The sequence below is a fragment of the Heterodontus francisci genome, chromosome 47 (assembly GCF_036365525.1).
Source record: "Heterodontus francisci isolate sHetFra1 chromosome 47, sHetFra1.hap1, whole genome shotgun sequence".
NCBI lineage: Eukaryota > Metazoa > Chordata > Chondrichthyes > Heterodontiformes > Heterodontidae > Heterodontus > Heterodontus francisci.
In genome coordinates, this window is record NC_090417.1 from 18,053,708 (window position 1) to 18,104,553 (window position 50,846).

Below are 50,846 nucleotides of genomic sequence, written 5' to 3' on the forward strand. Positions count from 1 at the left end.
TCATCTCTTCTTTGGCCTCCTTATCTCGAGAGACAATGGGTAAGCGCCTGGAGGTGGTCAGTGGTGTGTGGAGCAGCACCTGGAGTGGCTATAAAGGCCAATTCTGGAGTGACAGGCTCTTCCACAAGCGCTGCAGAAAAATTTGTTTGTCCGGGCTGTTACACAGTTGGCTCTCCCCTTGCGCTTCTGTCTTTTTTCCTGCCAACTGCTAAGTCTCTTTGACTTGCCACACTTTAGCCCTGCCTTTATGGCTGCCCGCCAGCTCTGGCGAACGCTGGCAACTGACTCCCACGACTTGTGATCAATGTCACAGGACTTCATGTCGCGTTTGCAGACGTCTTTAAAGCGGAGACATGGATGGCCGGTGGGTCTGATACCAGTGGCGAGCTCGCTGTACAATGTGTCTTTGGGGATCCTGCCATCTTCCATGCGGCTCACATGGCCAAGCCATCTCGAGCTCCGTTGACTCAGTAGTGTGTCTTAGCTGGGGGGGGTTGGCTGCCTCGAGGACTTCTGTGTTGGAGATACGGTCCTGCCACCTGATGCCAAGTATTCTCCGGAGGCAGCGAAGATGGAATGAATTGAGACGTCGCTCTTGGCTGACATACGTTGACCAAGCCGTGGAGTGTTAATAAAGCCCATTGTGCATTTGCAGGAGACTATCCGAGTCCTGTGTGAGTGCGGCACCGATATGTAAAATTTCTTTGTTTAAGCAGAGAATGTACAGTATAGAAATAGGCCATTCAACCCAACTGGTTGATGCTGGCTCTCCCTCATGTGTTTATCGAGTTTCCCCTTATGTGGAATTAATGATAACTGGGAGAGTAATTGCAGTGTAATTTACTGCAACAAGCTTCTTAAATTACAAAGAAACAGCGTCAAAGCTCTCGTCTTTTATCGATAGCAACCAAATGTCAATTTTAAATCATAAACGAATACTAATGCTCTAATTTTATACTTCATCCCCAATCCTTTTAACCCATGTTAATGTGACTGAAAAATATTAAAACTACATTCATTAAATAGTACAAGTTAAAAACTATGCAGCAGCAATGGGTAATCTATGTGCTGCTGACTGCAGGCAGACACCAAATGAAGTCTGTTTCATTATTTCACATTCCCAAGTCCTCTGCTGTCAGTCAGAGAATGCAAAGTTAAAATTACCCTCCAGCACCAACTGAGCTGACAATACATTATAGTTACTCATCTAACTGCTGGAGTATGGGGAGTACTGATCCTCTCTCACGTGGAGCAGGCACAATGGTGGCCAGCAGCTGAACTTTTTATTGCTCCACCAGTGACTCTCAAAAAGACTGTAATACAATAAACATCAACAGTTCATTTATTCAATTTGCATTTAAAAAGTGCCTTCAACATAGTACAATGTCCCAAGGTGCTTCAGAGGTACGTAACCAGCCAAAATTTAACACCAAGCCGTATAAGGTGACCAAAAGCTCGGTCAAAGACATGGGTTTTGGGGAGGGTGTTAAAAAGTGGAAACAGGGAAAGAGGTGGAGAGGTTTAAGGAGGGAATATGAGAACTGAAGGCCGGGCAGCTGAAGAAACAGCTGCCAATAATGGGGCAAAGGGAGCAGGGGGATGCACAACAGGCCAGAACTGGAGGAAAGCAGAGTTCTTGGAAGGGTTTGGAGCTGGGGGAGGTGAGAGAGATAGGAAGGGTGAGGGAATGAAAGGATCTGAAAACAAGGATGAGAATTTTCAAACTGAAACCTTGCTAGAGTCAACGTTGGTTGGCAAGTACAGAGCTGATGCCTGAACGGGACGTCGTGCAAACTTAGCCACGTGCAGCGAGGTTACACACATTCAATGGTTTCTACTTTCTACATTCGCCTCCTTTTAACAAACATGGACAACTCACAGGCCAGGAAGTATTGGTTTGTTATTTATCAACACCCGTTTACAATTAGCCACTGAAGTGCAAGACTGTGTACTCCACTCTCCCCTCAACCTCTGCCTCCAGCTAGGGGAGGATGCAGAGGGCACCCACTTGAATTCTGCATAATCATGAGGGTTGCCAACTTCGGTTGGACATATTCCTGAAGGTTTTATCACATGGCCTCCCTCCCATAGCCCCACGGAGACAAACCAGTGTTTCAAAGAAAATCTGACCAAAACTTTTTTTTAATAAATATCCTAGCAATTTTCTCCATGTATTTTGTTTCCAGCAGTGTGCAGCTGATCAATCTTTAATTCCTAGAGGGTTGGCAGCCCAAATAGTGCAGAGAGTCAATTAACATGCGGACAAAAAGGTGTTGTTGGGGGCGGGGGGGGAGGAGGAATCAATCGAGCACAGTAATAAGTATCCTCCCGCTGTCAGATGCGCATAGTGCGAATGGGCTCCTTTTCTTATTTAAAAAAAAAAGGAAAGCAAGCAGAATTCAAGGGAATTGGAGTGCGATTGAGTGATGCTGGAGTATTTGATCTGTCAGGGCACGAGGCAACAATGGACTGCTGCCTATCATTGCAACAAAAGATGCTTCAAACATGTGCAAGCCCTGGCAGAATGGAATATTTAAGATATTGTTCTCAGGAGGTGGATGTCACTCGCAAGCCCAGCATTTATTGCCATCGGTTGCCCCTCGAGTAGGTGGTGGAGAGACGTCTTCTTGAACCACTGCAGTCCGTGCAGTGGAGGTGCTCCCATCGCCTGTTAAGGAGGGAGCTCCAGGGTTTTGATCCAAAGACAGTGAAGGAATGGTTATATATTTCCAAGTCAGGTTAGCATGGGACTTGGACAGGAATGCACAGGCGGTGGTGTTCGCATGCACCTGCTACCCCTGTCCTTCCAGGTGCTGATGGTCAGCATTTTCTTCAAGTCACACTCTGGCCATTTGATTGCTACGATAGTGTTGTCGGTTCCATAATCAAAGGGAATAAGATTTCTTGTTTTACAGTCACCTGTACGATGGGGCTGCTGCTGCTAATGTCTGCATTTATTGCTTATGCCTAGCTCCCACTTCCTAAGGTGGCAGCGAGACAACAGAGTGGCTTGCTTGGCTATTTCAGAGGGCGTCTGAAGTGTGTTTTGCAGCCACATACAGGCCCAGACTGGGTAATGATGGCAGGTCTCCTTATCTAAAAGACATTAGGCAATCACCCAAGGTCAAAGGACAGAGACCACCTTTTCATTTCCTCATTTATTTCATTGTAGTGGTAGCGTATTTTAAAAATAAACTGAATGCAAATTCACGAGCTTCCATGAGTTAAGTAAATAAATGTAGAAAGGGAAGGAACCAGAAGGCGTAGATTTAAGATGATTGGCACAATAAGCAGAAGGAAGGTGAAGTTGCTTTGATATTTTTTGTAACACAGCAAGTTCTGATCTTCCATGCACTGCCTCACAGAGAAGTGGAAGCTGACTCAATCGGAACATGAAGAAAACAATTGGATGAATAGGTGAAAAATAAAAATTTGCAAGAATCTGAGAAAGAGGAGGGTAGTGAGATGAATTGGATATTTCTTTCAGAGCTGGCAGAGACACAATGGGCTGAAAGATCTCCTTTTGTGCTGAATCAGTGATTTGTCATTATTGGTTCAAGCCTCTGATTACTTTTCTATTAATATAATCACTCCACAACTGCACCTAAGGGTGCAAGTCTGAGGATTGTATTAGACAATTACAGTTGACATCCAATGGAAAAAAAATCAAAACAAATGATTTTAAAAATTAGATGGGTTGCTGTGTGAGGCTCAATTAAAGGAACAAATGCTGAGAGTGACTTCCACAAACGTTGGAACGGGACCCAAGTTCTCTCCCTTCCTTTTGGTCTTTGAATCAAGGTGCCTGTGCAGTCAGTCCTTCCATTATTCCTGCCGGCTTGCCTGCCTCTTTTGCGTTCTCGTCCAAAACTGGCTTTCCGGCGTATGTCCGTTCACCAAATATGTCGCTGCCGACCCTCACGGTGGTCGCCCCCAATTCGATCTGCCAGTAAAAGAAACATTGTACAACGTCCTGCACTCGACAGGCTGAGGATCGGCTGGTCGGAAACTTGGCCCAATCACCACCCACTTCCCCTTCTCCCCAAATACCTTGACGCCCAGCCATCCTTTTAAATTTGCTCAACCTTGCCCACTTCACAAAGTACCCGGCCCCAAACTGTGGTCAAAAGGGCCAGAGTGGAGGTGGTTTCACCATAGACAGTTACAAGCAACAAATAGAAGAGCTGCATTGCTTGCTCCACCCCAGTTTGCTCCTTTTTAAATAGAGGGAGTAACAGAGAAACCTTCACCGACTGCGGAGAAATAAATCTTTAAAAGGAAAAGCCGACTCAACAGCTCATTTGGAATCAGAGAAATGATACAGCACAGGAGAAGACCGTTCAACCCACTGTGTCAGAAACAGCTATTCAATTAGTCCCACACTCTCTCCTGACCTTTCCCCACACACTGCAATTTCTTCCTTTTCAAGTATTAATCAAATTCCATTTTGAAAGTTATTTTTGAATCTGTTTCCACCGACCTTTCAGGCAGCACATTCCAGATCACAACAACTCCCTGCAGAAAACAAAAATCATCTCCCGCTTTGGGAAGTTGTTTGCAATTATAAAATGGAAACTGCACAATGTTAAGTGGGAGGAAACTGGGAACAGCAACTGGGAAAAATCAAGATTGGAAAAGCTCAATGCGAGGCAGACTGGTATTATGAAGCTCAAGTTCAAACAAGCATCAAGGCTTGCCTGACAATGTGAAGACTGTTGAAGTGGGCATGGAGGCAGGACCAGCAGAGTTTTAAAATCCTGCCCTAGTATTTCAGGACGTATTCTCAGCCTTCAATTAGGTCAAGTGACAGAATGAACGTTCCCAGCTCGTCCTTATTTAGGTTAGAGTAAAGACACAGCAAATATTTTTACATTGATGTTTGTGGGATCTTGCTGTGTACAAATTGGCTGCTGTTAGATTCCAACAAAGACTACACCTCAGATGTATTTAATTGGCTATAAAGCACTTTGGGACACCAAAGGAAGTATAAAAAATGCAAGCTGGCTTTTCTTTTAATATAAATGTCAGGGGCAAGGGGAGTTGAGGAGGAAGGAAACCCAATGAAGTGTATGGGTGCTGTGAGGGGACAGAAAACCAGGCCACTCACACACGCAGCACAGCTACCACTGTTAGAAGGAGACACTTCCCCCAATCAGCAGGGAATACACAACAGCATGTGCAGTGGGTGCAAGGTAAGATAACAAAACTATAGCCTTAAAAATCGACCCCTCTACCACATCCTGAACGTTCTGACAAACCGGCCTGTGTCGCTTTGGGACACTGGATGAATTAAGGCAAATGGAGTGCCTGCCATCCAGAGACGAGTTGTCCCGACACTCAAGAGTCTGGAACACATTAAAATCAAAACCAAAAATATTTATTTGTGCGAGGAAATGGGAGATTAGAAACCCACTGGAGAGGAAATCCAGAACAATTAGAGACTTACAGCGTGTTCATAGTCTGTAGACATCCCCATGCTTAGTTCCACAGTTTCCAAAGGCAGCTTTAATTTATCACACAGTTCCTTACGATGTGCTGCGAGCACCTTAATTGGCAAACAAACAAATGCAGATCAAGAGGTGGGTCCAACTCAATGTTTATCAGTGAGCTTTTCCCCAAGGCACATCAATTCAGGGAACACTTAGAAAGCAACATCCCAATCATGCAGAGTTGTAAAGGGGAGCAGGATACACCTGGCTACTGTGGCTGAACATGGAGGAAGCCAGACTGTTTAGATCAAGGGAATCCATGAAAGGATAGGAAGAAATTTAACAAAAGATCGGAGACGTGTAAAAATGGAAGGTACACAAATAGGAATAGGAGTAGGAGTAAGCCACTTAGCCACTCGAGCTTGCTCCGCCATTCAATGAGATTATAGCCGATCTTCTACCTCAACCCCAATTTCCTGCACTATCCCCATGTCCCTTAGTATCTTGAATATCTAGTAATCTGTCTTAACATACTTCATCACTGAACCTCCACAACCCTCGGGGGGTACATAATTCCAAAGATTCACCACCCTCAGTGAAGAAATAGGAACACAGGAACAGGTCATTCAGCCCCTTAAACCTATTACAGAGGAACAGTTATCTTAATTTGCACCAAGTCCCGATCACCCATCACCCTTGTGCTCGTTGACCTCCGCTGGCTAGGTCTGTGCATTCCTCCAAATCTGGCATCTTGAACATTCCTCAATTTTAGGTGTCTGACCACTGACAATCGTGCCTTCAGCGGTCTTGGCCCCGAGCTGTCTGCCTCTCTCCTCCTTTAAGATGCTCCTTAAAAACTACCTTTGATCCAGCATTTGGACACCTAAGCTGATATCTCAGGAGACTTGTCCTCAGAATTTTTATTGACAGCACTCGTTACATTTACTACATAAAAGGCATGATATAAATGTAAGTGGTTGTTAAACAGGAAGAGGCCATTTAGCCCCTCAAACCTGTTTCATCAATCAATAAGATCATGGCTGATCTGTATCTCAACTCCATTCACCTGTCTTGAATCCATATCCCCTAATATCCCTGAAAACATGAATGGGTAGATTGGTAGCCTGGAGATAAAAAGCAATAATTAGATCAGTGTTGCCAATAGAAATTACTCACTATCCACAAGTATTGCTATGACAACAGTTTTAGTTGCATACACTCAATTTAAAAAGCAAGCAATTTACTCTCAACAATCCAGATAAATGTACTTCATGCATATTTTTCCTTAACCAAGATCTAGCACTATTTGGTAACCAAGACAGTAAAGGATAAAACACACACTCTACGTTTCACCTTAGCAACAAACACACAGTTAAAATTCACAATTGCAAACAGGAGTTTTGCGATCACACCTAAGGACTGACTACTCATTTTGCACTTACTAACCAGAAATGGAAATAGCCACATGACTATTGGCTAATAAATGAAACACTGCATTCAGCAGTTAATAGCTGTTTCTGGGCTGGTCGGTTATGGGTCATGTCTACTTTTCCAAAGACCAGCAGCCACGAAGGCACTTAGCCTCATCCTGACACCACCACAAGCTCCCACCACTCCATCACATAGCACTGAAATCTAAGCAGCATTGTCGAAATAAGGGTTAATACTGGGAGTTTACACTGCCATTCCAGAAGAACTGAATTTGGGAGCGGCAAGAGGATCAGCATCGGATTACGTCATCCTGCATATCTGCTTGATCATCCTTAGCTTCCAGCATTTGGGAACTAGAGAATCTGACATCTGGAGGGCTCCAGGGAGCAACACAGTAACAAGAGTCTGACGTTTCGCCTCTCAAGCCTGTTCTGCCATTGAATGAGACCACTGCTGACGGACCAGACTCTGCCCTCATCTAAGGTGATCAACCTCAAAGTTTCACTGTCTTTCTCCACAGGTGATGCCGGACCTGCTGACTAATTCCCCAGCACTTATTGTTTTTTTGAGAGGAAGCAGCAATTTCAACAGAACCTAGTCAGTTAGTTCAATCCCTGCTTGTGGCAAACTATTCAGGGGAACGATGGTGTGGTGGTTATGTTACTGGACCAGCCATCCAGAGATTGAGTTCAAATTCCCACCGTTGCAGCTGGAGCATCTGAAATCAGTTGAAAAAAAAAAACAGGCAATAGAATCTTGTCGTCAGTAATTTTGAGCAGGACTGAGGGAGTGCTGCACTGTCAGAGGTGCCAACTTTCAGAAGAGTTGTTGGAACAGAGGCCCCATCTGTTCTCTTGGGCGGATATTAAAAAAATCCCCTCACACTATTTCAAGAGGAACAGGGAAATTCTCCCCGATATCCTGGTCAATAATTTCTAGACCACTGAAAACAGATTACCTGGTCTCCTCACACTGGGATTTTGCCATGTGTAAATGGGCTGCCACATTTCCTACATTACAACAGTAACAACACTTGTTTTTCTTTACCTGGAAATCAGGGTTGGGGCCCTGACTCGGGTCATAGCCATATCTTCCTATTGTCATCAGACCTACAAACTCCAGGCTGGGGCAGTTTGTGAGGATGTGCCTGACCATATCCACCGTCTCCTCCATAGAGAGCCCATGCTTGCCTTCGAAAGCAAAAGGAAAAATCACAATCAGACGGGAGAAATCAAGAGCAGGGCAGTTCCTGCATTTACTCGATGGAAGCTCCAAGTTACATGCGTGCAAGAACGAAACTGTGCTGCTGCCCATATTGCAATCATTCCCCATCACCCCTGTGCTCACTGACATACACTGGCTCCCGCTACACCAACACGTCAATTTTAAAATGCTCACCAAATCCCTCCATGGCCTCACCCCTCTCCAATTCTGTAACCTCCTCCAGTCCCACAACCCTCTATGGTCTCTGCGCTCATTCAATTCTGGCCTCTTACACACCCCCCATTTTAATCATTCCACCACTGGTGACGATGCCTTCAGTTGCCCAGGCCCTAAGCTCTGGAATTCCCACTCTACCTCTTACTGTCTCTGTAACTCTCTTGAGAACACTCCCTAAAACCTAACTGAGTAAAGTTTTGGTCAACTGCCCTGGTATCTCTTGTGCATTGGTATGAAATTTAGTTTGATATTGCTCCTGTGAAGTCTCTTGGTACGTTTCATTTGTGCAGTAACATTTTGTGACTAACAAATTGCAACGTTTACAGCCCACCTAACCCTAATTCTGCTCCCAATATATGTGCACTCGTCAAGCAGAACACAGCCTCATGCACAGGAAGAAGAGAGGACAGGAGTTTGCACCCTAGCCTCAAAAAAGTTGATTCCACAGGCAAAAAAAAATGAAGATTTATTCAAGTAACTGCTGTTTCTAATTGTTGGGGTCTAATCAACTGCGAACAAAGCCATCAGAAGCTAGCACCGTCCACCAGAAATATGTTTCATATTGCTGATTTCCCTCGAAACCCAGCATCCTGGAATTAACTGGAAAACCCATGAATCAAATCAATCAAATATCGTCCCTGTGTTTCCCATTTACTCATTACTATTTTGAACCTATAACTGCGTATGGAGCATAAACACCAGCATGGACTGGATGGTCCAAAAGGCCTGCTTCTCTGCTGTAAATTCTATGTGAAACTATTCAGAAAGCAAAGTACTGTGACAACACCTTGGGCCCATAAACAAGAAGTGACTGCACCGTGGCACTATAACCCACTCATTCAATTGGTCCTTTAAGAAATTACAGCATTACTGTTTGGGACTGAACTACAAAGAAGCATGTTGTTCTTCATCTGGTATCCAGCCCTGCTATCAGAGATAACGCTGTGGGTTCACTCTCTCGCCCCCGTCAGATGGTTATGGGTTCAAGGTCCACTCGAGACTGGAGAACAAAATCTAGTGTGACACTCCCAGTGCAGTACTGAGACAGTGCAGCACTGTCAGAGGTGCCATATTTCAGATGAGATGTTAAACTGAGGCCCTCTCTGCCCACCCATGGCACTATTGGAAGAGCAGAGCAGTTCTCCCAGTGTCCTGCTCAATATTTATCCCTCAAGCAAGATCACTCAAACAAATTATCTAATTATTACCATTTCTTGCTGTGCACAAAACCTTGTTTCCAACATTTCAACACTATCTACACTTCAAAAAGGATGTAATTGACTGTAAAGTGATGTCCTGAGGACATGTGAGGCACTATAGAAATGCAATTTCATTCTTTTCTCCAGTATAGATGCATCACTGGAATTGTAGTTTCCACACCACTTCTCGCAACCTTGAACATCCAAAATTCTACAAAAATGCAACGTCACTTGACAAGCAAACAGAAATTTTAGAAAATGCAGCCAGTGGTAAAGCTAGAAGAACAAACATGGAGAAAAACACACCCCTCTTCACGAGGAGAATGTTAAAAGACAGAAAAGAACCCCAGGGAATAGTCACTTGCTGTGAATCTGTACTTACTGTCCTCCGCACTGGTGTTCACTTGTACCATGACCTTCATTCTCTGGGGAGCTTGCTTCTTCTGCCAGGATAGGTTGACCTTGTCAGCCAGTTTGATAGAATCGATGGTCTCGATCATGAACAGGTTGGGGGCACCTGTTGAGACAGATGTTTTAAAGAAAGTCAGAGATCAATAAATCAAATTCTGGAGAGTTTATTCTGTGACAGTGTAAGTTTTGCAAGTGACGGAAACTGCACAGTCCACAAGTCTCTCAGTTACTAACAAATCGCTTTCAGAAACAGAATATAAATTGCACTCGAATCTCATCATGAGGCCCATCTCTGTTTGAGGTCTGAATTACATTACATACTCAAAACTAAGTTATGTTTTGGTTTGGTGTTAGGCATGGCTCAGCGGGTAGCACTCTCGCCTCAGAGTCACAAGGTTGTGGGTTTGAACCCCAATCCAAAGACTCGAGCAGGTAATCCAGGCTAACGCTCCCAATGCAGTACTGAGGTAGTGCTGCACTGTTAGAGATGTTATTCCAAAGATACATTATACCGAGGCCCCATGTGTCCTTTCAGGTGGACGTAAATGAAGCCACAGCCATTATTTCGAATAAAAACAGATTTTTCCAGGCTCCTAGTCATTATTTATCCCTCAATTAGCTGGCCATCAGAGTGAAGACTGTGAGAGGGTTGCCCTAGTGAGCCAGACAGTGCAAGAAATCATTTTCCAATGCTCTCTCGCGACAGAGGACTAGAGGACAACTAACCTTGTAGCATTGGTAAAATAGGGAGAAAGGGATTGACCAAGCCATTATAGGCCAGTCAGTCGAAACTCAGAGAAAGTTATTGGACAAAATTCTGAGGGACACTATAGATTTTCATTTAGAAAAGCACGGATCAAAGACAGTGAGCGTGGATTTGTTAAGTGAAAGTCATATCTGACCAACACGATTGCATTTTTTCAGCAGGTAACAATGAGGGCCAATGAGGGTAGAGCATTTGATATCCTCGATATGGTTTTTAGCAAGGTATGGCAGACTGGTCATGAAAGTAAAGACACATGGGATCCAAAGCAAAAGGCAAGTTGGATCCAAAATTGGCTCAGAGGCAGAAAGCAAACAGTAATCAGCAATGGGTATTTTTGTGACTGGAGGGCTGTTTCCAGTGGGCTCAGCACTAGGTCCCTCGAGTTTTGGGGTATATCACTAATTTGGACTCGAAAGTAGGGGCTATGATCAAGAAGTTTGCAGACAATTGGCCAAGTGGTTGAGAATGAAGAAAGCTGTGGACTTCAGAAAGAGATCAATGGACTTGACAGGTGGGCACAACAGTGGCAAATGGAGTTCAATCTGGAGAAGTGTGAGGAAGGCTAACAAGGCAAGGGAATACACAAGAAATGGTAGGACACTGAGAAGCGTAGGGGAACAGAGGGACCTTGGAGTGCATGTGCACAGATCCCTTAAGGTAGCAGGACAGGTAGATAAGTTGGTCAAGAAGTCATATGGGATACTGGCCTTTATTAGCCGAGGCATAGAATACAAGAACTGGGAGGTTATGATGGAGCTGAATAAAATACTGGTTAGGCCACAGCTGGAGTACTGTGTGCAGTTCCAGTCACTGCACTACAAGAAAGATGTGATTGCACTCAAGACAGTACTGAAGAGATTTACGAGGATGTTGACTGGACTGGAGAATTTTTGTTATGAGGAAAGATTGGATTGGCTCGGGCTGTTTTCTTTACAACAGAGGAGGGTGATTGGAGACATAATTGAAGCGTATAAAATTACAAAGGGTGTAGATAGATGGTTAGGATGGCCCTATTCCCCTGGATTGAGGGGCCCATAACAGGGGGGAAAAACAGATTTAGGGAATGAGATGGGAGGTTTAGAAGGGATTTAAATGGACTTTTTTTCCCCGCCCAGAGTATCGTGGGGAACTGGAACTTACTGTCTGAAAGGGTGGGACAAGAATGAGGAGCAGAAGTAGACCATGTGGCCCATCAAGCCTGCTCCGCCATTCAAAACGATCATGGCTGATATTGGGCTTCAATTCAACTTTCCTGCCCGCTCCCATATCCCTTGATATCCGACGAGACCAAAGATCTATCTATCCCAGCCTTAAATGTTTCCAATAATGGAACATCCACAACCCTCTGGGGTGGAGAATTACCAAGAATCACAACCCTTTGTAATTTCTCCTCATCTCAGTCCTGAATGATTGACCCATGTTCTAGATTCCCTGACCAGTGGGAACAATCTCTCAGCTTCTACCCTATCAAGCCCTTTCAGAATCTTGTATGTCTCAATTAGATCCCCTCTCATTCTCCTAAACTCCTGAGAGGATAGCCCCAATTTACTGAGCCTCTTGACATAGGACAACCCGCTCATCCTAGGGACCAATTTAGTAAATCCTCACTGCACTGCCTCCAGTGCAAGTATACCCTTTCTTAAATGTGGAGACCAAAACTGCACAGAGTATTCCAGGTGCAGTCTCACCAAAGTCCTGTACAATTTTAGTAAGCCTGGTTTATTCCTGTACCCCAATCTCCTTGCAATAAAGGCTAACATGCCATTTGCCTTCCTAATAGCTTGATGCACCTGCCTGTTAACTTTGTGCATTCCTTGCAAGAGTACCCCCAAGTCTCTCCGAACACTTACCAGTTTCACACCTTTGAAAAAATATTCTGCTTTTCTATTTTTAACCACCAAAGTTAACAACTTCACACTTCCCTACATTATACTCCATTTGCCATTTTGTTGCCCACTCACTTAACCTGTCTACATCCTCCCCGTAGCTTACTTTTCCACCGAGCTTTCTATCATCAGCAAACATAGATACATCACTCTGTCTCTTCATCCACGTCAGTAATAGAGTGTAAATAGCTGAGGCCCCATTTCTTAATGCCAAAGGGATCAAGGGATATGGGGAGAAAGCGGGAACAGGGTACTGAATCAGACAGACAATCAGCCATGACCTTTTTTGAATGGCGGAGTAGGCCCGAAGGGCCGAACGGCCCCACACCTGCTCCTATTTTTTCTGTTTCTATGACTGATGTTAGGCTAATTGGCCTGTAGTTCTGTTTTCTCTCTCCCTCCTTTCTTAAAAAAAAGCAGCGTAACATTTCCAATCTGACGGGACCATTCCTGAATCTAAGGAATTCTGGAAAATCATAGCCAGTACATCCACTATCTCTGCAGCTATCTCTTTTAGAACCCTAGGATGTAGCCCATGTGGTCCTGGGGACTTGTCAGATTTTAGTCCCTCAAGTTTCTCCAATACTTTTCCTTGGCTGATATTAATATCCTTAATTTCCTCACTCTTTTTAGCCCCTAGGTCACTGCCTATTTGTGGTATGGAACTTGTGTCTTCCACTGTTAAGACAGACACAAAATATTGGTTCAATGTTGCCAGAAGCAGAAACACTCAACATTTAACAAGTTCTTAGATGTGCACTTGAAGTGCCGTAACCTACGAGGCTGCTAACCAAGAATTGGAAAGTAAGATTAGGCTGGACGGCTAGTTGACGGCTGGCTTGGACATGATGGGCCAAATAGCCTCCTTCTGTGCTGTAAATTTCTATGATTTTATAGAGCATTACCCATCAGCTTGTTGACATTGTTTTTTTGCAGGTGTCCAATAAAGTGCCACTTGATGTCAGGGCATATGGAAAGAAGCTGTAACCAGGAAGAGAGAGAGAGGAATTTAGATTCAAATATGTCGAGACTGTTGACTGCAGCAGTCAAAAACACAGCCCTGGCTGAGGACAGGCACAAGGGTCAAATTCAAGGGCAACATTGCAGGATGTTTCTGGGATCACAGCCTGCAATTCCAACTATGTTTTCATGATCACATCAAGCCAGGGGCTTTGTACACAATCAGGAAAACCACACAAAAAATATACCTCCAAATCTAGAATAAGGGCAGCTGGTGGATGAGAATATGATCACCACCTGCAAGTCACACACTTCCTGAGTTGGAAAGCTATCGACCTTCCTTCATGGTGGCTGGGTCAAAAGCCTAGAATTCCTTATACAGCAGCACTGTGGAGGTAGCTTCACCACACAGACTGCAGTGGTGCAAGGTGGCAGATCACCACCACCACCTTCTCGAGGGCAATTAGGGATGGGCAAGAAATGCTGGCCTTGCAAGTAACACCCACATTCCGAGAATTGTTTGTAGAAACATCAAATTTTAGCAGATTTGAGATGCTTAGCATCAGGCCTGGGTCAGCAGAGAACTCGGAAGGTTGTTCAGAGTTTGTGGGGGTGGGGGTCTCCTGAACTCGATTCAATCACTTAAGTGGGTTGTCAAGAAAGTTTTCAGTTTCCCCACCACGCAAATTGGCCTTTTTTTTCCCCCACCACATGGTTTCAAGATGGGACGGGGCACGAGAGCACCACTGACAGTGAGGACAGGCAGAATGGAGCTGAGAGTCAACCAATTTCTGTCACACTCTCACTGCCAAGTTGGATTAATTCATTTTATCAAAGTTCTATTATCAGTTTGCCCCCAAAACCCCTCCATGGCTCAGCAGAAAAACTTAACTCCCAAACAAGCTGCACAGAGAAGCAGGAACACAACTCTGATCACAGCTCTGTGCTGTCTTTGCATCTCGATGAAGGATGGGGAAACTACACCTGCAGGAAATGCGTCAGTGAAACAGTTGCTCGGGAGGGGCAAAACACCAAGACAGTGACCAAGACTGCAGTACCTGCCTGTCAGAGGCTTTCTCCACCAGCTCCTGCACCTGTGAACATAAATAGGGAGTTAGAACAGGTGGAAACCCCAGCAACATGCCAGAAGCTTAACATCCAGGACAAAGTCACGATTGTTACTTCATACATGACCTTTAACAGCCTCTCCCTCTACTCCCTAAGACAAGGGCAGCAACCTCCTGGGAACCCCACCACAGACCATAGCAACTCAAGAAGGAAGCTCATCACTCGCTTCTCAAGTGGAAACGAGGGGATGAGGAATTAATATGTTCCAACGGTTCATTTTTAAAAATGAATGCATTAACTGGAGACACAGGGCACCGAGGCAATTAGAGTGCGATCAATCAAACCCCCTCTTCCATGAGGGTGGCCAGGGAAGGTTGCTGAGCCAAGGGCGGCTCATGAGATTAACACTTATCAGCCCGTTTATGCTTTTTTAAAGGCCAAAGAGGGGCCAGCATTTATATAGCCCCTTTCACAACATGACGAAGTCCCAATACCATCACTCCCTGCTCCTCTTTGCAACAGTGTTTGAGATGGTTCACCTCCTGAGGGGGCAGATTGCCCTCTCCAACAGTGCGGCGCTCCCTCAGTGCTGCACTGGAGTTTATTGCATGCATCGTGCGGTAAGACTAAAGATTCACCTTCTCCTCTGAGCACCATCAAGTTGCTCAGCTCAATTGAGTTGAAATGGCTGCTGACAAGACTGGGTGGGCCGAGGGGCCTGTTTCAGTGCTGTATCTCTCTATGTCTCTATGACAAGCGGTCGGTGTTTTCTGATTGAAGAGAAGGCAGAGACAGTGATGGGCTCCATTCGCCCTTTTTGCCCCCTCTGCATCCAGAGTGCACAGGATGAGCAGACGGTATACTCACATAGTTTTCCCCAAAGTGCCGCTGGCCGTGGCGGTAAGCTTCCATCAGGAGGGCTGCAGGTTTGGTCTTTCCAACGGCGACGAGGCGCGGGGCAATGTCGGGGAGAGCCTGGGGGGGGGGGGGGGGGGGGAAGAGAGAGAGACAGGGTTAGTGTCGGAGGGCCAGGACACACTGCCCCCCCATCCCAAACCCCGGCCTACCCCCCTCCGACACACACACAGCCCGGTCCCTGTGAGGACAGGAGGCCATTCAGCCCCTCAAACCTGTTCCACCATGAACTGGATTTCTCTCTCCACAGACAGTCCTTCCAGCACTTTCCACATGACCAGCAGCCGCTCCATTTCGCTTCTGTAATAATCTATCTGGAACACTTGTGACATTTCTCATTAACCTGCCCTCTCCACAGATTTTTGAGGGAATATCTTGCCCCTGCCTCCCTCCCGCCTCACCGGCTCTCTCCGGGCAGCCGCGCGCCTCATTCTCTCGGTAACGGACAGCAGCCTGCGGCCGACATCAGCCGCCATCCTCATCACCCGCCAATCACAGCCCGTCCTCAGCCCGCCCACTCGGACCGACCAATCACAGATCGCCCACTCGGGCCGACCAATCACAGATCACCCAATCACAGCCCGCCCACTCGGGCCGACCAATCACAGATCGCCCAATCACAGCCCGCCCACTCGGGCCGACCAATCACAACCGAAACGAATGGCAGAAGGTGCTGGAAATCCTCAGCAGGTCTGGCAGCATCTGTGAAGTGAGAAGCAGAGTTAACGTTTCTCGACAGATGCCGCCAGACTTGCTGAGGATTTCCAGCACCTTCTGATTTTATTTCAGATTTCCAGTCGTACTTTGATTTAATCGCAGCACAAAGGTAGCCTGTCAATCACAGCCTAAATCCCGCCCCTTCCACCAAAGCCTGCCAATCACAATACAGAAGCACACCAACAGCCCACCTGAGACAACCAATTAAATCAGCACTGGCTGAACCAATCCAAGCGCGATTGTAGGTGAAGGGGGCGGGTCCCCAGTGATTCATTGACAGCTGCCACTGACAACACAGGCAAAGAAATCCTGCACAAACTGAGAGGGCATCAAGAAATCAATCTTCCAAAGTTTGCAAGATTCAGGAACCATTCCTTTCGATGAGAATACTGTCCATGTGGGAGTACCTACACCACAAGGACTGCTGCGGTTCAAGAAGGCAGCTCACCACCAACTTCTCAAGGGCAATTAGGAATGGGCAATAAATACTGGCCTGGCCAGTGACACCCACATCCCATCAACAAATATCAAAGGAAAGAGGAAAACCAAAAATTATATACCAGTTAGCCGAAAATCTATTGCCAAGAAATTACTCGAGTTCATAATTAAAGATAGGGTGACTGAACACCTTGAAAATTTTCAGCTGATGAGAGAGAGCCAACATGGATTTGTAAAGGGTAGGTCATGCCTGACAAAGCAGATTGAATTTTTTGGAGAGGTGACTATGGTAGTGGACAGGGGAATGGCAATGGATATTATTTATACGGTCTTCCAGAAGGCAATCGATTAAATTCCTCATTAGTCACGGTGAGCTGCCTTCTGGATGCCCCCTCTCAGTTTGTGCAGGATTTTTCCTGCCTGTGTTGTCCTTAATCTGTCAATATCTCTTTGTAACGTACTTCCATCTGCACTGCTGACAATGTCACATATATTTGTATTCTCGGAAAATTCGGATATCTGGCTTTCGATCCCATTATCTAAGTGTGAACAAATACGGTGAATAGTTGAAGCTCCAACACAGATCCTTGTAGGACACCACTCGTCACATCCCGCCAAATGGACAAAAATGTAGCAAATGGATTTCAATGTAAGCAAATGTGAGGTCATCCACTTGAGACTTAAGAAGGATAGAGTACTTACTAAATGGTAAAAACCTAGAAACAGTGGAGGTCCAAAGAGACGTGGGGTCCAGGTACAGGGATCATTAAAATGTCATGAACAGGTATAGATAATCAACAGGAAGACCATTGCAATGCTGACCTTTACATCAAGAGGAGTAAAATACAAGGGGCGGGGGATTCGAAGTCGTGCTACAGCTATACGAAGTTAGACCCCACCTCGAGTAAAGGCCTGCTCAGGTCAGGAAAAAGAACCCGACACGAACCCGACTGAACCACAGCGCACCCGAGCCCGACCTGAGTCCCTCCGATTTTGCCCCGACCTGACCATCCCTCTACTTACCTTCCTGACACCGAACCTGCAGGAAGCTGGAGCGCATGGGTGATGACGTCATGGTGACGTCACTCGCTCACTGTGCAGACTCAGTTTCGTCCCAGACTCCCAGCTCAGGTAAGTTTTTTATTTTTAATGCTTACCGGCAGAGCACCCACCGTCTGTGTCTGGCCCGACCCGAGTCCGAAAGCCGGATCCGGAAAAGGGGCCCAAACCGACCCGAACCCGACGCATGTCGTCGGGTCCCGTCGGGTTCAGGCCGGGTAGCAGGCCTTTAACCTGGAGTACTGTGAATCGTTCTGGGCACACTTTAGGCCTTGGAGGGAGTGCAGTGTACATTTACCTGGCCTCTGAGGATTAAATTACAAGGAGAGATTACACCAAAGAGGATTGTATTATCTGGAATTCATTGTTTCATGAGAAGTGGGAAATGTTAGAAATGTAACAGATTTTAAGCATGTAAAATGAGGGAGGGAAAGAAAAGAACAAAAGCAAAGGTCTGTGATAGGGTGGAAGGCAGGAGAGATGAAATAAAAAACTGTTTCATGGTACAAAGCCAAAGGAAGTGGGAATGGGGCAAGTGAGGGAACAAAAGATGTGTCCGGACGAGGTATAAATGACAGGATAGCAGCCATTCAAACACAAAGCAAAAGATGGGGGTCGGGATTATGATCTCACATTATTGAGCTCAATGTTGCGTCCGGAAGGCTGTAAAGTGCCCAGTGGAAAGAGGATAGAAAGGTCAGAGTGGGAGCAAGGTGGAGAATTCAAATGACAAGCGACAGGAAGCTCGGTGTTGCGTTTGCAGACTGAAAGGAAGTCTTCCACAAAGTGGTCACGCAGTCTGCGGTTAGTGTCCCCAATGGAGAAACACATTGCGAGCAGCAAATACAGTGAACTGCATTGAGAGAAGTATAAGTTAATCACTGTTTCACTTGGAAACAATGTTTGGGGCCCTGGAAGGTGAGAAGATAGGAAGTAAAAGGGCAGGTGTTGCATCTCCTGCACTTGCATGGAAAGCAGGTAGGTGCTGGGAGTCACTGAGGAGTAGACCAGGGTGTTGCAAAGGGAACAGGACCCTTCGGAATGTATATTGTAAATAGCTGAGGCCCCAGCACTGATCCTCGCGGCGCTCCACTATTCACTGCCTGCCAATTTCCAAATGCCCCGTTTATGCCCACTCTCTGCTTCCTGTCTGTTAACCAACCCTCTATCCATGCTAATATATTACCCCCAGCACCAAGAGCCCTGAGAGTCAGAGAGCACAGAAACGGGACCTTCAGCCCATCGTGTCTGTGCTGGCCATCAAGCACCTACCTATTCTAATCCCATTTTCCAGCACTTGGTCTGTAGCCTTGTATGCGACGGCGTTTCAAGTGCTCATCTGAATACTTCTTCAATGTTTTGAGGGTTCCTGCCTCCACCACCTCTTCAGGCAGTGCGTTCCAGATTCCAACCACCCTCTCGGTGAAATAAAGTTTCCTCAAATCCCCTCCAAAGCTCCTGACCCTTTCCTTAAATCTATGCCCCCTGGTTACTGACACCTCTGCTAAGGGAAAAAGTTTCTTCCTATCTAACCTATCAATGCTCCTCATAATTTTGTATATCTCAATCATGTCCCCCCTCAGCCTTCTCTGCTCTAAGGAAAATGACCCTAGCCTTTTCAGTCTCTCTTCATAGCTGAAATGCTCCAGCCCAGGCAACATCCTGGTGAATCTCCTCTGCACCCTCTCCAGTGCAATCACATCCTTCCTGTAGTGTGGTGCCCAGAACTGTACACAGTACTCCAGCTGTGGCCTAACTAGTGTTTTATACAGCTCCATCATAACCTCCCTGCTCTGATATTCTATGCCTCGGCTGATAAAGGCAAGTATCCCATATGCCTTCCTAACCACCTTATCTACCTGTGCTGCTGCCTTCAGTGATACTATGGACAAGTACACCAAGGTCCCTCTGACTTTCTGTACTTCCTAGGGTCCTACCATCCATTGTATATTCCCTTGCCTTGTTCGTCCTCCCAAAATGCATCACCTCACACTTCTCAGGATTAAATTCCATTTGCCACTGCTCTGCCCATTTTACCAGCCCATCTATTTCATCCGGTAATTGAAGGCTTTCCTCCTCACTATTTACGACACCACCAATTCTCATGTCATCTGCAAACTTACTGATCATACCTCCTATACTCATGTCTAAATCATTAATGTGCACTACAAACAGCAAGAGTCCCAGCACCGATCCCTGCGGTACACCACTGGTCAAAGGCTTCCAATCCCAAAAACAACCCTCGACCATCACCCTCTGCCTCCTGCCACTAAGCTAATTTTGGATCCAATTTGCCAAACTGCCCTGGACCCCATGGGCTCTTACCTTCTTAACCAATCTCCCGTGCGGGACCTTATCAAAAGCCTTACTGAAGTCCGTGTAGACTACATCAACTGCTTTACCCTCATCTACACATCTAGTCACCTCCTCGAAAAATTCAATCAAGTCAGTTAGACACAATCTCCCCCTGACAAAGCCGTGCTGACTATCCCTGATTATTCCCTGCCTCTCCAAGTGGAGATTAATCCTGTCCCACAGAATTTTTTCCAATAGTTTCCCAACCACTGATGTTAGACTCAACGGCCTGTAATTACCTGGTTTATCCTTGCAACCCTTTTTGAATAATGGTACCATATTCGCTGTCCTCCAGTCCCCTGGTACCTCTCCCGTGGCCAGAGAGGATTTGAAAATTTGGGTCAGAGCCCCTGCTATCTCCTCCCTTGCCTCACATAACAGCCTGGGATACATCTCATCTGGGCCTGGGGATTTATCCACTTTTAAGCCCGTTAAAACAGCTAATACTTCCTCCCTTTCAATGCTAATATGTTCAAGTATATCACAATCCCACTCCCTGATCTCTACATCTACATCGTCCTTCTCCATAGTGAACACAGATGAAAAGCAATCATTTAAAACCTCATCTATGTCCTCCGGCTCCACACACAGATTGCCACTTTGGTCCCTAATGGGCCCTACTCTTTCCCTGCTTATCCTCTTGCCCTTAATATGCTTATAAAATGCCTTAGGATTTTCCTTTATCTTGCCTGCCAGTGTTTTTTCATGTCCCCTCTTCGCTATCCTAATTACTTTTTTAATTACCCCCCCCCCCCGCCCCCTACACTTTCTATCCTCCTCTCGGGCCTCCCCTGTTTTCAGTGCCCTGAATCTGCCATAAACCTCCTTTTTTTCCCTGATGCAATCCTCTATATCCCTTGACAGCCAGGCTTCCCTGGACTTGTTGCCTATTGACCTTTTGTGTGGCACCTAATCGAACACCTTTTGGAAATCCAGCTATACTACATCTACTAGTTCCCCTTTATCGACCCTTGTTGTTACATCCTCAAAAAGCTCTAACAAGTTTGTCAAGATATTAGTTAAACCATGTTGACTTGTTCTAATCATACAGTGCTTTTCTAAGTGCATTGTTAAGACTTCCTTAATAAGAGATTCCAGTATTTTCCCAACAATTGATGTTTGGTTCACTAAATTGGTCCCTGGGACGTGGGGGTTTATTTATTTTTATTTTATTTAGAGATACAGCATTGAAACAGGCGCTTCGGCCCGAGTCTGTGCCGACCAACAACCACCCATTTATACTAACCCTACAGTAATCCCATATTCCCTACCACCTACCTACACTAGGGGCAATTTACAACAGCCAATTTACCTATCACCCGCAAGTCTTTGGCTGTGGGAGGAAACCGGAGCACCCGGCGAAAACCCACGCGGTCACAGGGAGAACTTGCAAACTCCGCACAGGCAATACCCAGAATCGAACCCGGGTCCCTGGAGCTGTGAGGCTGCGGTGCTAACCACTGCGCCGCCCAATGGTTTCATGGCTATCATTAGACTAGCTTTAAATTCCAGATTTTGTTTTTAATATGAATTCAAATTCCACTTTCTGCTGTGATGGGATTCGAACCCATGTCCCCAGAGCAATACCTGGGTCTTTGGGTTACTAGGCCAGTGACAATACCAGTACATCACCGCCTCCCCTATGTCCCATGATGAGAGGCTGAGTAAATTGGGCCTATACTCTCTCGAGCTCGGAAGGATGAGAGGCGATCTCATGGAAACATACAAGATTCTGAAGGAGCTGGATAGGGTAGTCACTGAGAGATTATTTCCGTTGGCCGGGGAATCTAAAACACCGGGGCACAATCTCAGGATAAGGGGCCAGTCATGCAGGACTGACATGAGGAGAAATTACTTCACTCAACGGGTAGTGAATCTTTGGAATTCTCTGCCCAGAGGTGCTCCATCACTGAATACATTTTAGGCTCGGATAGACAGATTTTTGGTCTCTCAGGGAATCAAGAGATATGGCGGGCGGACGGGAAAGTGGAATTGAAGCCTAAGATCAGCCATGATCGTATTAAATGGCGGAGCAGGCTCGATGGGCATATGGTCTACTTCTGCTCCAATTTCTTGTGTTCGGAATGCTGAACGGAGAGTGGAGGATGTGCTTGGTGCTGGCATCACGCTGGAGGTGTCGGTAATGCAGAGGATGATCCGTTGAATTCGGAGATTGGCGGGGTGAAAGTTGAGGTAAAAACCGGGATCGCTAAGATTTTTGTTGAACTCGGGTATTAAGGCATACGGAGTAAAGATAGGCAAATGGGGTTGAGGTCCAGATCAGTCATGAACTAAGTGAATGGTGGAGCAGACCCGAGGGCACTCCTCCCGTTCTTACATTCCTTCTTACTGCTGCGAAACTTTAGAAACAGGGAACAACAATATTCTTTTGGAATTTATTCAAATATAGTTCAGAGGCAAGTAGGACTCCTCAACTTTAAGTAAACATATTCTGTGCCAGCAAAGTTCACAACAACCTTGACCTTCTTGTTTACAAACTGTTTCCCATTACAATTCCCACAAAAACCATTCCAATTAAATAATTGTATCATGCTGCGACCTGTGCATGTTGCAAAATAGAAACCAGGGAAAGATTTTATTGGATTTTCAGCCGTCTCAGCGCTAAATTGGAAAAGCTTAACCCTGGGAGAAAGACTGTCACTCCAGCGAGGAGGGATGGAGTCCCACAATTTGCCAGACTACTTGACTTGAACGACTTGGCTGTCAGCCCCAAATTGCCCCAGGGTTCAAAAGACGTGGATTTTCCAGTTAAAACTGACTTGCTGGATTGTCAACTCTCCAAGATGGTCCTGGAGTTGCCAGGAATTAAAGACTGATTTCATCGCACTGCAGTAGGAAAATTCAGGAGAAAAATCAAAGGGTCATTATATTTTTATTTTCATTTCAGTTTATTAGATATAACTCGACTGTTTGACTGGGTGGGGCAGTTGGAGGCAAATGGTCAGGTGATGCAATCTCCAGGAATCTGTCCAACCAGTCCTGGAGTCCTTCACTGGCTAATTTTAACAACCTTGGCTCAGTTGCACCTCCAGTACATTGCCCACTTCTGCCATAACCTCACCCTCACAGCCAGTGATACACATGTCCACCCTTTTGTTGGCTACACACCCCACCATCCTGACGTATTTCTTGCCAGCCTCCAGAGTTCCACACAAGGCAAAGTGGAACTTTGCCAAACCTCTTCTACTGAGGTTTTGCTCACTGCCTCTTGCTAAAATCTCCTCCTTTAGCTCGATGCCCATTTTTCTGTGAAAGCACCATTTGAGGTTATTTTATATTAAAGACTCTACGTAGAATGGATGTAGAGATAAGTGCGGAAACTGGTTATTTCTGAGGGTTCTGCAGAGTGTGTGTCTGACACAGCCAGATTCTAACCAAATATACACACACCATTTACTTGAATCCTTGTCCCTTACGGACACTAATAACAGAGTGCATGGCTTGTGCAACTGCCGTGACTGCACAATGGCCAGTTAACATGTGGCAGCATCATAAAGCATCCATTGTAACTGAGATATGACTGAATGCTCAGCAATCATCACTGAGCAGGCTTCAGTGATTCAGGAACGCCACAAACACAGATCTCTATGACAGTAGCAAGCGGCATGAAAAACAGATGGCACAAGTGGGAGAAGAGCCCTCTGGAGTGCAAACTCCACCCGTTCAATCAAATTTCTCCAACTCTCCTGATGCCTCCCATTGTACATCATTTCAGTAGCCATTCTTCCTGTGGCAAGCTTGGATGATGATGGTTGTTAGGCTATTCAACTGTGGGGGAATCATATTGTCAATTCTGGCCTTTTGCACATTTTACTTGTTCCACTATTGGTGGCTGTACCTTCAAGTTGCTTGGGCCCTAAACTCTGGAATTCTCTCTTTGAACCTCTCTGCCTTTCTCTCCTCCTTTAAGATGCTCCTTAAACCTAACTCTGTTTGATAACGATCCTGTGAAGCACCCTGGAACGTTTTACTATGTTAAAGGCATGATATCAATACAAGTTGCTATTGGTGGTGGGGGGGGGGTCACAGGATAGCATGCAGGAGCAGAAAGAGGGATGCCCCCTCCTTCAGGTTCATGTCCTGTCCCAAGCTCTGGGTTTACCTACAGCAAACCTCCATAAGGCTGTTCCATAATAGATCAAGCAGCTCAGCAGAAGCCAGGGAATGAGTTTGGGAGGCCTCCTGGTTGGGGTAGGTCGGTTCCAGACAAACTGAGGCATTTAACACTTGGGGGACATACTTCAATCACTTCACCCACATCCTGAAAACAGCCTCCTGGTGCACATACTGACAAAACCATTTTCTTTTACCCTCCGATCACTCAAATTGCAGACTCCAATGGAGGGATTTGAAATCAAGTGTGAGCATTTCAAAACTGAGGCAATGCTTAACTGGGAGCCAATGTAGGTCAGTGAGCACAGGGGAGATGGGTGAACAGGACTTGGAACTAATTAGGACATGGGTAACAGAGCTCTGGATGAGCTTAAGTTTATGGAAGGTAGAAAGTGGGAGGCCGTCCAGGAAAACAGTGCAATTGTCAAGTCCAGAGGCAACAAATGCAGAGATGAGGGTTTAAGCAGCAGATGAGCTGAGGCAGGGCGGAGGCGAGCGATGTTCTGGAAGTGGAAGTAGGTAGTCTTGGCGATGGAGAGGATATGTGGTGGGAAGCTCTGCTCAGCGTCAAGTATGACACCAAGGATGCAAACTGGCTGGTTCAGCCTAAGACAGTTGCCAGGGAGAGTGATGGTGAGGGAATGGAACTGGCATCCAAAATCAATGGCTCAGTCTTTCCAATATTTAATTGGAGGTCATACAATTAATAACAACACAAGAAATAAGAGGAGGAGGCAATATGGCCTCCCAAGCCTGCTCTGTCATTCAATAAGATCATGGCTGATCTCTGATCTCAATTCCACTTTCGCCATGTCCATGAATTCTCCTGAAGTCCAAAAATCTATCTATTACAGCCTGGAATATACTCTTTGATGGAGCATTCACAGCCCTCTGAGTGAAGAAATTTATCCTCCATTAGATAGATCAGAATGGATCCGGGTAATGGAGGACGACGGGGGATAGTTTACCATGGTCACAGTCACATAGGACGTTACTACTAACTTTGCTAAGGGCTGTTTCTGTACTGTGATTGAAGAGGTTCAATTAGGGATTTGCGGGAGAGATGGGGATGGATTTGTGCGGGGTCCAGCAGGGGGCGGGGGGGGGGGGGGGGGTGGGGGCGGGGGAACGACATCAGGAGAAAATCCCAGTCCAATGCAGCAGCATTCCTCCCTGCTCCAACAGTCCAACAAGGCTAACAGCCAGGCTTGGAGTCGGGAAATTAGACAAGCAGAGACCAGCAGTCACTGATACTTCAGTCCCACCTCCCGAATGTCCAGATGAGGGTGAGTCTTCAACTTAGGGTGCCATCTCTGGTTGGGCGTCTTCTTGGAGGTTTCATGACAGAATCTCCCAACGCACAACCCTGTCAAAAGCCCTTTTTCCTGCATCTTCAATATTTTTATAACTAATAAACTGAAGCGTTTCCAACACCCCTCTGATTTTTCCACGAGATTCCTTGCAGCAGTATCTGGGAGCTTAATCCTTAATTCCTGGATACTCCAGGACAATACTGGAGAGATGGTAACCCTATGCAGTGCCACTTAACCTTGGATATTTGATTCCTGGCACTCAGCAAAGGAAGATTAAAAAAATACACACAGAAAGCTGCTTCCTCACTGGGCCTGAAAATCACCTGGCAACGTGCCTCAAACACTCTGATGGGAATTCTCCACAAAGCCCAGTACATGCAAACTAATATTTTCCAGCTGTCATCAAGGACTAGAACGAAGATCTTGATTGTTTGAACCCGGACAAGTTAGTTATTGCTTGTGGAATTAACCCCTTGTCGCCATTTTGCCACCTTAAATGAAAGTCGTGGCTCAGTGGGTAGCACTTTCACCTGGAAGTCAGAAGATTGGGGTTCAAGTCCCATTCCAGAGACTTAAGCACAAAACTCCAGGCTGAATCTCCCAGCGTAGAACTCAGGGAAGTCTGCACTGTTGGACAGACTGTCTTTCAGATGAGATGTTAAACTGAGACCTTGTCTGCTCAGGTCTCTCAGGTGGATGTCAAACATCACGAACAACAAACTATCTGGCCATTCTCACATTGCAGTGTATGGGATCTTGCTGTGCCCAAATTGGCTGCTGGGTTTCCCACATTACAAAAGTGACTACACTTCAAAAAGTACTTCATCGGCTACATAGAGTTTTGGGATGTCCTGACGTCATAAAAGGCACTAAAGAAATGCAAGTTTTTTTCTCTCTTTCTAATCTTGTATTCAAAAAAAGAATCTGGACTCACTTTAATAGTTTTAGAGAGATACAGCACTGAAACAGGCCCTTCGGCCCACCGAGTCTGTGCTGACCATCAACCACCCATTTATACTAATCCTACACTAATCCCATATTCCCTACCTACACTAGAGGCAATTTACAATGGCCAATTTACCTCTCAACCTGCAAATCTTTGGCGGTGGGAGGAAACCGGAGCACCCTACGGAAACCCACGCAGTCACAGGGAGAACTTGCAAACTCCACACAGGCAGTACCCAGAACTGAACCCGGGTCGCTGGAGCTGTGAGGCTGCGGTGCTAACCACTGCACCACTATGCCGGCCAGTGAGCAATAGAGCAGCTTTCATAACCTCAGGTCCCAAAGTGCTTTGCAGCCATGAAATATTTTTTGAATTGTAGTTACTGTTTTAATGTAGGAAATGTGCAGTTAATTTGTGCACAGAAAGATCCCCCAAACAGCAATGTGATACTGATGATGTATGTAATGTGTTTTAGTGATGTTAACCGAGGGATGAATATCAGCCCCAGGACACCAGGGAGAACTCCCCCGCTCGTCTTCAAAATAATAACATGGGATCTTTTTCCTCCCTGAGAGGGAAGATGGGGCCGGGGACACTGAATCCTACTCTTTGCATTCACACATCTCACTCAATATATTACAATTAGAGCAGATATTCATATTTCAACTCGAATGTCGAGCTTAACAAAAACATCCATGTTTCTTGTTGACTGTGATAATTATATAAACAGATATAAATCAGTGACAACTTGCATTTAGATAGTGACTTTCACATAATTAAACGTCCCAAGGCACTTCACAGGATGTTAGAAAGCAAAATTTGACACCGAGCAACATAAGGTGGCCAAAAGCTTGGTTAAAAGGTTTGCAGGAACATCTTAAAGGAAGAAAGCGAGGTGGAGAGGTTTAGGAAATGAATTCCAGAGATTAGGACCTTGGCAGCTGAAGGCACGGCCGCCAATGGTGGAATGATTAAAACTGGGGGTGCTCAAGAGTCGGCGAGTACAGGGATGATGTGTGAATGGGACTTGGTGCGAGTAAGGACACAACAGCAGAATTTTGGATGGCTTCAAGTTCACAGAGGGTGGAATGTGGGCCAGGAATGCATTGGAATCATCAAGTCGAAGGCATGAACGAGGGTTTCAGCAACAGGTGAGCTGAGACGGGGCAAAGTTGTGGATGGTACGGAGGTGGAAATAGGTGGCCTTAGTGATGGCACACATATGTGGTCGGAAGATCGTCTCGGAGTCAAATATGACACCAAGATTGCGAACAGTCTGGTTCAGCCTCAGACAGTGGCCAGGGAGAGGCATGGGGTTGGTAGCTAGGGAATGGAGTTTGGAGTGGGGACTGAAGACCGAAAGGTCTTTCCAATATTTAACTGAAGGACATTTCTACACAGCTCAACCAGTACTGGATGTCAAACAAGCAGTCTGATAATTTAGCAACAGTGGAGTTGGTGGTGACATAGAGCTGGGTGTAGTCAGCGTAGACATGAAAACTAATGCTGTGTTTTCGGATGATGTTGTCAAGTCGCAGCATGTAGATGAGAAATGGGGAGGGGGAGGTGAAGGATAGATCCTTGGGGGACACCAGAGGTAACTGTGTTGGGGCAGGAAGAGAAGCCATTGCAGGTAATTCTCTGGCTATGAATATATGGAACCAGGTGAGAGTAGACCTATCCCCCTGGACAACAGTGGAGAGGCATTGAGGGAGGATGGTGTGAGGCTGCAAACAGGTGGAGAAGGGTGAGGAAGAATAGCTTACCTTCGCCAGGATGTCATTTGCGACTTTGATAAGAGATAAGTTACGGTGCTGTGGAGGGGCACAAATCTGATTGGAGGGATTCAAAAATGGAGTTCTGGAAGGATTGGCAAAGATTTGGGAGGCGACAACACATTCAAGGACTATGGAGAGGAAAGGGAGTTGGAGATGGGGTAGTAGTTTTCAAGGACGGAGAGTCAATGGTTGTTTTTTTTGAGGACGGGGTGATGACGGTAGATTTAAAGAAGAGGGACAACACCTGAAGAGAGAGAACGGGGCGGCACAGTGGCGCAGTGGTTAGCACTGCAGCCTCACAGCTCCAGGGACCCGGGTTCGATTCCGGGTACTGCCTGTGTGGAGTTTGCAAGTTCTCCCTGTGTCTGCGTGGGTTTTCTCCGGGTGCTCCGGTTTCCTCCCACAAGCCAAAAGACTTGCAGGTTGACAGGTAAATTGGCCATTATAAATTGTCACTAGTATAGGTAGGTGGTAGGGAAATATAGGGACAGGTGGGGATGTTTGGTAGGAATATGGGATTAGTGTAGGATTAGTATAAATGGGTGGTTGATGTTCGGCACAGACTCGGTGGGCCGAAGGGCCTGTTTCAGTGCTGTATCTCTAATCTAAAAAAAAACATTTTTGGCTAATAAGTGGGAGGAAGTTGGATGCTCAGTAATTTAGTGGGAATAGGATCAAGGGAGCAGAAGGTGGGTCTCATGGACAAGATGAGCTCCGAGGGGCATGAGGGGAGTTGGAGAGAAACGGGAGAAAGATGTGAGTTCAGGGCTATGGCAGAGGGGGAATCCCAAAGGAAGTTTGGCCAGGTAGACTAGAGGCAAGGACAGAATCGGCAGAGGTAGCTGATCAGATGATCTCAATGCCAGCAACAAAGAGGTCCACGAGCTCCTCGCACTTGTTGGAAATGAGTGTGGAGGAGACCAGGGAGCGGGGTTTAAGAAGACTGTTTGCAGCAGAGAAAGTAAACCAGGTGTTATCTTTGCCTTCCAGGATGATCGTGGAATAGTGAGCAGCTTCAGCAGATGAAAGCACGACCCGATTGTGCTTTACATGCTCCAGTCAGATCTGGAGATGAACAGCTCAACCAGTTGTCTGCCATCACCATTCAAGTTTGCATCCCTTGGACTTAAGGGAGCAGAGATGAGGGGAATAACAGGGGGAACGGTCATGGTGAGAGAGAGTCATGATCTTCGTGGGAGTTAAGGCATTTAAGGGAGAGGTTGAGAGTGCTGTTGAAACCTGCTAAATTATCACATCATGCAAAAATAACATTGAGAATTTTAGTTGACGTCCAAGAGTTTGGGCAGGAGCTGAAAGAATCCTTGGCTCTACTGATTAAAGACTGGAGTCCAAAGCCTTCATTTTCTGGTTGGTTTTCTTCAGTGCCAACCATCAAAAGCTCACGTGCTGAACTGGGCTTCTTATAATGTCATGTTTATTCTACAAATGATTATTTGTTGATGAATTGGATCGGTGTTAAACCTATCTCCCTCTCTAGGTGGAAATGCGTACATCTTGGTAGTCAGTTAGAGGCTAATAGCCATGAGGAGCAGTGAAGCGATGCCACCATGTGTTGGGCTGGGCTGGTTACAGACTTGCCCCTTGTGCACAGGCTTTGAGGCCAGTGATGAGCCTGGCCTGCCAGGCCCCAGAGGGCACTGTCTTGCTGCCTGCTAGGCCATGATACGGCAGCACCAGAGCGTGACCGGTCCACATGGGAAAGGAAACGCTTTGGAGGCAAGTCTGAGCAGTGTCAGGGAATTTCAGTAGCACTGGCATGGTCTTGGATAGGTTGCAACCCTCCAGAATTTCCCTGGAATTTCCAAGAATTACAGGCAAATCTCTAGGACACGGCTGCAAGCAAAACCATGGGGTGTTCAAAAGATTGTGCTTTTTCAAATTTTCTTTGGCAGGGAAAATCTCCAGGAATACATACTTGACAAAACTAGGTCTGGGGGCATGGGAAAACCAGAAAAGGGATGAGATGTTTCAAAATCCTGATTCATTCGAAAGCTACGAGCCATGTCCCTACAAATTCTGTGCAGGAATAAGGTGCGATCTTTAGCTGGGTCCTAGGGTCCATCAGCAGAGTCTCTAACGGTGCCGGCACTCAGGAAGCCATCAAACAATGTGTTGTCATCAATAGCCGCAGAGATCATGCTTATGAGTACCACCGTGGAGCCAGCCTCTGATCAGTGGGCTGTTCAGTTCATAGCGTCATTCCGCGATGCTCAGTTCCACCACGTGACAGAGCCTTGTCTGTTTTGTTCTTCCTTTCTCTGTTCTCTCACTTTCTCTTCCTGTCTGTTGTCAGGCTGTCCTGTAGCAGAAAAAAAAAATTGTATTTCTGCTGCGGTTTTCATAACTGCAGGGTGCCCCAAAGTCCTTTACAGCCAATGAAGTACTTTCAAAGTACAGTCACGACTGGTATGTACTGCAGCCAATCAGTGCACAGCAAGCTCCCACAAACAATAAGGTGATAATCACCAGAGAATCTGTTTTAGCAATGTTGGTTGAGGAATAAAGGTTGTTTGACAGCAGGTTTATTACAAAGTGTGAGTGAACCTGGTGCTTTTTGGGTTTCTTTTCCTCCCATTATAGTTGATTTCCTTGTCACAGTCTCTCTCTCTATCAGTTTCTTTGCCTGTCACTGTCAGTTTCTCCCTCTGTGAAATCAGTCTCTGTCCGTCAGTCTCGCTCAATCTCTATAACAGCAACTCTCTCTCTCTATCTCTGTTTCTACCTTATGTCACAGTGTTTTTCACAGTCTCTCTCTGTCACAATCTTTCTGTCTCTTTCTTCCAATCTCTCTGAAACAGTCTTTCTCTGTCGCAGTGTCTGTCATAGTCTCTCTGTCACAGTCTCTATTTCTCTATCTCTGTCACATTCTCTTTCTCTCTCATGCTATGGTGCATTTCTGGGAAAATCCCAGCCTGAAAAGAGTCGAAACATCTCTTTTCAGTCTAAATTAGAACCCACAATGGAGTAGATTAGCAAGACCCTGAGTTTCAGATATGCAATTGATCCAATCACTGTACCAGTTGTGTGATTTAAAATCAATTCTGTGAACATCTGCAGTTTCTGCCCACTGAATCGGATGATGTTAGTTTGCTCTGTTCCCTCCCTCATCCCCTTTACTGATTCACTGACTCATTCCCAGTTCTCTGGACACCTACCTGGCCTCCAGCGTCTCACCAAGTAGGTGCCATTCATGTCTCTGTAGATGGGAGAGTATTCATGGGGAAACACCACAGTCCTATCAAACTTGTCCTCACTTTCTCCTGAGCATCAAGGGCCACCCTCAGTGACAGTGCCATCTGACAAGACTTTCACTTCCCACTGAGAAATGCCTCTTGTTTAGAAACCCGACCCCACCCCCCCAACGAGCCATTCCTGCCAACTAACATTCCCCCCTTAAACAGTCCCAACCGCCAATACCACCCCCCCCCCCCCCCCCACCCACCAGCACTCTCCCCACCAACTCTCTCTCCCCAACGATTCAGGATATGAAGACACACAGTTACCTCTTGAAGGCTTCCTGTAGGTCCGGAAGAGCTTGTCCCAGTGGGTGAAGTAAGGAGCGTAGTTACATCGAAATTTCTCATGGTGCAGGTCGTGGAAAGGGGCTCCGCCCAGGATGCCAAAGGGGACAATCTTGTGTGTAGACCAGGGGAGGTCATAGCCGCAGTGGTCCTCCACTGAGAGCCAGATGTTCAGGAGGAAGAAGGTCATCTCGGTCAGAGGGTGGCAGGTCAGAAGACAGGGGGTGGAGACTGCCAGCAGCTGCAGGCATAAGATCTCCCAGGCGCTAGCGTATTGGGCAGACAGTGAAAAGGTGCTGCCATGCTGGTGGTGGAGACTGTGCAACCAGCGGTAAAGCAAGGGCACCCGGTGGTGGAGTAGATGCCAGAGGAAGAAGAGCAAGTCAAAGAGCAGCAGGCACAAAGCCACACCGGTGACCAGCTGGAGGACAGTCGGAGCCTGCGGGATCCAAGGCTGCGGCCTCAAGCCCTGACACACCAAAGTGACCGGGAAGATGAAGAGTCCATGGTTGTAGCAGATCCTGGACAGGCACCTCGCCACAGTCTCCGGCTTGACGCTATGGTACGGCTTCAGCTTGTATTGGTGGAAGAATGACCAGCGGGGTCCCATGGCGTCCAGCAGCAGGTAGGGAGCACAGGCAAGCAGATTGGCAGCGAAGGTGAACATCACCGGGAAGAAGGGCGAGGCCAGAAGGTCCCGGTGAGAATGCAGCTTGTCCCAAATGGGCTGGAGGAGCAGGTCCTCGTCATGCTGACAACTACTGTTCATAATCCTTCCTGCAGGAAGTGCAGTCATGAAGTGAGACTCAATGCAGCAATCAGCTTTTAATTTTCTTTCCCTAGCTCTGTGGGGGAGGTATGCAAATCTCAAACAACACTCCCCTCTAGTGCAGGGAGGCTTTCCTCCGGACAGTCACTGCTCAGTCATCTAAAACTCACACTGGCTGTTTATAACTGCAAATGAAATCCCCCGAAAATGCCCAAGTGCTTGGGGACCTGTATGTCAGCAGAGGGAGAGGCATGGAAATGACAATTAAAGAGGCAGCCTCACCATGAAAGAGGAAGAAAATAACACTTCTATCATGCCTTTCTCAACCTCAGGACATCCCAAAGCAATTTATTGCCAATCAAGTACTTTGGAGGTGTCATCCCTGTTGTAATGTAGTAAATGCAGCAGCCAATTTGTGCACAGCAAGATCCCACTCACAGCAATGTGAAAAGACCAGATAATCTGCATTTTTGTGCTGTGGTTGAAGGATAAACATTGTCAGGACACAAGGAAGAATTCCCCTGCTATTCTTAAAATGGCACTGTAGGCTATTTTACATCCCCCTGTTATGGAAGTGATTCTGATTTTTTTTGTTAAAATATTTTTTGAGCAATTCATAGTCAAACTGAATAAAGGTGGAATGAATCTTCTGTGCTATGATTGTGTATCAGTGTTCTGGGAACGGCTCACGAGAAACTGCAAAGTGACTCAGGAACACCTTAAAGCTTCCCAAACAACTATGAAGAAATGGGCAGACAAGCATGCCAAGACCCGAATATTTCAACCAGGGGATGAGGTGTTAGTATTACTGTCTTTACAGGGTGAACCATTGAAAGCACGGTTCAGTGGACCATATTAAGTAGTCAAGAGAACTGAAGTAAATTATTTGATTGACACCCCAGATCGCCTGAAAAAGAATCGGCTGTGTCAATGTGTTAAAACAATACTATCACCGAGAGGAGGATGATCAAGCACAGCTATGTCAGATAGTCGGGACAGTGAAGGATGAAAGGGATAGTGAGGATGAGACAAAAGGAGGCCGAGACAATTCTCAAACTGAACCTCCTATTATCCGGTTAGCTAATACTGAATTGTTAGGGAGATCAGACACAATGCTTTCAAATTCAGGTGCAGACCAATGAGAGGACCTAACAAGGCTATTCACAGAACTTAAAAGAATCTGTAGCGACAAGACAGGATGTAAACCCTTAGCCACACATAATGTGGATGCAGGGGAATCCTTTCCTATAAAACAGCATCCTTCCCTCGTAAGTCCAGACAAAAGGCCCAAGTAAAAGCAGAAATCCAATACCTGCCGGAGAACCACTTCATAGAACCCAGTCAAAGCGGCTGGGGTTCACCAGTAGTATCAATTCCTAAACCTGACAGTTCAACTAGACTCTGTATCGACTACAGAAAAGTTCATGCAGTAACAAAGGCAGACTCCTACACAATACTGCGCTTGGAAGACTGTGTTGACAGAGTGGGTTCTTACAAAAATAGGTTTGTTGAAGGGATACTGGCAAGTTCCTTGAACACCCCAAGCTAAAGAAATATCGGCCTTTGTCACACCGGACAGTCTTTTCCAATGTCAAGTGATGCCATTCAGGCTATAAAATGCCCCAGCATTGGTGGCGATCCCTACCTCAAAGACTAAGTGAGAAATCATGAGGTTTTTGGGGATGTGGGGTTTCTGCCAAATTTCAGTACCGTAGTTGCTGCACTGACAGATTTACTGCAGAAAAAGAAAACCAAGGTCGTGTGGTCAGGGGAGTGCCAAGTAACCTATGAGAGCCTGAAAGACATTTTGATCAATGAACCAAAATTTCACTAAGCCCTTCAAGGTAGCAATTGATGCTAGTGACCTAGGGGTTGGTTTAGTGCTGTTACAAGATGATGAATCAGGGATAGAAAGGCCAGCGGAATACTTTTCCAAAAAGCTAAATTGACACCAAAAAAGATATTCCACAGTGGAAAAAGAAAGCGTATGTTTAGAATTGGCTCTTCAGCATTTTGAAGTCTTTGTCCACCACGACTGCAGAGAGACACTGCTATATACTGATCATAACCCCCTAATCTTTCTGGAAAAATTTAAAAACCAGAAAGCCAGACTATTCTTATGGAGTTTACTATTCCAACCTTATCACATAAAGCTTATCCACATTGCGGGCAAAAATAATGTTATTGCAGATGCTTTATCGCGAATTTAACTTTGTTTGAGTTCTCTGAATGAAAGAGTGTAGAGAGCAGAATTGTATTAACTACAAGAGTGAATGAGTATGTGTGAGAAAATGTGTTTTAAATATTTTTATCTTCTATTTTTCCCACACTTTGTCATGAACCACATTTAAAAATAGTGTTTCATTCCTCCGACAGCGGAGATGTTATGGAAGTGACTCCGGTTTTTTTTGTTAAAATGTTTTTTGAGGAATTCATAGTCAAATTGAATAAATGTGGGACCAGTTTTTTTCAAGAGGGCAGTTAAAGAACTAGTTTGGCAACAATGTTACTGGTTATCACGTGACCATTTAAAAATAGAACAGAAAGCCTGGTAACAGGGGAAAATATGGGCAGAGAAGTCAGTCATGCTCCTTGATTGGACAAGCCCGGCAGTAGCAGCGCGCACCTGATAGGGCAGAAAACTCACAAGCTTTTGGGTGTAGAGTCAGAGTGTGTTTTACCTTCTGGAGTTAGTGGCTGATAAAGTGAGGCTGAAGAAGTGAAGAGAGGAGAGAAGACCACAACCCAGCTTGCTTTCCAGCATCTGTAAAAGACTCTGAGAAGTCCACTGTGTCAATTCATCTGGTCTCCAGCCTTTGAAGAAAGCCTGCTAAAATAATTCGCAACACCGCCTAAAAGAACTGTTCTAAAAGATCCCAACCTGTCTATGTGTACTCCGAGGCTCGACTTTGTGCCAGTTTTGGAACAAAGTATCTGATCTGCTGTTTTCTTCAAAAAATGAGCAAGTAATCAGCCCAAGTGCTTTTTTTGCCTGTAACAGAGCTCTGAATTTATAAAAATCCCTTTTATTTTTCCGGTAAACTGGTGTATGTATGTATATGTGTGTGTGTGTGTGTGGGGCTAAGGTATAAAAGGGAACTTCGAAATGAAAATCTGTGTGTTCATGTTTTACTTGATTATTGGTCAAGACCTGTTTTATAATAAACTGATAATTTTGTTGTTTATTAAAGAAAGTTGGTTCGTGTGTTCTATCAGGGAAAAATAGTGTGTATGATTGACTGTATCAGTAAGTGGGAAAATTAAAAAATTTATGTTGTGACCTGTGGAGAAGAGAGACTAGATTAAACAGTGCACTCCTCCCACCTCGGTCGTAACACACCCAAGAGAGCAGAGGGGTCCTCGGTTTAATGTTTCCTTCGAAAGACGACACCTCGGACAGCGCAGCACTCCTTCCGTGCTGGAATGTCGGCCATGATTATGTGCTGAAGTCCCTGGAGCAAGACTTGAACCCATGACCTTCTGGCTCAGAGGCAGACGTTCAAAAACGAGCCACGGCTGACACTTCAGAAAGCTCCACTCCCATTCTCGCCTCTCTGTCCTCAACCTCTTATACAGTTTCAATGAAGCTCAACATAAGTTCAAGGAACAGCACCTCATCTTTCGATTCGGCAATTTACAGCCTTCTGGACTCAACATTGAGTTCAACAATTTTAAATTGTAACCTCGGCCCCCATTTTGTTTCCTTCTACTTTGCTGGATTTGATTTTCCATCTTGTTTTCAGATTGCAGTTGTTCATTATTCTGCTATTCACACATCCTCCAGGCACATCTTTTGTTTTACTTGTCCCCTTTTGCTGCACACCATCATCCTTTTTGTCAATCACTCCTGCGTTCCACCTTATCACTGACCTGCCCTTTTGTTCTTCCCTCCCCTCCCCACTTTCCCTGCCTCTGTGCTTGTTGCTGCAACCCTCAACCATACTTCTGTTACCTCCAGACTCGGTTCAAATATTCTCCGCGCCAGCAACCCACCTCGCAACCTCGCAAACTTCAGCTCCTCAAAAACTCCGCACCTTAACTCGCAGCAAGTCACATTAACCCAGCACTCCTGTTCTTGCTGAACTACATTAAATTCCAGTCCAGCAACACCCCAATTTTAACATTGTCAGCCTCATGCTCAAATCCCTCCATGGCCCCGCCCCCTACCTATCTCCAACCTCTTCCAAACTCCAAACCTCTGATCTCACAGGTTTGGAAGATACTGTCAAAGAAACTTTGGTGATTTGCTGCAGTGCTAGGTCGCAGTTTCATATTAATTTAGCAAGTCTATAATTTTATTACTTTAGATTTATTGGAACTGTTAGAATTCAGGTAAAGGAGATGTTTAAACATAGGTTTTATTATAATTAGAATTTTTATCTTTTTAAGATCCTAGGGTGCATCATGAACAGTAGAAACAGTGAGAAAAAACCTTTATAGCCACTCCAGGCGCTGCTCCACAAACTACTGACCACCTCCAGGCACTTACCCATTGTCTCTCGAGACAAGAAGAGGAAGAAGAAGAAGAAGGCTAAAAGGCAGATACAGGAGGCCCATGGCCTGTGGACAAATGTAAGTTAATTAAGGATAGCCAGCATGGATTTAAGGGAAAAGCATGTTTAACTACCTTGCTGGAGTTTTTTGAGGAGGTATCAGAGAGGGTTGATGAAGGCAATGCTGTTGATGTGGGTGTACGTGGATTTTCAAAAGGCATGTGATACAGTGGCAAACAACAGACTTTTGAGCAAACCTGTAGCTCATGGAATAAAAGGGATGGTAGCAACATGGTTGAGTGACAGGAGACAAAGAGTAGTGCTTAATGATGTTTTTCAGGCTGGAGGAAGGTTTGTAGTGGAGTTCCCCCGGGATCGGTGTTGGCACCCTTGCTTTTCCTGATATATATTAATGACCTAGATCTTGGCTGTTTGGGTACAAAATGGGGCAGATGTATTTTTGGCACAGTGTTAGCTCCAACTGACCCGGCAGCGGCAGACAAGGGAGGAACTGGCCAGCCAGGGAATCGGGCCACTTCACCTCCAATGGAGATGCCTGGTCTCTACTTGAGTGAGCGGGGAGCTGAAGCCAGGAGCCCAGCTCCCGTGGCCTGAAGCTGACTTGGCGCCACCAGGCCGCTGCGTTCAGGATAAGTGTCACCAGCAGCCAGAGCTGCTACGGGATCATGTCGGAGCCGGAGCTGCAGTGCGCGGACTGGGGTGACGATGAGCTCATGGCCTTCCTGTTCTCGGACCGGGGACGGTCCACATGTGGATGGCTCCACATGCAAGCAATTACACCCCTCGCACCCTTCCCCCCCACCCACATCCCCCCTCACACCCCCTCCCACAACCTCCATACATTGCGCCCAGGCATGGGCCATGGAGCGGTCACTCCATAGTCGCCTCACAGTGAGCAAAACAACACAGAAGGCAGCAGTTATGGGTTTTAAGTCCAGCTCAATTGGCGTGGGAGAGGTCATCTCATCTCACTGGACAGATACCACCCGCCTCAAACCGGGCAGCCCCCTGTCAGTAAGGTTCTGTCATGCCACAGTCCACCTTCTTCAATGGGTGCTTGGAGCTCAGGGTCATTGCCCAACAAGTGGACAGTAACACCGCACCAAACAGCACAACAAAAAAAGGAAAGAAGGTACCAGCCCTTCCTTTTGCAAGCTGAAACGTCAGAACTGTGTGTCCTGGCCTGTCAGAAGACCTTACACAAATCGACGACTCTCGGATGACCGCCATCATTAACAACGAGCTCAGTAGACTCAATGTGGACATTACAGCACTTCAGGAGACACGCCTCCCTGTAAGCAGATCTCTAAGAGAGCAAGACTACATCTTCTTCTGGCAGGGGAGGGATCCTGAAGAACCAAGATAGCATGGAGTGGGCTTCGCCATCAGAAACTCTTTGCTCAGCATGATAGAGCCACCTACAAATGGCTCGGAACGCATACTGTCCATCCGACTGCTCAACGCCTCTAGTCCAGTACACCTACTCAGCATCTATTCTCCAACACTCTGCTCTCCACCTGAAGTTAAAGACCAATTCTACGAGGAATTCCATAATATCATTATTCCTAATACCAAACATTTATTCCGGCTAGGCGACCTAAACACCAGGATTGGGGCCGACCATGACTCATGGCCCTCCTGCCTCAGGCGCTATGGCATTTGAACGATGAATGAGAATGGACAGAGACTGCTGGAGTTGTGTACCTATCACAACCTCTGCATCACCAACTCGTTCTTTCAAACTAAACCCTGTCATCAGGTTTCATGGAGACACCCAAGATGACATCGTTGGCACCAGCTGGAACTCATCGTCACAAGGCGAGCCTCTATAACCCGTGTTCAAATCACACACAGCTTCCACAGTGTGGACTGCGACACTGACCACTCCCTGGTGTGCAGCAAAGTTAGACTCAAACCAAAGAAGCTACGTCACTCCAAGCAGAATGGCCGCCTGCACATCAACACAAACAGAATTTCTTATCCACAGCTGTTACAAAAGTTTCTTAATTCACTTGAAAAAGCCTTTCAAAACACCCCTGCAGGGGATGCACAGACCAAGTGGGCTCGCATCAGAGACACCATCTATGACTCAGCAATGACCACATTGGCAAACGTGAGAAGCAGAATGCAGACTGGTTTCAATCTCACTCTGAAGAGCTGGAACATGTCATAGCCACGAAGCACACCGCACTGCTGAACTACAAGAAAGTCCCCAGCGAGTTAACATCCTTCGCACTTAAAGCCACCAGAAGCACTGCACAAAGAAAAGCCAGGCGCTGTGCAAATGACTACTGGCAACACCTATGCAGCCGTATTCAGCTGGCCTCAGACACTGGAAACAGGAGAGGAACGTATGATGGCATTAAGAGAGCTTTTGGGCCAACCATCAAGAAGATCGCCCCCCTCAAGTCTAAATCAAGGGAAACAATCACTGACCAATGCAAGCAAATGGACCGCTGGGTTGAGCACTACCTGGAACTGTACTCCAGGGAAAATGTTGTCACTGAGACCGCCCTCAATGTAGCCCAGTCTCTGCCAGTCATGGATGAGCTGTTCTCACCACTGACATGCTGTTCTCCCTTCGTCAGCTCCAGGAGAAATGCCGTGAACAACAGATACCCCTCTACGTTGCTTTCATTGATCTCACCAAAGCCTTTGACCTCGTCAGCAGACGTGGTCTCTTCAGACTACTAAAAAAGATTGGATGTCCACCAAAGCTACTAAGTATCATCACCTCATTCCACGACAATATGAAAGGCACAATTCAGCATAGCGGCTCCTCATCAAACCCCTTTCCTATCTGAGTGGTGTGAAACAGGGCTGTGTTCTCACACCTACACAGTTTGGGATCTTCTTCTCACTGTTGCTCTCACATGCGTTTAAGTCTTCGGATGAAGGATTTTTCCTCCACACAAGATCAGATGGCAGGTTGTTCAACCTTGCCCGTCTTAGAGCGAAGACCAATGTATGGAAAGCCCTCATCAGGTAACTCCTCTTTGCTGACGATGCTGCATTAACATCCCACACAGAAGAATGTCTACAGAGACTCATCGAAAGGATTGCGGCTGCCTGCAACAAATTTGGCCTAACCATCAGCCTCAAGAAAACAAACATCATGGGACAGGACGTCAGAAATGCTCCATCCATCAATATCGGCGACCACTCTCTGGAAGTGGTTCAAGAGTTCACCTACCTGGGCTCAACTGTCACCAGTAACCTGTCTCTCAATGCAGAAATCAACAAGTGCATGAGAAAGGCGTCTGCTGCTATGTCCAGACTGGCCAAGAGAGTGTGGGAAAATGGCACACTGACACGGAACATAAAAGTCTGAGTGTTTCAAGCCTGTGTCCTCAGTACCTTGCTCGACGGCAGTGAGGCCTGGCCAACGTATGGCAGCCAAGACCAATGTCTCAACGCATTCCATCTTCGCTCTCTCCAGAGAATCCTTGGCATCAGGTGGCAGGACCGTATCTCCAACGCAGAAGTCCTCGAGGCGGCCAACATCCCCAGCATATACGCCCGACTGAGCCAGCGGCGCTTGAGATTGCTTGGCCATGTGAGCCGCATGGAAGATGGCAGGATCCCCAAGGACACATTGTACAGCGAGCTCGTCACTCTTATCAGACCCACCAGCCGTCCATGTCTCCGCTTTAAAGACGCCTGCAAACACGACATGAAGTCCTGTGACATTGACCACAAGTTGTGGGAATCAGTTTCCAGCGATCACCAGAGCTGGCGGACAGCCATAAAGGCGGGGTTAAAGAGAGGCGAGTCAAAGAGACTTAGCAGTTGGCAGGAAAAGAGACAGAAATGGAAGGAAAGAGCGAACTGTGTAACAGCCCCGACAACCAATTTTATCTGCAGCGCCTGTGGACGAGTCTGTCACTCTAGAATTGGCCTTTATAGCCACTCCAGGCGCTGCTCCACAAACCACTGACCACCTCTTGGCGCTTACCCATTGTCTCTCAAGACAAGGAGGGCAAAGAAGGAGGCGGCCTTGGTGTACAGGGCACAATTTCAAAGTTTGCAGATGATATGAAACTTGGAAGCATTGTGAACTGTGAGGAGGAGAGCGTAGAACTCCAAAAGGACATAGACAAGTTGGTGGAATGGGCAGACAGAAGTGGTTCATTTTGGTCGGAATAACATGGAGAGACAATATAAAATAAGGGGTATAATTCGAAAGGGGATGCAGGAGCAGAGGGACCTATGTGTATATGTGCATAAGTCATTGAAGGTGGCAGGACAAGTTGAGACAGCGGTTTATAAAGCATACAGTATCCTGGGCTTTATTAATAGGGGCATAGAGTACAAGAGCAAGGAAGTTATGTTGAACTTGTATAAGACACTAGTTCGGCCTCCGCTGGAGTATTACGTCCAATTCTGGGCCCCGCACTTGAGGAAAGATGTGAGGGCATTGGAAAGAGTACAGAAAAGATTCATGAGAATGGTTCCAGGGATGAGGAATTTCAGTCATGAAGATAGATTGGAGAAGTTAGGACTATTTTCTTTGGAGAAGGGAAAGCTGAGAGGTAATTTGATGGAGGAATTCAAAATCATGAGGGGTCGAGACAGAGTACATAGAGAGAAACTGTTCCCACTCGTGAAAGGATCGAGAACGAGAGGGCACAGATTTAAACTATTTTGTAAGAGAAGCAAAAGCGATATGAGGAAAAACTTCTTCACGCAGCGAGTGGTTAAGGTCTGGAATGTGCTGCCTGAGAACGTGGTGGAGGCAGGTTCAATTGAAGCATTCAAAAGGGAATTAGACAGTTATATGAAAAGGAAGAATGTGCAGGGCTATGGGGAGAAGGCAGGGGAATGGAACTGAGGGAGTTGCTCTTTCAGAGAGCCAGTGCGGACAGGATGGGCTAAATGGCCTCCTTCTGCACTGTAATGGTTCTGTGATTCTATGTCTCGACACAGACTTTGCTGAGCCACAATTGGGTAGAATTCACCGTAAGGAAGATACTTCTTTGGATTTTTCACCAGTTCCAGTTTTTGGGAGATACCTTTGCAGTTTGGAGTCATTCTCAGTGTAGAAGGGCCAAGGAGAGCATCGGACAGGCGTGCAAGCGTTTGCAAGTTTGAGGTCACACCTTCTATGCCAGAATCAACTGTAATGTAATTCTCAATACTTGTAAACTGCTGCTCAAGCACTATGTGTTTTCTCCCTTATATTTAAATAAATATCATAATTGTTACCAATATGGAGGCAGCTTTGATCGATTGAACTGAAAGTCTGAAGAGATCTTATACCTATTAGAGACGTCACGAGGTAAGTCACTAGCCACAGAATACCCAACCTCTGACCTGCCCTTGTAGTATAAATGTGGCGAGTCCAGTTGAGTTTCTCAATGGTAACCCAAGGATGATGTTTGTGGCGGATTTGACGATGGTAATGCCATTGAATGTCAATGGGAGGGGGTTAGTTTCTCTCTTGTTGGAGATGTTCAATGCTTGACATTGTTGTAGCGCGCATGTTACTTGCCACTTATCAGCCCAAGTCTGAATATTGTTTAGGTCTTGCAGCAGACAGGCACGGACTGCTTTAGTATCTGAGGAGCTGCAAATCGAACTGAACACTGCAGTTATCAGTGAACATCTTCTGACCTTAGGGAAGGTCATTGATGAAGCAGCTGAAGATGGTTGGGCTAGGACACTACCCTGAGAAATTCCTGCAGCGATGTCCTGGGGCTGAGATGATTGTCCTCCAATGACAACAACCAGCTTTCTTTGTGCTCAGTATGAGTCCAACCAGTGGAGAGTTTTCCCACTGACTTCAATTTTACTCAGGCTCCTTGAAGCCATACTTGGTCAAATGCTGCCTTAATGTCAAGGGCAGTTTCAACTCACCTCTGGAATTCAGCTGTTTGGTCCATGTTTGTTCGAACACAAACTGAGCAATGATGAGCTGCTTATTGTTGAGTAAGTGCCGCTTGATAGCACTGTCAACGACACCTTCGATCACTTTGCTGATGATGGCCGGATTGGATTTGTGTTCCTTTTTGCAAAACAGGCATATCTGGGCAATTTTCCACTTTGTCAGGTAGATGCCAATGTTCATAGATCATCGAGAGATACAGCACTGAAACAGGCCCTTCGGCCCACCGAGTCTATGCCGACCATTAACCACCCATTTATACTAATCCTACATTAATCCCATATTCCCTACCACATCCCCACCATTCTCCTACCACCTACCTACACTCGGGGCAATTTACAATGGCCAATTTACCGATCAACCTGAAAGTCTTTGGCTGTGGGAGGAAACCAGAGCACCCGGCGGAAACCCACGCAGTCACAGGGAGAACTTGCAAACTCCGCACAGGTAGTACCCAGAACCGAACCCGGGTCACTGGAGCTGTGAGGCTGCAGTGCTAACCACTGCGCCACAATGTTGTCACTATACTGAACCAGCCTGGCAAGGGGCATGGCTAGTTCTGAAGCGCAGGTCTTCAGCACTCCAGCTGGAATGTTGTGAAGACCCATGGGCTTTAATGTGCCATGTGCACTCAGCGGCTTCTTCTGAGCACATGGAGTGAATTGAACTGGCTGAAAACTCGCATCGGTGATGATGGGGACCTCAGCAGCAGGCTGACATCAACTACTTGGCACTTCTGGCTGAAGATGGTTCCGAACATTTCAGTCTTGTCCTTCGCATTCACGTGCTGGGTTTGCCACCAATGAGGATGGGTATGTTCAAGGAGCCTCCTCCCACCATTAATTGCTTAATTGTCCAGCAACATTTACAACTGGATGTGGCAGAACTGCAGAGCTTTGACCTGATCGGTTGGCTGTGGGGTCTCTTAGCTTCTGCTGTTAAGCATGTATATCGTCCTGTATTGAAGCTTCACCAGGTTGGCACCTCATCTTCAGGTATGACTGCTGTTGCTCGTGGCATGCTCTCCTACACTCCTCATTAACCCAGTGTTAGTCGCCTGGCTTGATGGTGATGATAGAGTGAGGGATACATTGGGTCATGAGGTTATGGATTGCAGTTGACTATAATTCTGCCGCTGCTGATGGCCCACAGTGCCTCATAGGTGGCCAGTTTTGAGCTGCGACATCTTATCTTAATGTATCCCATTTAGCACGATGAAGAGTGTCCTCAGAGTGAGGAGACTTGGTCTCCATAAGAACTGTGCCCTGGTCACTTCCACCAGCACTGTTATGGACAGATACAACTGAGACAGGTAGATTGGGGAGAACAAGTAAATTATTCCCTAATGTTGGATCTCTCACCTGAATCCTCAGGACCCAACAAGCTCAGTGAGTAGCGGTACTCCTGAGCCACTCTTGGTGATGGCTATTGAAGTCTCCCACCCAGAGTACATTCTGTGCCCTTGCTGCCCTCAGTGCCTCTTCCAACTAGTGTTCAACATGGAGGGGTACTGTATCATCAGCTGAGGATAGGAGGGAATAATCAACAGGAGGTTTCCTTGCCCATGTTTGACCTGAAGCCATAAGACTTGATAGGGTCAGGAGTCATTGTTGAAAATGCCCAGAACCACTCCCGACAACTGTATACCATTGTGCCACCAGCTCTCGTGGCTTTGCCCTGCCCTTGAGTAATACAGTGTCGAACTGTTCCTTGGCAAGTCTGGGACAGTTCTCTCAACTTTGGCTCCAGATGTTAGTGAGGAGGACTTTGCAGGATTTGTGGGGTTGGGTGTATCTGTCTCATTTCAAATCCAATGCCTAGGTCAGAGTGGTGAATTACACATTCAGTATAAAACAGAAACAGGCCCTATGGCCGTATTTTCTTATTCTTGTCATTTTTCATAGATGACTGATGCAACTGAGTGGCTTGCTTCGCAACTTCAGACGGCAGTTAAGAGTTAACCGTATTGATGTGGGACTGGAGTCACAGAGAGACCAGACCAGGTAAGGACAGCAGGTTTCCTTCCCTGAAGGATATTAGTGAACCACATTCAGTGTAGAATAGATTCACGAGGATGCTGCCTGACCTGGGAAAATACAAATACTAAGAGGGACGTGAAAATATGGGCCTATTTTCATTTGAACAGAGATTAAGGGGTGATTTGGTAGAAGTGTGTGAAATTATGAAGGAATGGGAGAGGGTAGGCAGAAACAGATTGTTTTCAGTGGTTATCAGGTTTAGAATGAGGGGACAATAGATAAAAACTTAAATGTGAGATTTAGGAGAGCAGGAGAAACACTTTTGGACAGAAGATTGCGAGCAACGTTCCCTCTAACTTCTGTTTGCTGTGTAAAGCCAACTTGTTGCACTGCACAGTTCCTTTAAGACTGATGTGTGACTGTGCACGCATGAATCTTAAAAGGAACAATGCTTGTGGACAGCTTGTTGGTTCCCTATGCACCACATGGCTTATTGCTGCACAGTTCAGATGGGACGTTGGTTGCGAGTCTGTGAAATTCACTCTCAGAGTTAGTGATTGAAGCAGAGACCAGGGCAACATTTAAGAACAGGTTAGAGAGGTGGCTGAAGGATATGGGAACTGGCCAGGTACCTGGGATTAGGATATTGCACGTGTGGAGGATAGCACCAACACAGACTGGATGTGCCTAAGGGCCTGTTTCTGTTTATAATTAATGTGTAATTCACCACTCTGCCATTTAATGCTGACTTTCCGATGAACTCCAGTTATTTTTCACTAAAAGGTCACAGACCTGAAACGTTAACTCTGCTTCTCTCTCCACAGCTGCTGCCTGACCTACTGGTTATTTCCAGCACTTTCTGTTTTTATTCCAGTTATTTCTCTCTGCTTTTCCTTTAGGTGAAACATTCTGAAACCAATGCAGCTTTCTAAGCAACCTCCAGAACCAGGGACCTGTCCCTAAAGTGGAAAAATAAAGATTCTCGCAATTCTGGAAGTACAAAGGGCAACATATTGAGTCAGAGCAGTATTCATTTTCTTATCTGGGGCTCTCCACGGTTCACAATGGCTCTGTGAAGTGGTTTAGGATATCCTGAAAGGCATTCTAAAAAAAGGACATTCTTTTCTAAATGATTTTATCTGTACTCCGCTTTCATATTTTAATGTCAGGGGAATCCCCAGACTTTGTAACAGCAAAGCAAATTACTGAGATTGCTAGAGTGAGGACCTAGTTCTTACTGGGACGGCCCAGACACTCGGATTTGCCAATCAGGCAGGTTTATTTTGTTGACGCTACTTGGTGTGTTCGAGTTTGAAGCTGGTAGAACTTAGCAAGAAAGTAAGTGCAACTTCGAGGCAGCTGTGGGCTTCCGTGTGTGATCCCAAGGAAAGCAGATTAATACCATCCCGCTCCACCTGTCGTGCGAGCTTAGGGAATAGTTTACCAGAGCAAAAATCAGGAAGAAGTTTTTTCACACAAAGTATATTGAAACTCTGGAAAACTGGTCCCCCCAAAAGACTTCAGATGGCACATCAAGACTTGAGATCAACAGATTTTTGTTGTGTCAGGGTATCGAGGATTTGGAGCAAAAGCAGGTAAATGGAGTTGAAGTACAAATCAACCAGGCTCTTACTGAATGGCCTGTATAATCCTGGAAGCGACTGTCACTTCTGTACTTCAAACGCTCTGGGAGATATCGGGACTATTTCATCAAGTATTTCATTCATTTAGAAAACAGTGCAAAAGGAACTGCATCAACTTTGATTTACATTCACAGGCCAAGATCTGAGTGATGCCCCCAAGGGACTGAGTAGGACACAGATAGGATCTTTTTGAAGTTTCCATGATGACCATTTTCAGTTCAGCATGAGACCGGGGAAGCCCCTTTGGCAATGATTCAGTAGGGTTCTTCGATCAGGGTCTTGCTCCATATTGCAGACCACCAGGGTTACAGTAACCTGTTCCCGAAGAGATACTGCTCCAGACTTTCATCTCACATCACGAGGGAGAAATAAACATTCAAAAATAAAAATAATTTGTTAAAAGGAAAAGGGACCAAAACAACAGTTTCTGATCCACCAGGCTCAAGAAACGTGCATTTAAATAGTGCTTTTACGTCCCAAAGCGCTTTACAAAACAAGCTGCATTTAGAAAGGACCTTCAACATCATAAAACATCCCAAAGCACTTTGCAAGAAATGATGTACTTTTTAAGTGTTGTTACGACCAGGTGAAAAAGAGTCCAGGAGATTCCCTCCCAGCCTTTGCCTGGTTTAACCGTAAGAGGGTTTAGTTTGAAAACACCCTGTTTTTACCTCCCCCTTAGTGAATCCTTGTTCACTGCTCCAATTGTAAGGCAAAGTAATCAAACAGTTTTCCTTAGATATAAACAAGGAAGTGTCAGGCAAGCCCCCCCACCCCCGCACCTGCCAAGACTGAGGCACACATTATTTAGCCACATGAACATGAAAACTTAAAATTGTGGCTGGGAAGAAAAGAGGGCCTATCACAAGGAATTGCCAAACCCCTGACTGGAAAGACATTTGCATGCAAGCAGACAGTGTTGGAGCAAGAAGTCCTTGCTTCCCCAATACACAGAAGTGGTCAGACCAGTTTAGTCACATGACTAACTGGCTGTTGGTTTTTTTGAATTTGAACTGGCCACAGAATTTTGAACTCAGAAGGCTCTTTGTTCCTGGACTGGAAAAGACCTCTCTCCTGTCTGCTCTCAGCTCACTCTCACCAGCTACGGAAACCATTGATGTCATTTGAACCCCAAGAGAGAAAAGTCTCCTACAGTGAACAAGGTTTAAGAAGAATACTGGACCTCAACAAAAAGCAAGACTCCCTACAATCCAGGACCCTACAGCGAACTCGAAGCACAGTAAAAAATCCCTCTTCAGAGATTGCCTCAAACCTCTCCATTTTATTTTTCTTCTCTTTTCTGTCTCGATTTGCATGCACGTATTGCGTGCGCATGCTAGTGTGGGCGTGGTGTGTATCTGTATGCATGAATCGAATTAGAGTTTAAGTATAAGGTTTAATAAATTTCACTTTCCTTCTTTAAACCTAAGAAAACAGTTTTTTTGCCTTATAGTTGGAAAGCTGTGAACAAGGATTCACAAAGTGGAAGCTCAAAACACCGTGTGTTTAAAATTACACACTCTTACAATAAGACTAGGCGCAGACAGTAAAAGACCCCTGGACACCTTTCTCACCTGGTCGTAACAGAAATTTGGGTGCTTGCGTCCGGCATTTTACCCACAGACAAACAAGAGAAATTGGAAGGGGAAAGCCAAATTGTTACCAATCAAAAAAGAGCAAGATCCATACAGGTTTTCTTGTGGTTGTGTGATTGAATACTAACATGTCTGCAACTGAAGCGAGTAACTCTCCAAGCCAGGGTGAAGTAACCTGAGATAACTTAAAAGCACTGTCTATGGAGAAGCTGAAAAAAGAGCTAAGCTGTGTGGGATCACTGTATGTGGCAAGGCTAGGAAGTCTGAACTCCGAAGGCCAGTGGCCAACCATTGAAGAAGCAGAAGTAGGGTTCGAAGCAGACCAAGAGAGGGTACTGCTCGCAAAGTTACAATTGGAACAAAGGAAACTTGAATAAAAGGAAAAAGGGATACAGGAAAAAGACAGGCAGGAGAGAGAGAAACAGAGAGCCTTCCAAAAGGAACGTGAAGAGAATGAAAGGCAGGAGAGAGAAAGACTATTCCAGAAAGAATCTGAAGAGAGAGAGCTGAAGCAGCTTGAGTTAACTTGGGGGCGACAGTGTAACCCTAGTGAAAGCATTCCCACCTAGTTTTATGTCATCCGCGAACTTGGAAACACTACATTTGGTCCCCACATCTAAACCATTGATATATACTGTTAACAGCTGGAGCCCAAGTACTGATCTTTGAGGTATCCCACTCGTCAGCGCCTACCAACGCGAGAATGACCCGTTTATTCCTACTCTCTGTTTTCTGCCTGTTATCCCATCAATCATCCATGCCTGAATAATACCTCCTATCCCATGTGCTTTCATCTTGCTAACCAACCTCGTGGGGAGACTTTATCAAAAGCCTTCTGAAAATCCAAGTATACTATGTCCACCGACACCCCTTTATCAATTCTGTCGGTAACGTGCTCAAAAAACTCCCAACAGGTTCATCAAACATGATTTCCCATTCATAAATCCATGTTGACTGTGCCCAATCAGATCATTATTATCCAAGTGTCCATTTATCACATCCTTTGGAATAGATTTTTTAACATTTTCCCTACTGGTGTAAGGCTAACAGGTCTGCAGTTCCCGGTTTTCTTTCTCCCTCCCTCCTTAAATAGTGCAGTGACATTTGCTACCTTCCAATGCATCCACTATCTCCAAAGCTGCCTCTTTCAACATTCTGGGATGCAGAATCTCAGGTCCTAGGCACTTATCAACCTTCACCCCCATTAATTTCTCCAATTCTTACCAATACTAATTTCCTTCAATTCCTCATTCTCCCTAATCCCTTGGAACTCAAATTCTGGGAGATTTCTTGTAACTTCCTCAGTGAAGACGGATACAAAGTAATCATTTAGCTTCTCTGCCATTTCTCTATTCCACATTATAAATTCTACTGACTCTGCCTGTAAAGGACCCACATTTGTCTTAGCCAAATGTTTCCTTCCATGGAAGCTTTTACAGTCCCTTTGTATATTTTTTGCTATCTTACATTTATATTCTATTCTCCTTTTCTTTATCAGTTTCTTTGTCCTCCTTTGCTGTCTTCTAAAATCCTCCCAATCCTCAAGTTTACTACTATTTCTGGCAACTTTATAGGCCTTTTCTTTTAATCTTATATAATCCATAACTTCTTTTGTCATCCACAGTTGACTCCTTTACTGTGGGGATTTTTGTGCCTTGAAGGAATATATAGTTGCTGAAAACTATTTTATAATTCTTTGAAGACCATCCATTGTCTATGCACTGTCATACCTTTGAATGCATTTTCCCAATCCACCCCAGCCAATTTGCCCCTCATAACTTCATAATTTCCTTTGTTCAAATTTAACACCCTTGATTGAACTACCTCATTTTCAAACATAATGTAAAATTCTATCATATTATGGTCACTCATCCCAAAGGGTTCTTTTACAACAAGATTATTAATTAGCCCTTTCTCATTACATCATACTAGATCTAAAATAGCCTGTTCTCTCATTGGTTCCTCAACATACTGCTCTTGAAAACCATCCCTAACACACTCCAGAAACTCATCCTATCCAGCATTTGCGCTCATTAGGCTTACCCAGACTGTATGCAGATTGAGGTCACCCATAATTACTATATTACCCATACTACATGCTTCTCTAATCTCCTGATTAATACCATGCCCCACACTACCATTGCTGTTTGGTGGCCTATAAACAACTCCTACCGATGTTTGCTGCCCCTTGCTGTTTCTTAGCTCCACCCAAACAGATTCCACATTTTGTTCTTCCGATCTGAGATCCTCCCTTACTACTGCACTGATCCCACCCCTTATTATTAGCGCAAGGGATCTAGTATTATGTATTGAGAAAGGGCTAATTAATAATCTCATTTTCCTTTTTTTCTGTCCTTCCCAGGTCACAGTAAAGACTGAACAGCCTGGGATCTTTTGTCTAGAAAAGAGAAGGCTGAGGTATAACTTTGCAGTGGTTTTAAAAATGATTCCACTCATGGGGTAAATCAAAACTGGGACCATCGATATAAGATAATCACCAATAAATCCAATCAGGAATTCAGGAGAAACTTCTTTACCAGAGAGCGGTGAGAACGCGGAACTCACGACCACAGGGACAGGTTGAGGTGAATAGTCTCGATGCTTTTAAGGGGAAGCGAGATAAATAAGGTGGAGAAAATGAGAAGGATTTGTTGATAGGGTGAGATGAAGCCTGG

At 45.8% G+C, this 50,846-nt stretch overlaps 2 protein-coding genes across 2 annotated transcripts; both read right to left on the bottom strand.

Annotated features, from left to right (window-relative positions):
• Positions 1-1,326: 1,326 nt before the first annotated feature.
• On the bottom strand, positions 1,327-16,016 carry plpbp (pyridoxal phosphate binding protein). The gene is made up of 8 exons (XM_068023365.1): positions 15,907-16,016; positions 15,458-15,565; positions 14,581-14,616; positions 13,468-13,543; positions 9,882-10,016; positions 7,908-8,050; positions 5,447-5,545; positions 1,327-3,943 (listed from the first exon to the last, which is right to left on the bottom strand). Exons 1-8 carry the CDS (start codon positions 15,985-15,987, stop codon positions 3,797-3,799), a joined length of 825 nt encoding a protein of 274 aa, XP_067879466.1. The 5' UTR covers positions 15,988-16,016; the 3' UTR covers positions 1,327-3,796.
• Positions 16,017-26,858: 10,842 nt separating this feature from the next.
• LOC137357163 (cholesterol 25-hydroxylase-like protein) lies at positions 26,859-32,556 on the bottom strand. Its single transcript, XM_068023263.1, has 2 exons — positions 31,770-32,556; positions 26,859-30,565 (listed from the first exon to the last, which is right to left on the bottom strand). Exons 1-2 carry the CDS (start codon positions 32,554-32,556, stop codon positions 30,477-30,479), a joined length of 876 nt encoding a protein of 291 aa, XP_067879364.1. The 3' UTR covers positions 26,859-30,476.
• Between the last annotated feature and the right edge of the window lie 18,290 nt (positions 32,557-50,846).

Bases quoted from the DNA above. Each gene is read 5' to 3' on its own strand.
- plpbp (XM_068023365.1), bottom strand. From the start codon at position 15,987: ATGAGGATGGCGGCTGATGTCGGCCGCAGGCTGCTGTCCGTTACCGAG. The intron at 14,617-15,457 runs GTGAGTATACCG...TTATGTTCACAG, and splicing joins GGCACTTTGGGGAAAACTAT to GTGCAGGAGCTGGTGGAGAA. The intron at 13,544-14,580 runs GTACTGCAGTCT...TCCTGGTTACAG, and splicing joins AGAAAGCCTCTGACAGGCAG to CTTCTTTCCATATGCCCTGA.
- LOC137357163 (XM_068023263.1), bottom strand. From the start codon at position 32,556: ATGAACAGTAGTTGTCAGCATGACGAGGACCTGCTCCTCCAGCCCATT. The intron at 30,566-31,769 runs GTAACTGTGTGT...TTTCTGCTACAG, and splicing joins CTACAGGAAGCCTTCAAGAG to GACAGCCTGACAACAGACAG.